This window comes from Danio rerio, chromosome 5, assembly GCF_049306965.1.
Source record: "Danio rerio strain Tuebingen ecotype United States chromosome 5, GRCz12tu, whole genome shotgun sequence".
In the NCBI taxonomy this organism is placed as follows: Eukaryota; Metazoa; Chordata; class Actinopteri; order Cypriniformes; family Danionidae; genus Danio; species Danio rerio.
Window position 1 is genome coordinate 57,215,044 of NC_133180.1, and position 72,089 is coordinate 57,287,132.

Here is a 72,089-nt window from a genome sequence, read left to right on the forward strand (position 1 = left end):
AGTTGGTTTTTAATATCAGTTCATGCAGTTGTAATTCATACAATAGAAAGTCTTAAAGAACACAAACGGTTAAACAGCACTGTGGGATAAGTGAGAAATGTATATAATTAAACATTATAGAATTTTTCTCACGGAAAGAGCTAATATTAATCTGTTAATGACTCACAGAAACGGACAGATCACAGGCAGTTTCAGTAGTAAAGTTCGTGCAAAGTGCAACATACACAATTCAAACACCAGTGCAAAGCACTTTATTGCAGTTTGTGTCAAAAATCAATATTTCGACACATATCCACACATAATCTTGCTTTCGCTTTCCTCTCTCTAAATGCGCGCTCTTCTCTTGACGCGCGCTGCTGTGTGTACCTCATCTGTAAATTTGGAGAGGTTAGTAACTGAACTCATTTCAATATCACTGACTCGATTAATTAAATACGAAAGCCGTGTAACGTGTCATCGATTGACGTGCTGTCTTTTTTCCCCTTTGAATCTCTCAAATTATCATATGTGATCTCTCTGTTATTGGACTTTTAAACTGATAAGGGAAAAACGTCAAAATCATACACAAGATATCTTAAACTGTTACTGTTCACTGTTGTGGTCAACAATAGTGCAATACAATATTAAAAATTCAGAATTCAATAATGAATAAATCTTAATAATTCAAGATGTTTCAGGGAGCAGGTCGATGCACACAAAGAACGCTATGATAAAGCATGTGAAACGCCATGTGTGTGTCGATTAAAACATGTTATATGCGAAATAAATTCAGAATTTTTTTGATAGGCTATAAATGATACTGTATTAGCTATCTACCACTAATAAGTAGGTTAATATGCAAAGAAATTCTGCTATTCAAAAATTAGTTTGTTAGTTATAAAAAATACTAATGTCCATATTGGCTCTGGTGCATTAAATAATAATAATAACATTAAGATTTTTTTTAATCACAAAATATAGAAAATGGTATGGAATGTTGATATTTTTTAAAGGTATCATCTTAAAGTTGTAAATTCCAACACTACAGTTAAAACATATTTAATTTTTATAATTCTGCTTTTGCTGAACAAATGATAAAATTTTTTAATTTTAGGGAATAAAAAGTTTTATATTGTTTGTCAACTCTGTCATGGATGATTTTAGTAATGTTTAGAAATAATAATAAATCATAGCAAGAAAAATTGTAATGTGTAGTTACTAAATTTAAACTGAATTGACCATAATTTACAGTATTACAACTTTTTAGCCAAACCTTCTACTTGCTATAACTGCAAAGATCACATGATACTAATGAAATCAGGATTAAAATATTTTTTTTTTGTAAAATATGTAATTAATGAAATATTCAGTTTTCCTTTTGTAATTGTGATAATAATAGCATTGACAGTTTACAGTTTAAACGTTTAAAATTAAAATATTGGTGAAATTGTTTTTTAAAGAAAAGCAAAATAAAATATTTTTGCATGATGGAAAAATGCACTAATTCGTAAATCAAGAAATCGTGATTTTTTGGTAATATGATCTTTGAAAATGATGAACACATTTTAAAAATAATCAAAAATGTAACAATGTAATGTAACAATTTTTTAAAAGCTGAAAAAAAGGATGGCTTTGGTCACTAAATGTACCTGCAACTACAGAATCACCCATATAGTTCATGGAGAGCAACATGTTTTTCTGGAGTTTTCTTGCAAAACTTGGCAAACATCACTTAAGCAAGCAAACGCTGACATAAATATAATCTGCAGTTCAAATACTAGTTTTAAAATAAAAGTAGTTTGCTTTATTAAAATGACAGAGAATACTAAAAATTATTTTATTACCTTTAAAATAATTGTTTATATATATATATATATATATATATATATATATATATATATATATATATATATACTGTATATATATATATATATATATATATATATACACACACACACACACACACACACACACACATATATATATATATATATCCAAGTTTCAAGCTGGAGCCGGGCCTGATCACAGAGGTGATTTATTCTAAAATCGATGTTACAGGGAGGCTTTTATTGAGTACAGTAGAGAAATTAAAAAAAAAACATATTTTACATTTGCTATTTATTGTTAGTTAATGTATTTTCAAACAGTGATTACATCAGCTTTCTGATTGCTGATGGAGCTGGACCTGTAGACAAGGGAACTGACACATTTGAGGAAAACAGAATCCAAAATAAAAGGTAGGATAATTTTATTACTAGCACTACAGAAATCAAATGACACATTGTGCAGTAAGATGACTTTGTTTTTTAAATGTTTTTTATGATCTGAAATATCTGTAGATTAGTGTGTGTGGTGAGGGTAAAGAAGTCCACAGCAGCATCCTGGAAATGCTGTAATGCAGGGGTGCCCAAACTCAATTCTGGACAGCTGGTGAAGTTTAGAGTCAACCTAAACTAAACTCTGCAAGACAGCAGCAGTTCTGGACTGAGTTTGGCCACTCCTGTTCTCCTGTAGTGAATTGAACGAGACTCTGCATCAGTCCACCTGTCCTTGTGTCCTCATCTGGACCAGATGTTGCTGTGGTCTCTTCATCATCCCTATCTCGGGCATGGACTGCCATGCATCACCGTCCTGTTTCAGTCTGACTGCAGCAATGAGGGATGTGATGATGGCGAACTCCCTCTGATCATCTGCAGAACTGGCCCAGCTGTGTGAAGACACAGCAAAACATGGGCTCCTGCCTGTAATACATCTCTGTTAGAATATAGCTTGGTTTCATGCGTTGGTGACTTGTATTTATTTGTCATGATTACTTATATTCATTCTTTTCATAATATAATAATTTTTCTGTTTGTTTTTAATAAATAATGATAATACTTTCAATATTGTATGCATTTCCATTGTTTAACAGAAATGTAAGAAAATAAGATGCATTGTCCAGTGACTTCAAGTAGATTTACTTAGTTAATTGTCCACATTTATCATTACTAGCAATGCATTCTTGGCTAAAATGTTAAGTAAACATACATTTTTTGGAGTGTAAAATTAATCATAAAAAATTGTAGCATTAGTTATTAAGGTAAAGTTTGTTTTATATTTGCACATTTAAACATTTCAATGGTCCCTATGTTGTTTACTATGGTACTTTAAATATTTGGTTTGAATGACTTCAAAACAACATTAGCACTAATATTCAATTGACAGTGGACAGTGCTGTATTTTGATAATCATTGGCTTCTAATATGATTTCCCTATATAGAATTTGAAAATCTTTTTCTGAAATTACATTAAGGAGAAAGTCAGAATGAGCAACTATAAAACCAGCTTCACCTCAATGCATTGGATGCACCCTGGTCTGCCAGTTTTCTAAAACAAATATAGCCTATGAATTAAATAGTTTAATCGTACTATGTGATAAGACTGAATAGCAAACTTGACATTAGGGCAAGCTAGCCACGTTACCTTTCGTAAAACAAGAATTGTTATCCTAGCTATGAATACTGATCACTAACATAGTTTTATTTAAACTAACATCAAACTGTACAACTATAAGTGGTTTTATAAAAAGAAGCAATGAAAACGTACCTTAACTGTACTGCTGCTTTCAGGATTTCATCGATTCAGCTCTGCAGAAAAAGCACACACACACCAGCAATCAGAAAGCTGATGTAATCACTGATTGAAAATACATTAACTAATAATAAATAGCAAATGTAAAATGTGTTTTTTTAAATATCTGTACTGTACTCAATAAAAGCCTCCCTGTAACAGAGACTAGAATAAACCACCTCTGTGATGTCACACTGTTCAAAGAAGACGTGGAGACCCAAATGCAAGCGACAGTTTATTTACAACTCAGAAGAGACAACACAGAACAAAGAGAAGCTGGCTGGGTCCGTGTATCATCCGTTCATTTGATTATTCCTTTTATTACGGAAAACGAAACATCAGAAAAACGATGAATATTTCGTTTTTCTGTTTATTCTGTAGGCAGAAAAAACGGAAACTCATCTGTTATTCTGCTTATTAACTTAAAACGAAATATTAAAACAAACACAAAACCAAAACGAAATAATGAGTCAAAATATGGTCCGTGTGCGGTCCGTGTACGTTTTGTTCATTTGTTTTCCATTTTCAAACGGAATAAAGGAAATGGAGAAAACGGCCGTTTTTCCGTTTTTCTTTTGCTCACGAGAAAACGAAAAAACGAGATTTTGGCTGGATTTTCGTTTTTTTGGATTAGGGTAGGAAAACGGATAAACGACTTTAAAATTCATTTTACACATGTAGGCGGTGCTGAAACGCCCACTTTCCTCTAATTGGTCAACCAAATCTGCGCTCGTGACGTCACCCTCAAAATAAAAGCCTTACACGCAGGCTTTTAATTATTATTATTTAATTATATATATAAACAAAGTTTACATATTCTATCATTTGAACCACACACAGTTAGCAGGCTTACATTCATTGCGTATGTATAAATTAAATAAAAACGTAAATCAGCAGTATTCTTAGACATTTGTCATTAAAATAAGGTCATAGTTCACTGCCAAGCTTCTTGCTGCTGTGCACCTGATGCTGAGCAAAGAAAGCCATTTCCGAGCAGCACCTGGTTTACATGATTGTTTTAGAGCTATTGTAGGCCTAAATATTAGCCTACTCTGTATAAAATAATAATTTATTATTATTATTATTATTATTATTATTATTATTAGGCCTATTATTATTAGTATTGTTATTATTATTATTTACTTAGTTATTTAATGCTTGTAAGAACACAATGGACCCTGCATGGGGCTATAATAAATGGTACCATTTGTTTCTATTGGATTTTCTCCTATTTTAATTTAATATATGCCTTTAGCCTATTGTAAATATTTATTTGATAATTAATACTTTTTTATTGCAACGTCAAAGTAGGCCTGTCTTATTATTATTATTTTTTGTTATTATTTTGTCGTTGTTGTTGTTGTTGTTATTATTATTGTAGCAGGGACATAGCCACAGGTGTGGCAGAGTGTGCTGGTGCCACCCAAAGTGGCATCTTGCACCTGAAAATAGATGCCTTCGCGCTCAAGCGCGCGCAAAAAACTTGCACAGGCAAAAGTAATGATGAATGTGTTGAAGGAAAAAAAAACATTCTAATTATTTGTTAATAAAATAGTGCAACATTATTCTCAGTCAGTGTAGGCTGAAAAAATTAAGATCGCCAGCATTTCAAGGGTGGTTTTATTTTTAGTTCATTGCTGTGACGCGCTATATTTCACTAAGGCTGCATGAGACTGCGCATCTTGCTTATTTTCTCTATTTTACATACAGAACATATCAAACAGTCCAGGTTCTACCGTTCTAGTGAGTGTGGGGCATTGCTTTACGGTGGTAAAGTGGATTATTTCTTGGCAAATTCATAATGATTCACTTTGTTTAGTAATAAATTTCATAGTCATAAAATAACTACATTTCAAGAATATGTTAACACTTTCAACTATTTAGGATTATTTATTGCATCAAAAGTAATTTCAAAGTAACATTAAATGTACGTATAAACTGCTTAATTTGTGTGTGTAAACACCTAAGATGCAAAAAGCTTATTTAGACCAGAATAGGCCTACTAAATGCAACGGTCAATGTATGTAAACTTATGACCAAAAATGTCTTAAATTACTAAATTTAAGTCTTTTTAAGTTTTTAAATAATTTAAGTTTAACATAAATGATTTAAACTTTAAACTTCAAATTAACAGAGTATGGCAAATAAATTGTTTATTAAATGGAGGTCAGGTGTCTATCTTAATTATAATTATTAAATATTATGACACTACAGTGGTGTATTGGAGAGTAAGCACCTTTTAATTAATTAATTTTAAATAAGTGGTTTATCCTAAATAAAATGCAATGGGATCGGTGTGCAATGAATAGTTTGAAAACCCCTGGTTCAGACTAGACGAGCTAGCTGTCTGTGCGCTGCGCTAATAACTTGGCATTTGCTCTTTTCGGTGCTGCCAGATGCATTTATAGTGCATAAAAAAAATAAAAAAGGTAATTCGGTAAAGCGCGCGATGCGCGCAGAAATAAGCGCACTATATGCATATGTCGAATTAAGTTCTCTTTTTCTTTAATCAAGACTTTTCCATTCGAGGAATTACAGTTATTAATAGCTTAGTCCTTATAAACGATCAGTTTATAAAATACACAATTTACGGATCAAGCCTAATGAAGAATAAGAAGAATATGCAACGCATTATGATCCTTGAATGATCAGAGCGCATTTATATAAACTATAAATTTTATATAATCCATAAATATTAAAAAACATTATACATTTAAAGTAATGGAACATTATATGTTATAAAATCTAAACTATTATTTAGGCTACAGGGTGTTCAGCGCGTGCGTCAAAGAAAAAACATGACACAATCTCTATAAAAACTAGTTGTTTATTTACAATATCTAAAGGGATATAAAACATCTAGCATGCATCTCCATTCTCAACGAGTTTCTGTGTCCTGCATCCTTCACAGACCGAGGTCTCATTCCGAGGTAATCTGTAAATGTTCTGGCACATTCTTGATTAAAGGTGAAACTGACCGGCGCAACGGATGATTTGTCATCTAGGGTGACTACAGTTATAATACAGGTTATGGAACTATTTCACTTTAATTTCATATTATTATTTTATTAAACAAACAAACCAGTTTTTGTTTTGGCTCTGCATCCAGCGTATTGGATCTTTGAAGCATTGCACTTCAAATGTTATTCTTTTTTTTTTTATTGCATTTTTAATATTTTTAATTATACAACACAAAATTGGTTCTAAACAGATACATTTTCCTATAGGCTATGATGAAGTGTATATTTTTGTTCACACAGGTCCTATACAAAACTGTGTGGATGGATGATTTGTTTCTCCGTGAAAATCACTCATTTAATAAGCAAAACAGGCCAAAATGTTGTTTAGCTTGCGTCAAACTGGATGGACAATTTACAAACATATTGAATACAAAGGCTGGTTATTTTATGCAATGAGGGACAATAGGCCTATTACAAATTAAATAAAATTATTTGCATATTAAAACGAAAATATAATACAACAACAGATCCTACCTCGTAAGAAATGACTTTAGATAATGTAAATAAGCATCAAGTTTTTTTTGAGATTGTGTGTCTAATTCAGTAGTGTAGTGCGTTCGCGTGGGTTTCCTCCGGGTGCTCCGGTTTTCCCCACAGTCCAAAGACATGCGGTACAGGTGAATTGGGTAGGCTAAATTGTCCGTACTGTATAAGTGTGTGTGTATGTGTGGATGTTTCCCAGAGATGGGTTGTGGCTGGAAGGGCATCCGCTGCGTAAACACTTGCTAAATAAGTTGGCGGTTCATTCCGCTGTGGTGACCCCAGATTAATAAAGGGACTAAGCCGACAAGAAAATGAATGAATAATGTGCAATACTAATTTAAAATACGTATCACTAACCTTATATGTGAAATAGCAGGGCCCGCTGTAGCACTTTCTCAAGAAGAGCAAATGTCAAATTATTAGCGCAACGCACATGTAGCGAGCTCATCTGTTTGTTGGAACTACTAGACACAAATTTTTTATCAACTATAATGTGTTTAATTAGTTAATTTGAAATTTATTTCATTATTCCAGCAATAATTGTTGAGTGAAAGAATGCGCTAGAAATATGCATTGCGGCTCTCTTTATTGTACAGGCTTATTGCACTTAAACTTTTTTAGGTTCGGCTCTCGAATTAGTAAGGTTATGAGTAAATGTTATTTAAAATATTTAAAGCCTGCCATCTAGCCTACAATAACAGCAAATTTAATAATAAAAAAATAATAAGACAGGCCTACTTTGGCGTTGCAATACAATAGTATTAATTAGCAAATAAATAATTACAATATATAATTAAAATAGGAAGAAATAAATGAAAACAAATGGTACCCTTTGTTTTTATAGCAGGGCCCAAAGTGTTCTTATTCTGGTTCTGCTATCAACTATTAAAAAGAAAAAAAAAACACACCAAACAATAAAAACACTAGTAACTGATAATAATAATAATAATAATGATAATAATAATAATAATAATAATAATAATAATAATAATAATAATTATTATTATTATTATTATTATTATTATTATTATTATTATTATTATTATAAAGCCCTTGCTCTGAAACAATAATGTAAACCAGGTGCTGCTCGGAAATGGCTATCTTTGCTCAGCATCAGGTGCACAGCAGCAAGAAGCTTGGCAGTGTACTATGACCTTATTTTAATGACAAATGTCTAAGTATACTGCTTTATGTTTTTATTTAATTTATACATACGCAATGAATGTAAGCCTGCTAACTGTGTGTGGTTCAAATGATATATGTAAACTTAGTTAATATATAATTAAATAATAATAATTAAAAGCCTGCGTGTAAGGCTTTTATTTTGAGGGTGACGTCACGAGCGCAGATTTGGTTGACCAATTAGAGGAAAGTGGGCGTTTCAGCACCGCCTACATGTGTAAAATGAATTTTAAAGTCGTTTATCCGTTTTCCTACCCTAAACCAAAAAACGAAAATCCAGCCAAAATCTCGTTTTTTCGTTTTCTCGTGAGCAAAAGAAAAACGGAAAAACGGCCGTTTTCTCCATTTCCTTTATTCCGTTTGAAAATGGAAAACAAATGAACAAAACGTACACGGACCGTACACGGACCATTTTTTGACTCATTATTTCGTTTTGGTTTTGTGTTTGTTTTAATATTTCGTTTTAAGTTAATAAGCAGAATAACAGATGAGTTTCCGTTTTTTCTGCCTACAGAATAAACAGAAAAACGAAATATTCATCGTTTTTCTGATGTTTCGTTTTCTGTAATAAAAGGAATAATCAAATGAACGGATGATACACGGACCCTGGCTGGCTGTAAGTCAGGCGATCACAAAAGGTAGATAAAGGGACAAATAGTTCTCCGTCAACAGAGCGAATCATATGTTCATTGGAGAGAACTTCACTCCCCGTCAACTAAGCGAATCAAATGTTCATCGGAGAGAACCTCAATCGCCGTCAACAGAGCGAATCAAAGTTCATCGGATATTACTTCAACCAGCGCACAACACCAGCGAACTCAACGGGGAGAGCCTGACAGAGATACAAAGACAGGTGAGGACAACAAACTGACAAGGTGTGACAGGAACCTGAACATTTATAGCCACAGTAATGCGCTACACCTGGAGCGCAATAATCAGCTGAGCGGTGCTAGGCGACCGATGACCATGATTATGTGACCGCCCAGCTGATGACATGAAAACAAGAACACTGACAGCCACGCAACTCTCACACAAACACAGAGACAAGCGCACACATACTGGGGCCTGTTTCAGTAAGGAGGTTCAAACAACTCGGAGTTTAAACTTGAACTCTGAGTTGATTTACCGAGAGATTAAAAACTCAAGAGTTTTCGGTTTCAGAATAGCTGATCTGAGCTGGGTCAATCAACTTTGAGTAGACCAACTCAGAGTTAAGCGCGCACACCGTGACTATAAAAAGGCATTATCAATAGAGCACAGATATTATGAGTGACTATGGCAACATATTAAAAAAAAGAGATCACCGTTTCTTTTTCCGGCTGAACTTGATCTGCTCATGCAAAGTTATAGCAAATATGAGTGTATATATTTAAAAAGAAGCAACCATCAGTGAAACAGAGACAGTTAGCGTGGGAAAACAGCTGCTCAAGTTAATGCGTAATTTTTTTATTTTAAGTATTTAAACATTTAAGTATAATAAAATAAGTAATGTAATGTGTGACGTTTATACTTTTTTCTAAACTTTTATAAATTTTTATCAGTTTTAATAGATTTAACAATGCACTTGTTGTGTGTCTGCCTTTTTATTGATCAAGTGATAGAGGTTGATATAACATTAAGAAGGTAAGCAGTAATAAAATAATTTTTAGACAGAATAATAATCACGTTAATCTAGTAACAGTGCATGTCGAAAGTTAAGCTAATTATTTATGAAAAAAAGGACAAGCCTCGTACGTGACTTTGTTCTGTGTGTGACAAAAAAATGTAGGCAATAGCTGTGTTTCCATCAAAATATAGGCTATTACATATTTGTGCAAAACTGGAATAACGCCTAAAAATAAAGCAGCGTTTTTATCCAAAGAGTCGAAGAGAACACAATCGTCACTTCCTGATTAACTTGCGCCAAAAATCAACAGTAAAAACAGAATTTACTGCGATAGAATACACTGCATCAATGAATTTTTATTTAATTAATGTACCTGAGCCTTAGAAGACAATTGACACATAATGAACACGTGGGGGCGTTTGAAGCCAGACGCGGAGATCTTGACACGCTCCAGACACTCAAAGGTAATTAATAATATACACTAATACTGAAACAGTTAAGGCATTTTATAATGACTAAAACAACATTTAAGATGTTCTGCAGTGTGCTCAGTCTGCTGGTTTGTCCATTCACACACATTTTCATCATCATCTCTAACAAAGTTTTTTTTAATGTACATACTGTAATTTGTTATGTGCACTTCGTAGTTTATGTGCATCTTATCAAATAAAAGTTTAACCTACTCAGTTATGCACATGTTTTATTATGCATATGTAACGTCTCCGGTCCTTCAACTCTTCTTCCTCTGCGTTGTGTGCAATGCTCTTTAATGAAGGCCTGGACACAGTTTTTGATTACTCCTTTTTACTGATATACTGAAATAATAAACAGTACAGCCCTTTTTAGTGGATTGCTTGCTGCAGACATACAACATCCACAGCATGGCTGTCTCACAGCATCTGCTGCCTATAACATCATTAATATCCATATATTAACTGATAATCATATGAACATTTAACATAAAACGTAACATTCACAATTAACAAATAAACATTGATATACCTGAAATAATAAACAGTACAGCCCTTTTTAGTGGATTGCTTGCTGCAGACATACAACATCTAAATAAAATAGAAAATCAAATCAACCGCATGGCCTTGCTAAAGAGCACAATCCAGTAGACATTTATAAAAAGCCATTTAACTTACAAAAACTACATTTCACAAGTCAAACTTAATGCTTAATGTTAATATAACCGAATTATAAACTAAATGTTTGAAATCGCAACTTTCTTAAGCTAATATTAATAAACTAAGACGGAGCATGAAAAACACCTACCCACAGCATGGCTGTCTCACAGCATCTGCTGCGCTAGGTCACCTCCTGCCTAACTTGTATGTCTGCGGTACCCAAACAAACCACATGAGGGCGCCCTTACTCTATAAAACACATAACTGCTGCATAATTCAGGAGGATTCACAATGAAAAATATAACTTCGTTACATTCACCCCCACTGAATTCTGCTGAATGATGGCAGCGGAAGTAGTAAACCAGAAAAAAACAACAACAGTACTCTTCTATACACTGTACCGATACAGAGATACCATAAACAGGTATGCCAAACACAAGGTTATCTGACAAAGATGAAGTGGAATGAGAGGAGCGCCAATCTCTCAAACCAACAACTGGCAGTAAGATGCCTACATACATCTCACAAAGTTCCACATCACGGTATATACATAAGCAAACACAAATCAAAACAAAAACAACTGGACCATATCCAGGTATGTCATAAAAAAAAGAATTACAATTGGAAGCAAAAAGGAGAAAAGAAAAACTATATAAAGTTCAATAAATAAAACCCCTAAGAACAACATGTATTGTCTTATCCATAATCTAGAAAAAGAAAACAGATGTTCAAACAGTCAAAACTCTTCCATTCTGCATTGACACAACATTTTGTCCAGACATGGTACACAAAAGTCTATTCACAGGTTTCAGTATACGTCCAAAACGAGACAGAGGGATGATAAACGTTCTGGAGTCTGAAACAGACAACCCATCATCATCATTGGAAACATCAGACAAAGGAATTGAAATGACGGAATGAGCAGGACTTGCAACTGCAAAATCAGTAGTTCCGATAGTACTCAATTCATCAGAGCAGTCATTTTTTGGACTTACTGATAAACTGATCAAAGATAGAGTTGATCCCAAATGCGAACAACTCTTGGGTAGACCTGAAACCCAGTCAGATGTACGACCATGACCATCTGCGGAAGCAGATGAAACATTGCCGTAAAGAGACAAACCATCATTATTGCCTGTAGACACTGAAATCTCAGATGACTGTGCAATCTTATCTCTGACATACAACTCAGGATCTGGACTGTCAACAATTACGCCTGTCAAGGAATCATCAGCTTCCTCACATGAGTCAGCTACGACCAAGGAAGGAACACTATCAGATCCTTCATCTTCTGCTTTGTCTAGTGGCAAAAAGTTCACAGGTAGCAACAAGTTACGATGCACCACTTTCACTTGATCAGTGTTCACATCCCTTATCTTAAAAATGTGAGTATTGACATTCTTATCTACTACAAGAAAAATAGTAGATGCCCACTTGTCAGCTAACTTCCTCTTCCCTCTTGCAGCCTTGTTCGCTAACAGCACACGATCACCAATTTCAATGTCTTAACCCTTGACTCCCCTATTATAGAGAACTGTATGTCTGTGCTGTTCCTTTTTAGCGTGAGTCTGAGCTATGGACAAGGCCACTTCCAGATCTTTCAAAAGAGAACCTATGTATTTGTCATAGCAAGTGACTGTGTGATCTTCCAAAACAGAGCGGAAAATTAGGTCTACTGGAAGGCGAGGAACTCTACCGAACATGAGATAAAACAGTGCATAACCCGTAGTCTCATGAACAGTACAGTTATACAGAAAAGTCAAAGACTGCAACTGTCTCGGCCAATTACGTTTCGCTTCAGGGGCTAAAGCACGAATCATACCACCCAGAGTTCTGTTAAACCGCTCAACACTCCCGTTTCCCATAGGATGGTAAGGAGTTGTGCGTGATTTTTGCACCCCACACACCCGTAGAAGCTCACTAATCAGCTGGCCCTCGAAACTAGCACCTTGATCGCTATGTATGCGCTCAGGAAACCAAAAAATACAAAAGTATTTATCCCACAAGACACGTGCCACCTGTCTAGCAGACTGATCATTACACTGATAGGCTTGAGCCAACCTAGTAAAGTGATCAGTAATCACTAGGACATTGACAGATCTGTTATTATGATCTTCAGCAGACCAAAAGTCAATGCACACCAATTGTAGTGGTCTGCTGGTCACAATACTCTCTAAGGGGGCTCGGCCCTCAGGCTCAGGAGTTTTGCTGACTACACACCTTTGACAATGACGTACATGCTCTCTAACATCTCTATCAAGACTCAGCCAAAAAAAACGACGTAGAGGATGCCGTCCTTCATAACAAATTTTTCCCAATGCTTAAGGTATCTGACCACCCCAACAGATTCCTTAGCTCTCTCTCGTCTGGATGGTTTGCGATGACGCTCCACATAAAAAATTACCCTCGACAGTACACTATCTGAGAGCTGTTTCTCACGTAAATCACGCTCTGAGTAAATTAGTTGACTCTCTGGCTCAGAAACTATCTGAGGAAGATGCTCTAGGATTGACAAAGCAAGAAGTCTCGCACCTTCATCCCATGCCTCTTGTAAGTCAAGCACAGCCACAACCTCCTCCTTATCCAAGCATGTTCCAGCAACACTATTAGAATTAATATGCACAAGACCACCACAAGGAGTGTTTGGCTTTCCTTCAGATCCACAAGACCACCTAAAAGCATCCTGAACCGAACCAGCAGAGAGTCCTTGCACCTCATTTAAAAGTCTGTCATACGATTCGCTTAAAAGTCTAGAACCAATATTAGATCTCACAAATGGAACTCTACTCAAAGCATCAGCCACGACATTCTGTGAGCCCGGTATGTATTTGATGTCGAAATTGTATGCTGCAAGTTTGGCGACCCAACGCTGCTCACAACAATCAAGTTTGGGCTTGGATAGAATATGTGTGAGCGGGTTGTTATCAGTCCATACCGTGAAAACATGACCTTTAAGCCAATGACTGAATTTCTCGCAGACTGCCCACTTTAATACTAAAAACTCTAAGCGATGTGCTGGGTAATTTCGCTGAGATGGGGAAAGCGACTTACTAGCAAACGCTATAGGTCTAGCTCTAGATTCTCCTGGCTGGACCTGGGAGAGAACGGCCCCAATGCCGTCTGAAGAAGCATCAGTCGAAAGAACAAAAGGGCGGCTGAAGTCAGGGTGAGCTAAGACAACCGCCTGTACCATGGCCAACTTAAGATGTTCAAATGCCAACTGTACTTCAGATGTCCAATCAGTCACACTCAACTTCCGTGGTACACAGACTCGTTTATTTGCACGACCCCGCTTGATCTTCTGTTTCTGACCCTTTAAAAGATCAAAAAGCGGCTTGGCCACAGAGGAGTAATTGGGTATGAAATGCTGATAATAGTTGACCATCCCAAGAAACGACCTTATGCGCTTCTGGGACGGTGTAACTCCATCAGCCTCCATTAAGTCCAATCCGGTCATTTTGGAAATACTGTCCACCTTACTTGGATCTGTGGACACTCCAAACTCATCAACAACATGCCCTAAAAACTGCACAGATTTCCTTAAGAAGTTACATTTCTTGGGAGCAAGTTTTAAGTTATGTTTCCTCAATCGGCTGAAAACCATCTCAAGACGATCCAGTGCTGTAATTTCATCAGGCCCAAACACTATCAAATCATCCAAATAACATAACAAACTCAAGAAGTTTTGGTCATCGAAAATGCTTGTCATAATGCGCATAAAACTTCCTGGGCTGTTACAAAGGCCTTGAGGAAGCCGATTGTACTCATATAAACCCATAGGTGTTGTAAAGGCAGAGTACTTTCGGTCATCCTCATGCAACGGCATGTTGTAAAAGCCAGAGGTCAGGTCCATTGTACTAAACAATGAATTCCCCCCTAATGCAGCTAAACAATCGGCCTGGTGGGGAAGTGGATGAGCATCTTTCAGTGTTCTCTTGTTTAACCATCGAAAGTCTGTACAGACACGTAAATCCCCATTCTTTTTCCAGACGAGGACTAAAGGAGATGCAAACTCACTGGTCGACTTGTGAATAATCTCCTTCTCCTCCATTTCAGTCAACACGCGACGCAACACTTGATATTCGCTGCGTGCAAACGCGCCGATATGGAAGACGGAAAGGTTTTGTGTCTGAAAGATGGATCCTGTAAACAAATTCAGTAGCATTACCACAATCTAAATGATGGCGTGAAATCACATCATTCTACTGTATGACCATCTCAGCCAACTTCTTCCTACAGGAATCAGACACATCACAGGAATCTAGGTCAAGCCCTTCCAGACCAACAGATTTCAGTTTCTCTCCAATACAGCACGAACCTAAGGAGACACTATCCACTGGCTGAGTTTTCTGAATCTGTGAATATAGTGCTCCGTCATCCAAATCCTCCAGTCCAACACCTGGAAACAAATCAGCTATCTTGGCATTACACTTTAGCATAACAGGTTTGTTCCATGTATTGATTAACTTCAATGGAACCCACCTGTCTCCCCATAGATGTGTGACAAGTCTGGCTACCAGAATGCCCTTAGGTGCAGAACGAGAACTTGTGGGCTCAGTCACAACAGCACTACCCGGCGACACCACTACATGCTTAGGCAGTCTTCCCCATACAAGGTACTCACGGCCAGGCTCTAAACAAACTGCTGAATTACATCTCACAGTTCCTATTTTGTCAGGAATTTCGTCACCCATCCAACGATTCAAGCCTGCAAGCATAGAAAGGTAAGTCTCAGCCATAGGATCATTACAACGAAGAGGTGTTGAAACTATCTTCCAAAGCAAGTCACATTGCTTAGAACACCATATAATGTGCTTAATGACATTCGTACCAACAATGAATTCGTCGTGCTGCCCACTGACAACCAGGGTAGGTACCAGCATTTTACATCCATAAATCTCAAGTTGAACTGTCACAGTACGTTTAGGTTTTACCTGGCTACCACCACAACCTATTAATAGCACATCTGGGCTATCTCCATTTTGATCATTGATTATACCAGCTTCCAACAGTTTTTGCTCTGCACTTTCATTCATGGTACATGCCATAGAACCACTGTCAAGCATACCATTCAAGGCTACCTTATCATCCACCATGACTGAAGTGTAGAACAAACTGTCACTGCTGCAGATAGCATTTGTGTTCTAAAACACTACATTCTCACTACAACAAGACTCTTTGGCAGACATGAAAATTTTTTCAGCATTTGCAACATCTACGACGTTTTGGGAGTTACTATCTAAACCTGCACAACCTCCCTCCATATACAGGCTGGTCAGTTTCCTGACTGAGACTGCGGACAGGCTGACTGTGCATGGCCAGGTGAAAAGCAGCTAAAACACAACCTGTCTCTCAGGCAGTGAGACTTAGTGGAATGCAAAGTATTACCGCAAACTCCACAGCCCCTTACCCTACCTCTGTACCTGGGAATTACATTCCTTTCAGGTTGGACGTTGCTACTCTGGTGCACTCTTTCCACCACCTGTTCCAGCATACCCATCATACGATTCAGGATATGTTCATTCGAATTTCCCCCCTGGTCATGTGACTGTCGAACTGCTCTTTCTGGAAAGCAAGTACTGTGCACCCGGTCTTGCACACCATCAGACACAGGAGGGGAACTCGTGTAGTGCGCAAAACTAGCATTCGTTTCCTGCGAGCGAGACATTGGCAAAAGATTGTTACATCGTAACACATCAACATTTCTCATGTCAAGAGAGCTGGCAGATGTCAGAGACGAGCGCTGCTCTCTCTGATACTCATCCAATCTCCCCTGAACTTCTTTTGCAGTCCATTCACTGATCGGCTTGTGCTTAAAAAATCAGATAATACTGGATCAGGGCAGTATTTTACAAACATTCGAGCCACCTCTGCACTGATATCATCCATAACACGACCCTGTCTACGCAAGCCTTCATCTGCTAGATCTGCCGCTTTATTGACTCTGATCCAATAATCCACTGCAGACTCACCCACCTTAGGCCGAGTTGAATAAAAGTCTGCCAAAGGAAGGCAAGATGGTGCGATACTAAAATATTTCAGGAGGATAGATTACATTTTTTCAGGGTCACTCTTCACGTTAAGAGATGTGTCGCTCCTTAAACTAATCCGCACAATATCTGCCCATTAAGCGTGACATTGTTTCATCCGCCTGATTTTCAACAGCACACTTCTGTTTGAACAAAAGTGTTTTGGTCATTTCAATCCATTCATGCACCGGGAATTTATCACTTCCGTCTCCCCTAAAAATCACAAGGTCTTTATCAGAAGTGACATGAACTGTTACACGGGAAACATCTTGCTTGGTAAAGCTGTCAGAATTTACCCCTCTGTTGACATGAGACTCTCGATTCACAGACATTGTACTGTTCTCTATTATTTTGGCAGCGACAGCATCAATAATTTGTTCACCCAGTCGCCCAAACATATCAGTTAGACAATTTAAAATTTGACTGTCACTACTGGTATTGTGTGTCGCAGACGTATTTCCAACACTGTGCTGCGCAGTCGGATCATGAACGAAAAGCCCACGACCCACACCTTGAACATAATCAGGTGTCACATGGGACAGGCCCATCCTATTGATAGTAGGTCCATCTTTGCAAGCACTGTTAGTAATGACACCCCTCCCACGTGGAATAAAAGGGCTAATAGGAGAACTAATATTGAAACGATCTACAAATTTCTCACCCATTATTTTAAAGTTAATGAAAAAATGTCAGTTCGCAAAAAAAAGAACAATAGTAGATACAAAATCAAACAAAATTGTTGCAAATTTCCCTTATTTTTTCTTTTTTTAGAAAGTCTTAAATTGCAAAAAGATGCATCCAAATGTTCATAAATCAAATTATGTCAGACAGGGACCAAAGCAGCAACCTCTCGGCGATCTTCATCAAGTTGATCAGGTGATCTGACGAGTCACGGCACCAATGTAACGTCTCCGGTCGTTTAACTCTTCTTCCTCTGCGTTGTGTGCAATGCTCTTTAATGAAGGGCCGGACACAGTATTTGATTACTCCTTTTTACTGATATACTGAAATAATAAACAGTACAGCCCTTTTTAGTGAATTGCTTGCTGCAGACATACAACATCCACAGCATGGCTGTCTCACAGCATCTGCTGCCTATAACATCATTAATATCTATATATTAACTGATAATCATATGAACATTTAACATAAAACGTAACATTCACAATTAACAAATAAACATTGACATACCTGAAATAATAAACAGTACAGCCCTTTTTAGTGGATTGTTTGCTGCAGACATACAACAACTAAATAAAATAGAAAATCAAATCAACCGCATGGCCTTGCTAAAGAGCACAATCCAGTAGACATTTATAAAAAGCCATTTAACTTACAAAAACTACATTTCACAAGTCAAACTTAATGCTTAATGTTAATATAACCGAATTATAAACTAAATGTTTAAAATCGCAACTTTCTTAAGCTAATATTAATAAACTAAGACGGAGCATGAAAAACACCTACCCACAGCGCGTGATTTTTTTCCCAAACCAGTTCAGCGCAAACCACGCCCCCTACGCGAAAACCCCACCCCGCAGCTGTGACACGCGCGATTTCATTGGGCAACGTTGTTACTTGTCGTCTGAGAAAGAAGTTCAGAGTCAACATCAATCAAGTTCGTCTCTAATGGATCTATCGTTGACAAACGGTAAACACTTCTTGCTTAATAATGTTTAATATTAATAATTTAGTCATGGAGATGTGAGTGTATGTTTTTTTTATAGTGTTCATTTTATTTATTTCATCTTTATTTTATCATTTTCGATTGCCCTCAGGAGAGTACGATTGTAGTCCCAAAGACCAAGCTGCGGGTCTAAAGGTAAAAAATACATTGTTTTTTCATTTAACACACAAATTTAGTACACAGTCTTTCAAAAATTTGGGATCAGAAAGGATTGTAATTTTGTTTATAGAAGGATGCTTCAATTAATCCAAAATACAGAATTAAATAAATGCTGAAGTTAAAATAATGCGTTTCTTATTTACTGAAAACTAATTTAATTAAACTGTTTCCAACAATGATAATAAATCAGCATTTATAATGATTTCTGAACTATGGTGTGACACTTGAGTGATACATATAGTGTGAGACTAGAGTAATAATGTTGATAATTCAGCTTTCACATCGCAGGAATAAATGATCGATTTACATCAAAATATAAATATTACTATTAATTTCATTAACATTTCACAATAATGCAACTTTCTGTATTTTTATTAAAGTGAATGCAGCCTTGGTGAGCAAAAAAAGCTAATATTGATCTCAAACGTTTGAACAGCATTAAAAGATTTATAAATAATATAAATTATTATTATTACTTTTATTGTAATAAACTTGGCTTACTGTAAAATTTTGGGATATCTCAGTTAAAATGCTTATGTGTGAACAGTCTTACAGGTAAATTATTTCTACTTTTACAGAACTGGTTGCCTCTTGAGAATAAATACCACTTCTGCACCTATCGCTTAGGCCGTACAAACAGTAAATCACATTTGGGCCACACATGTTTCGAAGCAATTCTAAAAAATGCATTGAGAGATTTGGGAAGTAAAGGAATGGGTAAAAAAACTTAGTGAGTCTTGAGTAAGTTGGAGAGTGGCAGTGACAAAACCTAAAAAGGGACAATGTAAAATCAGTTCATTCTTTTTTACACTATATAAATGTAACTCACTGAAAATAACTTTACAGTAAATATTGTAAACATACATAATTCTACTGTTTAAAACATTTTAGATTCTTCATACAAATTGAGATGTTTATTAATATATTTTGCTTTAGTGTGCCAGTTAGAAATCTCAGTTAACATTGACTTGGTTAATGGTTTGTAATAGTCCAGTGAGATTTTTACCCTTGTGATGGCTTCAGTATTTGTATAAACTTAGGACAGGTCATATGGATAGATGACTGGATAGATAGATTTTCATATGCACAGCCACAGTGATTCTGAAATCATATAGTCTCAGCCTTAGACATCATGCCAAGCAACTTCTGATGCATATGGCACACTTTTCTGGAAATCTTTTTAAAGATCCTCAGTCGTCCTCTGATTAGTTTAAATATACATGATTTCTGTGAGTTGACAGCATACCTAGAAACAAGTCTGTGCAAATAAAATAGCTGCAATGGTTATATTGATGACAGCACTTATTAATAAACCTATAACTTTTTGAGACATTTAGTGATTTACTGCCTGCATGCTTGTCTGTGATGATAGGCATTTATTCATTGGATTTAAATGCTAAATAATTAAAAGTATCCAATATTCACTGCATAAAAGCTTTAACTCACGATATTGACAAACTTGCAGGTATGCTTGTATATATGTGTGTGTGTGTGTGTGTGTGCGTGAGCGTGTGTGTGTGTATATATATATATTTTTTTCTAATGGCAGTGTAAATCTTCAAATATTCTGTCATTTTGGTCATAAAGATAAGAGAATGACCATTCAAAGCAGCAACTGTTTTTTTATTTTTTATTTGTGGATACTCACAAAAACAACAAAACTTTGCTTTTATAGAACAAAGTAAACTTTCACATCTCATCTGAGGTGATCTTTAGGTAAAAATGCTTCATCAAAATAATGAATGAATCTGAAAACAAATGCTACATACATGTCCTACAGATTTCCTGTATGTTTTGTTGACAGATCATTTAGAATATTGCTGCATCATTGTTGTAAACGTTTGAAATTTCTAAATGTAAAATAAAAATATCTAACATTTCTGCACACTTAAACATTTAAAAATTTATATTTTTCCTGTAGGCTCATTACAGGTGCCAGCACAATGTTCATGTTCGATCAGGCATGGCTAGTCAACAACGGCTGTCCAAAAACATGCTGTGGGGCAAAAAGGGTTTGCACTTTGGTAAAGACTGTAGACAAAAGGGGAGGATCAAGTAGGTGAGTTAGAAATGTCAAAATTGTACTAATAATTTTTTTTTAAGTTTCTTTGTGTAATTTATTTTCATTTTTCAGGAACAATGAACCCCATATTCCCACTTACTCAACCTCTGTGCGCTTGTAAAATGTGCATTGAGGCACAAGGTTGTAGGGGTCACTGTAGTTGCCACCGAGTTAACTCTGTTGAGATGCCACCATGTCAGAGCCTGAGCTGCCAGTTGCCACCAGAGCTATTGATGCCAGATTCACAAGAGTTATTGTCAACAGAACCGCTTACAAAGCCTCAACCACATTCAGACCCATTCCAGCAAAACTGCCAGAGCCCGTGGTGCTAGAGCTGGCAGATCTGCTGCTGCCATAGCCAACGCTTCCAGAGCCACCGATGCCACCACCTGAGCTCCAAGATTGGCCACCTCTGCTAGAACCAACTAACCTGTAAGAGCCACTCTACCTATTTCTAAAGTGAGGACAATTTATGCTTTATAAATCTCTAATAAATGACAATTCAAGGCTCAGTGTCAAATGAACAGTACAGCTTTGTAATCCTATCTAAAAATAAAATTACTGTACAGTTTAAACATTGCCGAATAACAGGAGTGTCAAAATACGACATAAAATTGGATAAAAAAATAACAACAATATAATATTTAACAATATATTATGATACAAAATTATAATGTTATTTAGCGAAGTTTAAACTGTACGGTAACTTTATTTTAGTTAAGATTGCAAAAATGTATTTTTCATTTGATGCAGATTCATTTATGTATCTTCAAATTATAAGAAATAAATCAAGTCGTGTTTTTTCCCCTGTTTAGAAGATAACTGAGCCTTAAATTGTTATTTATAAGGGATTTATAAAGCAAAAATAGTCCTCACTTTAGATTAGGTCACAAAACTGGATGAAGTTAAAATACTAAAGCATTTATTAACATACAAATTAATTATTAGTATATGCCTGAATAATAAGATATATAAATGTTAATTTGAATGGTTTATTATTTACTTATGCGTTCTAAATGATCTTTAAAAGCCACAAAGTACTCTCAAATAATTGGTTTGTAAATGATACAATACCTAAGTATTGAAAAAATTATTATTAACAAAATATGAAAATACAATCATTAAGCACATTATAGATGTGCTTATAAATCAAGAATAGAGCATTTGTATCTGTAGTTACAAACTGCTTACTAACTTCTGTTAATGTAGAGTTAATGCTTAACAAATGATGAATTAAATTTGCTAATGCTTAATAAATTATTAGCCTGTAGTTATTATAAAGTGTTACCAAAATGTGTATTGTTTATTTATTTTTTTATGGGAGGGCTCTAACAATGAATATTATTGCTGTCCAACTGATTATTCTCATGTTCTGGTCATTAAAGGTAAAACAATAGGCACTGTGAGAGGAATCATATGATCAATTTTAACTTGTTTTCAGCATTAAATGAAAGCCTTATTTGAAAGGCCTGCAGAACATATGTTGTTCTCATTTGCAGTTATTAAACATTCAAACTCTGTATAGAAACAGGTATAGTTCAATGTACTTGTGCTTCAGTTGATTTTCATCTGATATGCAGATTATGTGCAGTGTTGGGTAAGTTACTCTGAAAACGTAATTCATTATTGATTATTACTAATTATAATTTAAAAATAAATACAATTGTATTTTAAATAACTTTTTTAATTCAATTTAATTAAAAACTTAATTACTCAGTAAATTATTACTCAATATTATAAAAGAAATATCCACAAATCCCAAAGCATAGACAATAGAAATAAAAAATTTAATTCTTTAAATTTGAGTCTAACAGGACCTGTTAGTTTCATTAAACATTATATATTTCAAATATTTTCAAATTTGATACCATATTTCATACAGACCAATAAGCATGTGTAATTGTTGGACAAATGTAACATTCTTTAATTTAAAAAATAAGTTATTTTGCAAAATATCTGAATTTTGACAACAAATTATACACATTCCTATCCCACTTCTCTGAATTAATACAAGATATTGTCAGAATAAATCTTTCAATTTAACTATTTTATACTAGACAGCGAAAGATAAAGAGGTTATGTTTGCATGCAGGGGCTGTGTTAAATTTATAATAATTAAAAATGTTTTTTAAAATAAATATTATGTTTGTGTGTTTTTTGCTGGTTTTTGTACTTGAGTAAAGTTTTCTCATTGTTAAGATGCTGTTGTGTGTGTGTTTACTTCATGTATTTTTGGCACTATTTTTATTCATTAAACACAGCTTTTTATATAAGCTGTAGATTGTTTGTACTACGTTTTATTTCATACACGCACTTTGTTAACCTTTCGTATTTTAGGTCTTTTATTAAAAAATAAGTTTGTGTTCGTTGCCATTGTGATGAAGCTGGAGCTGCTGGACCAATGAAATCGAGCCACGGACGTGATTTACAGCAGCGGGGTGGGGTTTTCGCGTAGGGGGCGTGGTTTGCGCTGAACTGGTTTGGGAAAAAAAAATCACGCACCCACAGCATGGCTGTCTCACAGCATCTGCTGCGCTAGGTCACTTCCTGCCTAACTTGTATGTCTGCGGTACCCAAACAAACCACATGAGGGCGCCCTTACTCTATAAAACACATAAGTGCTGCATAATTCAGGAGGATTCACAATGAAAAATATAACTTCGTTACACATATTTTCAAAAGTTATGTGAATCATGACGTTTCCATCAATCGTTTTTAAGGGCATCTCCAAAATGAGCTCTAAAATAGGTGTGTGGAAACGTAAGGCTAGGCGAGAAATACGCTTCATCTTTAAAAAAGGGGAGGTGACCGAAAGAAACTCAGAGTTTAGAGAATAAAACCTGCTCCGGACGAGGTTAGATTCACAGAGTAAGTTACCACAGTAACTGACTCTGAGTTAAAGTTACTTTTCTTTCAGAAACAGGCTTGACTTACCCTGATTTCTCGAGTTTAACAAACCTGCCATTTTGAAATGGAAAACCCAGAGTTTCTCTAATTTCAGGGTTAAAATACTCTGAGTTTTCACTTAACCTCCTTTCTGAAACAGGCCCCAGGGGCCTCTTTCAGTAAGAAGGTTCAAACAACTCAGAGTTTAAACTTGAACTCTGAGTTGATTTACCGAGAGATTTGGTTTCAGAATAGCTGATCTGAGTTAGGTCAATCAACTTTGAGTAGACCAACTAAGAGTTAAGCGTGCGCACCATGACTATAAAAAGGCATTATTAATGGAGCGCAGACATTACGAGTGACCATAGCAACATCTTAAAAAAAAAGAGATCATTATTTCTTTCTCCAGCTGAACTAGATGTGATCATGCAAAGTTATAGCAAATATGACCAGATATTTTTAAAGAGGAAACTATTAGTGAAACAGAGGCAGCCTGGCAAAACAGCTGCTCAAGTTAATGCGTAATTTTACATTTAAATTATTTAAATATTTAAGTATGATAAAATAAGTAATGTGTGACATTTATAAAAAAAATTAGAAACTTTTATGCACGTTTATCAGTTTTAATAGATTTAACAGTGCACTAGTGTGTCTGTCTTTTTATGGATCAAGTGAAAGAGGTTGATATGACATTTATAATGTAAGTAGAACTAAACAATAGTTTTTATAAAGAATAATAATAATCCCATTAATCTAGTAACTTTACATGTCTAAGGTCAGTGAAATTAAGCTAATTATTTATTAAAAAAGGACAAGCCATTCTCGTACATGACTTTGTTCTGTGTGTGACTAAACTGTAGACAATAAGTCTCCATCCAAATATATTACATAAATTTATGTGTAAAACTGGAATAATGCAGATGCAATAAAGCAGCGTTTCCATCCAACGAGTCAAAGATAACAAAATTGTCACTTCCTGATTAACTGGCGCCAAATATCAACTGTAAAAACAGAATTTACTGTGGTAGAAGAAACTGCGTCAATTATTTCTTTATTTAATAAATGTACTTGCACCTCAGACAACAATGTTGACACACAATGAACACGTGGGAGCGTATGAAGCCATGAGAAGAAAAGACTCTTTGACACACTCCAGACGCTCGGAGGTAATTCATAATATATACTGAAACAGTAAAGGCAGGTGTGACCAAACCTGTTCCTGGAGATCGACCTCCCTGCAGATTTCAGTTGCAACCCATATCAAATACATCTGCCTGTAATTATCAAGTGCTGTTCATTTCCTAATTAATTGGTTCAGGTGTGTTTGATCAGGGTTGGAGCTGAACTTTGCAGGAAGGTCGATCTCCAGGAACACGGTTGAGCACCACTGAGTTAAGGCATTTTAGAATGACTAAAACAACATTTAAGACGTGTTACAGTGTGCTCAGCCTGCTGGTTTGTCTATTTACACACATTTTCATCGTCATATGATCTCTTATAACAAATTTTTTTTAATGTACATACTGTAATTTGTTTAGTAAAAGTGTTTCCATTGTACTCTATGTGTATCTTTTCTATCGCATAAAAGTTTATCCTACTTAGAAATGTGTGTGCTTTTTATGCATATTTTCAAAAGTTATGTGCATCATGACGTTTCCATCAATGGTTTTTATGTGCTTATCCAAAATAAACATTAAAATAGATGGGTGGAAACGTAAAGCTAAGGTGAGAAATATCGCTTTATCTTTAAAAAAGGGGAGGAGACCGACAGAAACTCCGAGTTTAGAGAATAAAACCTGCTACTGACCAGGGGGCTGTTCCAGGGAGCAGGTTATGTGACATACCCGGGTAAGTTTGAGAGTAAGTAGGTGGATAACCTCAGCTTTGGTTCCAAAATCGGAGGTAACTTCTGGGTTTGTTAAGTAGCCATAGCAACTTACTCTCTGAAGATAACCTGCTCCGGAGCAGGTTATGTTCAGAGAGTAAGTTGCTATGTTCCAGAGTTTGTCTGTTTCAGAGAGTTTACTGAGCATTGCGTGCTCTTTTGATGAGAATATTTATGGATGTGGACACACAGATACAAGTTTTTTCGTTGTGAGAGGGTTATAAGTGCAAAGTTTTTTTCATAACCAAATTTATAATGTTAATGTATTTAACAAACCTTTTTGAAATCAAATGTGACAAACCTGGGCTGGGCTTACCATAAAAAACATTTAGTGCAGCTCTTTGTATTCGCGTCAGGGCATTTTAGGCAACTGTACAATGTGGCAGTATGACCACCTGTACAGTATGCCCGGCACTGAACAGTTTTTTACACTTTTGTACAGTTTCTTGGTCATAAATCACTGCGTATCATTACACAGTTGATTCAGAGCACGGCAATAGTGTATGGACAGTGTGTCGTTAATGAGCAACGGAGCGCACAGCGGAGCGAGTTCGAATCTAACATACAGATCTTGTGTTTTTATCTCTCCTTCTGCACCCTCACATTTTTCTGTATAATATTATAAGAAGTGGCAGCTTTGTCCTTTGTAGGAAAATATATCTATAATTTAAGATGTAGGACGTCGTTCTTATGTATACATTCACGCACACACACCTACATTTTTTTATGTAATATTTTTTCAGGGTTTCCAAATGCTATTGTGTGCATTAATTGTAGCCGATTTTAAAGCTCCATCAGTCACTAAAGGACACTGATAATATGAAATCTGTCCATAGTATAAATGTGCAGGTTCAACTTAATTTTCTGTCCTTAATCTTTTGGTGTTTCAACTATTAAACTCATTACTGCTTCCACTTACCAGCTCATATGTGATGACCCACCTCATCACTATATGTTGAGGCTAAATGGCTGATTTTCAGGAAGTAATGATTCAAGTGTATAATACAAATATAGTAAAAAATAAATAAATAAATAAATAAATAAATAAATAAAAAAGTAAAAAACTATAAAGCAAATGTTGCTTTACACAATATTTATTTTTATTATATTTGTATTATTCAATAGAATCATTACTGGGCACTACATTATTACTTGCTGGAGGACAAAACATACCCTTTTCTGCCTTATACAATGACACCCTACCTGCAGCCTGACCCAGAGGAAATCTCAGTGACCCAAGCAGACAAAAGAGATGGAAGAGTGCTAAGAAATATAATTTGTCAAAAAACTGTTTAATCAAATAGTTTGGTCTGTTCATTTCTTAATTTCCTGAAATAAAAGGAAATCATCCTTTTATAGGAAATATATCCGATTATATTTTTCATATACATTTCTCACCTTAAGGTGATGCTCATGTGACTTTATTTATCTTTGAAGATGGACCCTATACAGCTACTTTAGAATTTAAATATATAGATATAAAAGATTTTGTGATCAAAGAGTAATATTCAAATATGGAAAAGTGCAGACAAATTCCTACACTGCTTGTTAGTTGAGGCAGAAGGAACTTCGTCAGCATGCAAAATAAAAAGCATAAAAAGAACCTAAAGCTACCTGACAACAATCACTTACAACAGTGACAGATTGAGTGGTTTAAGTCAAAAACTCAACCACTGATGAGCCTTTAAAGGACACAGCAGCTCCTGGGGGCTATTCCAGAAAGCAGGTTATGTGACATACACGGGTAAGTTTGAGAGTAAGTAGGTGGATAACCTCAACTTTGGTTCCAAAATCGGAGGTAACTTCTGGTTATGTTAAGTAGCCATAGCAACTTACTCTCTGAAGATAACCTGCTCCGGAGCAGGTTATGTTCAGAGAGTAAGTTGCTATGTTTCAGAGTTTGTCTGTTTTAGAGAGTTTACTGAGCATTGCGTGCTCTTTTGATGAGAATATTTATGGATGTGGACACACAGATACAAGTTTTTTCGTTGTGAGAGGGTTATAAGTGCATAGTTTTTTTCATAACCAAATTTATAATGTTAATGTATTTAACAAACCTTTTTGAAATCAAATGTGACAAACCGCGGGTCTGCGCTTACCATAAAAAACATTCAGTGCAGCTCTTTGTATTCGCGTCAGGGCATTTTAGGCAACTGTACAATGTGGCAGTAGGACCACCTGTACAGTAAGCCTGGCACTGAACTGTTTTTTACACTTTTGTACAGTTCCTTGGTCATACATTACTGGGTATTATTACACAGATAATTCAGAGCACGGTAATAGCGTAGTGGACAGTGCGTCTATAATGAACGACGGAGCGCACAACGGAGCGAGTTCGAATCTTACTTACAGATCTTGTGTTTTTTCTCTCCTTCTGCACCCTCACATTTTTCTGTATCATATTATAAGTGGCTGCTTTGTCTTTTGTAGGAAAATATATCTTTAATATAAGATGTAGGACGTCGTTCTTATATATACATTCACGCACACACACCTACATTTTTTAATATAATATTTTTTTCAGGGTTTCTAAATGCTATTGTGTGCATTAATTGCAGCAGATTTTAAAGCTCCATCAGTCACTAAAGGACACTGAAAATATAAAATTTGTCCAAAGTATAAGTGTGCAGGTACAACTTAATTTTCTATCCTTAATCTTTTGGTGTTTCAACTATTAAACTCATTACTGCTTCCACTTACCAGCTCATCACACACCCCACCTCATCACTATGTTGAGGCTAAATGGCTGATTTTCAGAAGGTAATGATTCAAGTGTATAACACAAATATAGTAAAAAAAACTATAAAGCAAATGCTGCTTAACACAATGTTTATTTTTATTATATTATAAAATAGAATCATTACTGGGCACTACATTGTTACTTGCTGGAGGACAAAAGATACCCTTTTCTGCCTTATACGATGACACCCTACCTGCAGCCTGACCCAGAGGAAATCTCAGTGACCCAAGCAGACAAAACAGATGGAAGAGTGCTAAAAAATATATAATTAGTCAAAAAACTATGTTTAATCAAATAGTTTGGTCTGTTCATTTCTTCATTTCCTGAAATAAAATGAATGATTTTGTACACTGTTTTATACACACACCTTTCAACGTGTAACATATTTTTCATATACATTTCTCACCTTAAGTTGATGCTCATGTGACTTTATCTTTGATGGACCTTATACAGCTACTTTAGAATTTTAATATGTAGATAAAAGATTTTGTGATCCAAGAGTAATATTCAAATATGGAAAAGTGCAGAAAATTCTTACACTGCTTGTTAGTTGAGGCAGAAGGAACTTCGTCTGCATGCAAAATAAAAAGAACCTAAAGCTATCTGACAACAATCACTTACAACAGTGACAGAGTGTGTGGTTTAAGTCAAAAACTCAACCACTGAAAAGCCTTTATTATAGGACACAGCAGTTAGACAGGCCTCTTTCTATTAGCTGCATGTCAGAAAGAATATTCTAGAGTGTTAAATACAGAGCTCCAGTAATTAAATATTACCTTTTATGATAATGTTTCTGTGTTTAATGACTTTGGACAGAGTTCTAGCTCCAGAAAGATTACAATTTCTATAAGCCTTATTAGTCAATACACATATTGTGGCCTTAAGAAATTAATGGTAAGAAAAATAAATGCATGAATGGTTACACAACATACTCAAAAAGGATGTTAAAGAGTAGTTTAATTTATCATTACAATAAAATGGAGGATGGCATGTGTAATTTAATGAACTAATACATTTTCTTATTATTTATTTTTTCTTTTCTTATCTATTTCTTATTCTATATTTCTTTCCTTCGTTGAAGCAGATGTGTAATCTCTGTTTAAAACCTCCAGCTTCGCCTCTGTAAAGTGCGTTGCCCTTTTTTTCTCACCGTGACTTTCTATGGTGACTCGTGAATTCGGCGATCTACTGAAAATGCCTTCAGGTGTGTGCCGTGCACGCGCATTAACCCGCGGTTATCTTCAGGAGGTTGATTTAACTAACTCTTGTCACCTGTTTTGGAACCAACATACTCGCGGTAAGCAGGTTTTGGGTAAATCAACCGAGAGTTTAGGTTTTAGCAGATGGTAAGTTAACCCAGCTTTCTGGAATACCCCCCTGGTGATGTTCATGTTGCTATTAAATGGTAGAGTCTGTTCTCATTTCGTGTAATAAAATTTACTGCTCCTATTCAATGTTATATTTATTGTTTTACATTATATGTATATATATATGGCAATGATTTCTGGAAGTTTTTAAGAATATCTTGGACAATAACACTGCTCTATGGTGTAAATTGCACTCAAAGAGACATCAATAATCAGCATATGAACCTCAATAATGGTAACAACAAATTTAACAAAATTAACTGTTTAACTCACAAACAGGCAACTGAAAGTCTAAACATAAACAACAGCAGAATCAAACACAAATAAAGAAAACTGTTAGACCATTATACAACAGCTGCGTCCCAAATCGCATACTTATGCACTATTTTACGCCATTTTGTAGTATAAATAGTGTAAGTAGTGTGTTCACATTGAAAACTCTCAAAATAATAAGTGCACTTTAATTACCCGGATGATGCACTCATTCAGCCGCTAAAATGAAGTGTGTAATGATGGACACTTCACGCACTCAACGACCGCAGGTTTGCTTACGTAGCGGAAGGGGCGGAGCGATCGGAAGCACATGTTGAATAACTTTATTTATTTTGGATAGTGAAAGCAAAATTCTCCTACGAGAGTGATTATAGCGCCTCCGGATGGTAAATGCGGCAATACTCACGGCAGGTATTATCTGATAATTCGGTCGTTTATTTCACTGATTTGGCAACAGTCAAACGTCATCAGGGAAACGGTTTGAATTTCCGCTTAGTAAAAAAACATTAGTGTGCCATTTGGGACAGCACTACATACATTTACTATCCTGTTGAGTGTGTAAGTGCATAAGTACATAGTGCATAGTGTATAGTGTGCCATTTGGGACGCAGCTAACATTTATTTATACTGCAATGCATGCTGGGATAGTTGTACAGTGCCACTCCCAGCATGCATTGCAGCATGAAGCATTTGAGATGTTACCATTGTTGAGATACAAGGTCAGATTCATGAGGTCTGAGTGTGTATTTGTCATAACTACACTATTTTTGTATGTTATTTCCTAACTGTTAAGTAATTACAGAGGTATCTTTTCTGTTTACACTTTTATTAATTAAATTAATACCTGCAACTAGCATAAAATCTATTGAATGAAGCCCTTCTTCCAGATTTATACCAAAACATTTATCAGAACTAATGTCAGATAAATAGATTTCTCTATTTTTTGACTTCCCAACTTTATTGCTATAGTACAAACGTTTTGTAAACTCCATATTCAAGCTGTTGGAAAGTCTTCTTAAATGAGTTCAAGGGTGAAGAGCCCAACTAAATCAGCCCCTCACTCCACTACGGTGACACAAAAAACACCTTAATTTCTGTTGGATCTCAATGAGAATAGTATGGAAGTCAAATCAGTCAGTAATAAGTGTGTGTCTGCTGTTGTTTGTGGAGTTGTTTAATGATCCTCTGCTGAGACTGAAGCTGTTTTATTTTATTTGATTTTATTTAATGCTGTAACTTAAGTCACTGTTTGTATTTCTTGTTTATTTTCTTCAGTAATTGTAATTATTAACAGCAGGTGTTCATCAGTGTCTGAATTCACTCATTAGTGTTTTATTAGTGTAAAACTGTCAGGTGAACTATATTAGTTAACTAGTGTATGAAATAGTGAACAAGGACACAAAGTGTAATTTCAAACACAGATTTCAAAACATCGAATCTGAACTCTGTTCGCTCACAGTTTTCTGCAGTTGGTTACTTTCTCGAAAACAAAAATGTTACCCAGAAAGCACTGTTTTTAACAGAATATTACTGTTTTAGTGAAAAAACATTATTTTACCATAGAATCTGACCGTTTTTTAACAGCAATTTTTTACAGTGTGTAACTAGATTAATGGGATTATTATTCTTTCTAAAAATTATTTTTAGTACTGCTTACCTTCTAAATGTTATATTAACCTCTATCACTTGATCAATAAAAAAGGCAGACACACAAGTGTACTGTTACATCATTTAAAACTAATAAATGTATAAAAAAAGTTTAGAAAAAAATATATAAACGTCACAAATTACATTACTTATTTTTATTATACTTAAATATTTAAATTCTTAAAAAGTGAAATTAGGCATTAACTTGAGCAGCTGTTTTCCCACGCTAACTGTCTCTTCTTCACTGATGGTTGCTTCTTTTCAAATATATACCCTCATATTTGCTATAACTTTGCATGAGCAGATCAAGTTCAGCTGGAGAAAGAAATGGTGATCTCTTTTATAAGATGTTGCCATAGTCACTTGTAATGTCTGCGCTCCATTGATAATGCCTTTTTAAAGTCATGGTGTGCACGCTTAACTCTGAGTTGGTCTACTCGAAGTTGATTGACCCAACTCAGATCAGCTATTCTGAAACCGAAAACTCAGAGTTTTTTAATCTCTCGGTAAATCAACTCAGAGTTCAAGTTTAAACTCTGAGTTGTTTGAACCTCCTTACTGAAACAGGCCCCAGGGGTCCGTTCTTCGTACGTGGATTACTCAGTTAGCTGGATTTGGATGTTGACGATTTGACACGATCCAGGATCGTTTCGTTTGTCAAAGCTGATCCGAGAGTTGTTGTCATGGCAACAGTTCTGCCAGGTCAAACCTGATCGGAAGCAGGTTCAATTCATATAAACAGGATTAGATCGGCTCAGTTCAAGCAAAGATAATACAGAAAGTTTTTTCCGAATTCTGATATTTTCTTACAGTAGTAGTTATACACACTTGGGAAAATGGTACATATTTTTTAACTATATATATAAAGTTATAGTCATTAATAAAATAAATAAAGTTATACATATTAATAAAACTTATGCAATCTGCACCCTCGAAATGAAAGTACAAAGACTGCCATCTGGTGCAAAGAGAAAACTTATTGATATGAACTTTTTAGATCGCTTTAGTACAAATTGTGTATAATAGAAATACACAATATGTGACTTTTTTTTTAAAGCAATAATACATTAATACAGTCATAAACATGTTTTGATAGTTAATATGCCAGTGATTTGATGCTTCACAAAAGTTGCAGACACCTTTACCAATATGAAAATGCTTTTGTAAACAACCAGTTATTCTTTACACCGATTAAAAAACGGCTACTATAATAAAGAAAATATTTTCTAAATGTAGAACTAAATACATTGATTTGCATTGAAATACATGATGAATACTCTTGTCTTGACAAATGAAAGAGTAAAGCCTGCAGCTCACAACAAATGTGTAAAGTTCTTGCGTGTCATATTTAACAAACCGTCGACTGCTAATTTGATGTAATTTTGCTCACATGGATAATTGAATATTAATCAGATGATGTCATTACGCTGCTGTGCCGTCAGCCAATCGTTGCATTGCTGATCATGATTTCGAGGATCGATAGATCTGTCCTTCATAACACACGCAGCGATCTCAGATCAGTTCATCCAGACATTCTAATCTGATTCGCGAACTTGTTTGAAGAACCAAATTAGCGAGAGATAAATTATCAAGATTAAAAGATCCAGGATCTGCCAAATAATCTTAGATCATTTAAGCGAGGTACAAAGAACGGACCCCAGGTCACAAACGCACCGCAAACACAAATAAACAATCGCACCACGCAGACACATCATTGAAGAGCAGATAGATCCACAACCGTGATGTGATTCACATGCTCAAATAACATGTTGGTGTAGTTGCTGATGTAAACCTTCATCAATTAATCAACTATACTGATGCACAGATTAAACAAATGACCCTTTATTCTCATTTATTAAGATTACATGAATCTAATTTAAACAGTATTGGCAACAGTCAATTGACAGCAGATTCTACATCTGCATAAATACATCACTCACTCAGATGTCTGTTTACTCTTGTGGTCCGCAATACTTCACATTTTTCTGTCAGACATTTGATGATAATCTTTTTTTCTTTTGAAACGTTACTTTATATGTGCTGAGTGGAGAATGTAACATTACATAATCAACGTTTACAGCAAATTAAATAGACTATAATTTAAAGCCTCTTTACACCCTCAGCAATTCTACAGTGCACTGTACAGTATCTCAACAAATACGAGTTTAACACAAGGAACTGTCTTTGGTTTAATACTCACATTTCAAACTGACCGCATCCTCTTCCTCCTTCAGGCCATATGCTGCGGCTTGCTGGAGCAGAAAGGCATCCACCTGGCGTACTTTTTATGGTTGCTAAAGTTTCAAATGACTCCTTCTATTAAGGCATGTTTGCTCCTACTATGAAATAATTAAGCAGTTATTTTTGAACGCAAATCAGGTATAGATGCGGCGAATCTCGCAAAGGGGGTTTCGGTTTCGAAGTTCAGCCTCCGCAATGCTAGAGCGGTGACGTCACGCCCCATCCCCTATTGGCTGAATTTCTCTGAGAGCCCACATTTTGGTTGGCAGATACACAAGTCACTTTTGCACCAAATGTCACAGTGATATTTGGTGCAGAAGAGCGAGAGAGCGAAACGTAGATTTGCTAGTGAAAAACAGCGCTTGAGACTCGTAGCGGCAGATTTGAGCAGTTGCAGGAACATATTTGTGTTCGTTCTTAGAAAAAAATAAATCAAACATTCTAGACAGGTTCAGCTTTCTTTGTGCGGATACACATTCTAATCTACAGATGTGCAAGTTTTGTCTGTGACTTCACATTTCTGGATGCAGGTGTGTGAATGTGTTTTGCACCATATTTACTGCAACAATAGTAGCAAAGAACATGAGCAGATGAGTTTCTGCATTTGTGATTCGTCCGATGGAATTTGTGCACCTGTACTGAAGGATTTGTGCAGGTGTAAATGTTGCGTTGTGTTTGTTGGAGACAAAAAAATACCTACAGATTTGCAAATTTGCTCTGCGAGTAAAAATTTACTGATACACATGTGTGGCTATTTTTTACAACTACAAACTTTTACAGCTGTTACAGCGGAGTTTCGCACCAAATATACCTTCATAGTTTAGTTCACTAGACAGAGTGAATGACCACAAATGAGTGAATTCAGACAGTGATGAACACCTGCTGTTAACAAGCACAATCACTGAAGGTAAGAACAAGAAATAAAACTATACAGACGCAGCCTTACACTAAACCAACTGAATTAAAACAGAGGATTAAATAACTCCATTAAATAACAGCATTAGCAGCTTACCTGATTACAGTTTGACTTCATTTCTTTAAGAATATTTGATAATTAACAGAGGTTTATATATTTTTTTGAAAATGTTTAATTTGACCTCACCACCATGGAGATCAGAGGCTGCTTTAGTTGAGCTCTTAAACCTTTACTCTTCTAGCTTAATGTTTCTTTGGTTGTTATAACTGTTTCTGAAACTAATTAGTTATAGATTATCAGGAAAGGGAAGTGATACACAGCTTTTTCTCCAAGAACAAATAAGTCTTATGCAGTCCATGTTTAGATTGTGAAGGAAAATATTACACCCACTCACTGCTTTAGTGTCAAAAAGGTTTGCACATTTACATACAAACTGAAGCATTTTCACTTTACTACTGGCTATCCCAAGGATATAGCCCGTGACTTATTTGAATGTTTAATTTCTGTGGAGCTAGCAGTGTGCCGCTGTTATATTGATGAAGAAATATTTCACTTTAACTGAACTCAATGAGGCAATTGCACTTTCCTTACAAATGAACATTTTTGCCGCACACCAAAGTGTTGGGGGTAGTAAACTGGGCTCTCATTAGACTTCTGCAATTTTGATTGGGTCCAAGATACCATTAAATGAACCTGCTTAGCAAATCCTTGTGACTCTAAAGGATCTTGTTGAACTGGTTTTGTCACCTGTCCACATCATTGAAGGTATTAGTTATCTTGATATCAGAACTCCAAGATATCAGAACATTGACATAAATTTATTTTTCCATATGAAAGACTGCTCCCAAAACACCAATTCTCGGAGCATTATTCTCAATTGATTGAGTCACTTGGTGCAGATATTGGATTCTAGACCATACAGTTTGAATACTAGAATATCTTTTAGCGAGTAGTGAGACATGGATGTCTCTTGCCACAAGGCGATTAACTAATGAAGGCTCACCACGCCAGTCTAGAGAAAACCTCACTGCATATTACTAAAGTTTCCAATATACCATTGAAACTTCTGTATGTATACATACAGTAGGCCATAAGGAACATTCCAAATGAAACAAGTGTCTCTTTGACCACCTACTTGTCTTACCTTGGAACACTATACAAAGTGGGCATGATTCTGCCTTATGGTGGCACTGGAGATTTACCTGGCTTTGCTGAAATAATTGTTCTCCTGTATAAATGCGACAGAATCTTATGATACAATAACGCCGCATTACAATAGCAAGGACTGGAAAAGTTCTGTCACATGTGCTTTTTCTTCTTCAATTTAATGGCGGTTGACAAACAACAAAATGGTGTATTTCCGCTTCCAACTGGTATGGAGTGTAGATCATTAAGATTTAGCCCTCACCTACAGCTTTTTTTTATCAAATCCTCCCCCATAAATGCGAATTTTTAAGATATTTCAATAAAAAGGTAAAACATTTATTTCCTGAGTTATTTTGTAGGATGTCATCTAATTTGAATTGAACTTTTATTTCTTCTAAATTCTTACTAAGTTCTCTCCTTTCATCTTTATATTTCTTGCAGAGTAATATCACATGTCTAACTGTCTCCTCTTGTCCACAAAACTCACATTGTCCTGTGCCATGTTTCTATATTTTAAAAAGTGTACTATTTAGTTTTGTGTGTCCAAATCTCATCCTGGATATTATTGTCTCCTCTCTCCTGTTTTTTCCTACACTTCTTATTTCTCCTACTTTCTTTTGAATTTTATAAAACCACCGGCCCTTTTTTCATTGTCCCATTGTCTTTGCCACCTTTCCTTCATTCTTTCCTTAATAATACTCTTGACTTCACTTTTACTTATACTTACATTTAGACTGATGTCATTATTTTTAACAGCTTGTTTTGCTTCCTTCTCTGCAATTTAATTTCCTTGAACACCTATATGCGCAGGAACCAATAAAAATATTACTAGTCCCATCATTTGAATTCTGTACAAGGTTTGCATTATTTCTAATAAAATGTCTGGTTTACTTTCTGAATTACTATACTGTAAGCTTGTAAGCAGGGTTGGATTAACCAATGGGCCTTATGGGCACAGGCCCAGGGGCCCGTGCGCACTAGGGGCCCCTGCGAGGGGAAAGAAAAAAAGACAATTTCGGAGTGTCTTTTTAGGCTAATTGCAAATAGCGCATCTAGTTGGACTAAGCTACTCAGGGTTTACGCCCATCGATGCCTGATTGATAGAGACAAGATGAGTAAAGAGCAGTGAAAAAATACAGCCGCAGTGGCGCACCTTGTAAGGCACACGGCATCATCTTTTGACGCGATTAATCATAATATCGGTTCGAATCCACCATCAATTGAACTCGTGCTACTTTTTTTTCTCCCCATTACATATCAGATTGGAAATATATTTATTTTTAACAGGAAAGAAACATTTTTTAAAAATAAGAAAATGTGATATAAAGTCACAAGTGTCTCGTGGGTATTTAATAATGTTTAGCCTTATTATAGGCGCCTGCCGCGCCTCCCTCTCTTCAAAAACTCTATTGCTCAGACAACTGTATTTCCTCTGAGCAAAAAAATCGTGATCACATATTATTATTATTATATTTAAATTGCCTTTCTTTCTTAAAAGTAAATAGAATGCTGTCAAGTGCGGAAACGTCAGTTTTGTAATAACCCGCACTAAACTGAGCGGACTGTAGTGTAACGTTATATCTGTCATAGATCAAAAATGAGTGGACAAGTGGATTTAGCAAACGCGAGAGAAAGAGGAGAGGAGGCATCTTTATTGAGGCATTTTCCATACACACCTTCTTTAAACAGACCCGTGATCAGGAGAATGAGGGTACAGAAGAAGACGTTAACTTTAAATGATGAGTAGCTAGCATTAACCAGGCGGAGGAGGCTAACGGCAGCGCAGCGCGGACTGAATTCATCATGTGAGAGACAGACAGAAAGGGAGAGAGAGAGGGAGAGAGAGAGAGAGAAAGGCCAAGAGGAGAGAGAGAGGAGAGAAGAGGTATAGTGTCTGTGATTTCGGATACTTTTAGGTTTATAATCAAGTCTTCATCACGAGAAGAGTAGAGAAAATACACGGAGAGGAGGAGAGAGACAGTAAATTAGTGTTTGTATTATGAAAGACTCAGATTCATAGAACTCAGATTCATAGAACTGGATTGGAGAAGCATTGTGCGTTATATGCCATGGCAATAATATGCTTTATAAGTTTGTAAAAGCAATACACTAAAATACCCTTAATATATATATATATATATATATATATATATATATATATATATATATATATATATATATATATATATTGTGACAAGCATCCCATGAAGCTATCAGCATCGTCCTGGAGAGGAACGAGGAACACCTGGGCCCTCTCATTCCCAACTAATCAGCACCAGCTGCAACTCATCCAAGACCGGCTACATAAGCCACACCAAAAGAACCAGAAAGGGAGAAGCATACGAAGGAAACAGAGCAGTAACATTTATTCTCCATTTCTTTCCTCTAGACAGCAGTTGGTGACCGATCGGGTTCCTAGACCCATCTCACAGACACTGAGCACCCCACGGATGAAAGAACATCACCCGCTGGAGCACCCCTTTGGATCTTGCACTCATGCACCTTTGTAAATAAATCCACCCTCTGGGATCTAAACTTTAATTCTTTTGTCGTGTGATTCTTCAGCCCATCACACTGGTGGAGAATGCAGGCAGAAGAGTGAAGAATCACCGACACCCAGACTCCCACTCATCTATTAAAAAAAAAAAAAAAAAAATATATATATATATATATATATATATATATATATATATATATATATATATATATATTTTTTTTTTTTTTTTTTTCTCTTCCTTTTGTGTGCAGGCGAGCGCTCACTCCCCCTACAGGATGGATGAACTTCTCCAGCGACTCACCGAGGTCAGCATCCGCCAGCAGCAAGTGGCCGAGCATCTGGCAGCTCGTCAGGACCAGACGGAGCAAGAACTTTTTGCCCTGCGTCTGGCTGCTGCACAACGTGTTCCGCTACCAGACCCTCGTGCCCGAGCCACTCAACTCCTTCCAAAGCTAACCCCTCACGATGATATTGAATCTTATTTACAAATGTTTGAAACCACTGCTACGAATGAAGGGTGGAATGTCGACGACTGGCCGCAGGTCCTGGCTCCCCTGCTGACTGGTGACGCCCAGCGCACCTACTTTTCTCTCCCCGATGGTGCAGCTACCACTTACCAGGACCTGAAACGGGAAATCCTGGCCCATATGGGACTGTCATCCACATGTGCAGCTCAACAGTTTTTTGAGTGGACATATAAGCCCCATCTGCCGGTCCGTGCCCAAGCAGCGGGTCTCACACGACTTGCGAGACATTGGCTCTTGGCGGAAGACCCAACGCCGAGTCAGGTAGCGGAACGGGTGGTCATCGACAAATTGCTCCGGGCTCTTCCCCGATCCCATCGACGAGTAGTCGGAATGAGAAACCCCTCAACCACCCTGGAGCTCATTGAGGCGATTGAACTGGCGGATGCGACCATACATCGGGAAGGAGGGGAGAGAGCGCCGCCTTTTCCCCAGAGGGTGGTCCAGGAGCGACGAGCACCAGAGGGCCCTCAACGACCGGTGAGCAGGCCCAACCGAAGACCTCGTCAGCGACCCGTCCTTCTGACATCAGACAGCGGGAGAGATGGTGAGTCCCCCTCTCATAATAATAACCTGTTTTATGATGTCTTTCAACAGGTCACAGGAGGGGGCTCATTTGCTAAGGAACAACAGGGAGACAATAGGTTGAAACATTGCTGGACCCAAGTCCGAGTCATAGAGGGAAAAGAAAGTCAGCCTGGTCCCCACCCTCTCCCATACTTTGCTGTCCAGAATGGCCTGCTTTACTGGGTCGCACAGCGGAGGGGGGAGGAAAAACTACTGCTGGTCGTACCCCGATCCAAGACTGAAGCAATACTGGAACTGGCCCACTCCCATCCCATGGCAGGACACCTTGGGGTGGCCAATACAGTCCAGCGGATACGGGACCGTTTCCACTGGCCAGGACTGGAGGCAGATGTAAAGCGGTTCTGCCAGGCCTGCCCCACCTGCCAACGAACCTCACCAAGGACACCTCCCCCGAGTCCTCTAATTCCATTACCAATTATTGAGGTGCCCTTCGAGCGCATTGGGATGGACCTGGTTGGGCCATTGCCTAAATCTGCCCGGGGACATGAGCACATCCTGGTGATTTGTGACTATGCTACCCGTTACCCAGAGGCGGTGCCCCTTCGGAAAGCCACCGCCAAAGCCATCGCCCAGGAGCTCTTCTTGCTCTCTAGCCGAGTCGGCATCCCCGCAGAGATCCTGACCGATCAGGGTACCCCCTTTATGTCCCGGCTAATGGCTGACCTCTGCAGGCTGCTGAAGGTGAAGCAGTTGAGGACCACTGTCTATCACCCCCAGACAGATGGCTTGGTTGAACGCTTTAACCAAACACTAAAGCAAATGCTAAGACGGGTCGCCGCGGAGGACAAGCATGACTGGGACCTTATGCTGCCCTACATTCTCTTCGGGATCCGGGAAGTTCCCCAGGCCTCAACTGGCTTCACCCCCTTTGAGCTCCTCTTCGGACGACAACCCCGTGGCCTCCTGGATGTGGCAAAGGAGGCCTGGGAGCAGCAGCCGGCGGCCCATCGGTCTGTGGTGGAACACGTCAAGCAGATGAGGGAAAAAATCGACCGTGTCATGCCGTTAGTCCGGGAGCATCTGATTACAGCACAAAAGGCCCAACAACGCCACTACAACAGAGCAGCACAAGCACGGGAATTCCAACCAGGAGATCGGGTCATGGTCCTAATTCCAAATGCAGCATGTAAGTTCCTGGCCACATGGCAGGGCCCCTACACGGTATTGGAAAAAATCGGACCAGTGACCTACCGGGTGCAACAACCAGGAAAACGAAAGGCAGATCAGTTGTACCACATTAACCTTCTAAAGAAATGGATTGGAACTAGGGTCCAACTCGCTGCCCTCGCCACTTCTGAACCCGTGGTTGTTGACATCAACCCCCATCTCTCGGCTGCTCAAAAGGGGGATCTGCGGCACCTGATCGGTCAGTTCCCAGATGTGTTCTCTTATCTCCCCGGGCAAACCAGCCTTCTCCAACATGATATACGAACACCGCCAGGAGTCATCATACGGCAGCGGCCCTATCGAGTCCCTGAGGCTCGTCGGCAGGCTATAGAAGAGGAGATAAAACAAATGCTAAAATTAGGGGTGATAGAACCCTCATCAAGTCCATGGTCCAGCCCATTCGTGATGGTCCCCAAACCTGATGGCACCCTCCGGTTCTGCAATGACTTTCGTCGGCTTAATGAAGTCTCAGAATTTGACAGCTACCCCATGCCTCGTGTGGATGAGCTGTTGGACCGCCTGGGAAGGGCCCGGTACATCTCTACCATAGACCTAACCAAAGGCTACTGGCAAGTACCACTGTCTGAGAATGCCAAACCTAAAACTGCCTTTTCCACCCCCAGTGGTCATTGGCAGTACCGGACCCTTCCCTTTGGCCTGCACGGGGCCCCTGCCACATTTCAACGTATGATGGATATCATACTCCGGCCCCACCACGCATATGCCGCAGCATACTTAGACGACATTGTGGTCCACTCGGAGACATGGGAGGATCATCTGGACCGTCTACGGAGGGTGCTGTCTGAACTCCGGAGGGCTGGACTCACGGCCAACCCTCATAAGTGCCATCTTGCTCTCTCTGAAGCGAAGTACCTGGGTTTCCAAGTGGGAAGAGGACTCATCCAACCCCAAGAAAAAAAGGTTGAAGCTGTCCGCATTGCTCCCAGGCCGGTGTCCAAAACCCAGGTAAGAGCATTCTTAGGGTTGGCAGGGTACTATCGCTGTTTTATCCCTAATTTCTCCTCTTTAGCCGCCCCTCTGACAGATCTGACCAGGAAGGGGCAACCAGAGAAGGTAAACTGGACGCCGGCAGCCGAGGAAGCCTTCAGGAGCATAAAGACAGCACTGACCTCAGAACCAGTACTTCGAGCTCCTGATTTTGGCTGTCCCTTCCTGCTGCAGACAGATGCCTCTGACACAGGACTAGGAGCTGTTCTGTCACAGGTTCAGGAAGGGGAAGAGCATCCGATCCTATACATCAGCAGAAAGCTGACCCCAGCCGAGAGAAAATACTCCGCCGTAGAAAAAGAAGCCCTTGCCATCAAGTGGGCAGTCCTGGAGCTGCGGTACTACCTCCTTGGCCGCCAGTTCACCCTGGTTACCGATCATGCACCTCTGCAGTGGATGGCCAGGGCAAAGGACACAAATGCCAGGGTGACAAGATGGTTCCTCGCGCTCCAGGACTTCCACTTCAATGTGCGTCACCGGGCCGGGACTGCCAACGCCAACGCTGATGGACTCTCTCGGATCTGGGCGGCTTTTGCAGGTCTGTCAGGGGTCACTCCCCACCCAACCCTTAATTCTCCCCTATTGTCTCATATCATCCACAGGACCAGGACGCCACTTAGGGGAGAGGAACGAGGAACACCTGGGCCCTCTCATTCCCAACTAATCAGCACCAGCTGCAACTCATCCAAGACCGGCTACATAAGCCACACCAAAAGAACCAGAAAGGGAGAAGCATACGAAGGAAACAGAGCAGTAACACTTAATCTCCCTTTCTTTCCTCTAGACAGCAGTTGGTGACCGATCGGGTTCCTAGACCCATCTCACAGACACTGAGCACCCCACGGACGAAAGAACATCACCCGCTGGAGCACCCCTTTGGATCTTGCACTCATGCACCTTTGTAAATAAATCCACCCTCTGGGATCTAAACTTTAATTCTTTTGTCGTGTGATTCTTCAGCCCATCACAATATATATATATATATATATATATATATATATATATATATATATATATATATATATATATATATATATATGTATATGTAGTTTTATTAGTATTTTTATTTAATGCTTTGAAAAATAATTTAAACCTTTGCAGACTATAAATACATATGTACTGTATATCATTTATTTAAATATGTGGGCAACAAATTATAGATTCATTTTATTTAAAAATTATTATATTATTCTTATTTTTTAAATTCAACTATAGGGGTGCGGCCAGGTAGGGGGCCTTACAAGATAATGTGCCCAGGGGCCCCTGAGTTCTTAATCCGGGCCTGCTTGTAAGTGAAGAAACTCGAGTCTGAACAGATTACTTATTTCAAAGGTCTTATCTCCTCTACCCATTGAATTGCTAATAAAAGTGCTATCATTTCTCCTGTATATACAGATACTTCGTCACTATTTTTTTTCCCTACTGATATTTGAAATTCAGGAACTGTAAAAGCCACACCTACTCGATTTAAACTCTTAGATGCATCTGTATATATTTTAACATGACTGTAAAATTCATTAATATATTTTTACACATAAAATAGATTACACTCCTCATCCTTTTCTCTATTTTCTAATATTGTAAAATCTACCGATGCGTCTGGTAGTAACCATGGTTTAACTACTGGTAGGGGTACAGTAGGACTTATATTTAATTGACTTAATTTTATTTCTGTTGCTTTTTTTTAACACTGTCCACCCAAATCTTTTATTTTCCCTCCTCTCTTTTTCCCAACATGGTTTTAGCGTTTCTAATGTTGGATGTTCTTGATTATTCACTTTTAAATTTACCTAGTAACTTACTGACCGTTGGACTCTTTTCATTTCCAAAGACATTTCCACCATTTCAATTTGTAGTGCTGTAATCGGTGTAGTTTTAATTGCTCCTGTACTTAATCTTAATACCTCATGTTGTATTTTGTCTAGTTTTTTAAGAGATGTCTCTGCTGCTGACCCGTATACAACGCACCCATAATCTATCACCGATCTAATCAACCCACAATAAATTGCCTTTAATGCTTACCTATCTGCTCCCCATTCACTACCTACTAGACATCTCATTATATTTATTATTTTCTTACATTTGTTTATTATTTTCTGAATATGAACTGTCCATGTAATTCTCTCATCAAATCAAATTCCTAAAAACTTAAAATGTTTAACTCTTTCTAGTTCTTGATTATATAATTTTACGTTAATATCATCTCCGATTTTTTTCCTTGTAAAAAACATTATTTTTGTTTTATCCACTGAAAATTTAAAACCCCATTTATGTGACCATTTCTCTACATTATTTATAGCTTCTTGTAATTTCCTAACAATGTATTCAATATTCCTTCCTCTTTTCCAAACTGCCCCATCATCTGCAAAGAGTGACATTCCCAGCCCACTCTCTACCTCTTCAAACACATCATTTATTATTATCGAAAATAATATTGGGCTTATTAGACTTCCCTGAGGAGTTCCATTTTCGACTGTGAATTTTTCTGAATAACTATTTCCTATTCTCACTGTTATTATTCGATTTTCTAAAAAATCCTTAATCCATTTATACATTTGTCCTTTTACACCTAACTTCCATAGTTTAATTAATAAACCTTCTCTCCACATCATGTCGTAAGCTTTTTCTATATCAAAGAAAACAGCCACTACACTCTCCCTATTTATTTGTGCTTTTCTAATGTCATGTTCAAGGCACACAACTGGATCCATTGTATTTCTTCCTCTCCTAAACCCACTCTGGTATTAAGAAATACATTTGTTATTTTCTACATAATACATTAATCTTTCATACACCATTTTCTCCATTATTTTCCCAATATTATATGTTTAAGCAATTGGTTTGTAATTTCCTGGATTTGTCTAATCTTTTCCTGGTTTATGTATAGGTATTATCATTGCTTCTTTTCATGTTTGTGGTATTTTCCCTTTCTCCCAAATTTTATTGTACATTCTTAATAGCACTTCTTTGGATATTTCACTAAGATGACTTAACATTATGTACCATATTTGATCCTTGCCTGGAGCTGATTTCTTTGTTTTCCTCAGTAAACGATTTAACTCCGTCTTCATAAATGCCATGTTTAATTGTTCACTGTTGCCTTCTTCAATTTGTATTAGTTCCTTATAATGTTCTAATGTTCTTAACTTTCCTCTTTTTCCCTCTTCACAAATATTGTCAGATTTATGAATTTTGACAAAAACTTTTGCCAACATTTCAGCTTTCTCCTCATCCCTCACAGCAGTTTTCTTTTCATGTCTCAATACTGGGTAATTCTCTTTTTATTCCACTCATTCTTTTTATCATTCCCCATACTTGACTAGTTTCCCTTCCTACTGTATTACAGAATTTACTCCAATATTCCTTTTTTATTATTTTTTAAAACTCTTCTTACATTTGCTTGTTCCCTTTTATATTCAATAAAATTCTGAAAACTATGATTCTTTTTAATTTTTTTAAAAGCTTTATTACGCATTTTAATTGCTTTACCACATTCATTTGTCCACCATGGTACAATCTTCTTATTTTTCTTATGCCCCTTCTTCAGAATAGCCTGATTTGCTGCATAAAAAATAGCATTACAAATATCATTATTCACCTTGTCAAGATCTTCATCAACTTCAATATTTATCATTTTTTTCCTCACTTAAATCTCTGAATGTTTCCCAGTCAGCTTTTTCAAAACAACATCTTTCTGTTTCTCCTACATGATAATCTTCTATACTTATTCTTATTTCAATTACTATTGGGTAATGGTCACTTCCTATCGTTGTTTCCCTAAGCATATCCCATTAGCATATTCCTGCTAAGGAATTTGAAACAAGCGTTAGGTCAGTGGCAGTTTCTTTTCCTGATCTTACATTAATCCTTGTACCTCTTCCGTCATTTAAGCATACCATTTCTTTAATCTCCAATAATTCCTCTATAACTAATCCATTCCCATCATTCTCTTCACCCCATATCGTGCTATGAGCATTAAAATCTCCACAGCATATAATTTTCCCTTCTAAATGTACCATCAATTCATCTAAAATTTCTAGTGATAATCTTTTACATGGGTTATAAAAATTAATAATTTTAATAGTCTCTTCATTTATAAATACTTCTATTACTATTAGTTCAAAATTTTTACCTTCCTCTAAAACTTTATATTGTATACCTTTACTGTAAACGATTTCTGTTGTTTTCACAGTATTATACTGCATTTCTCAACAGTTTTTTACTGTATAAGCTGTGCACAGTGTGTTACTGTATATATTGTTGTTTTCACAGTAAAATAATGTATTTTCAACTTTTCTATACTGTGAACATGGTTAACAGTATGTTACTGTAGATTTTATAATGAATTTTGGGGAAAAATCCGTTACTGTGCATCTAAATACAGTACTGCAAATGACCAAGAACAACTCCACACACACTATATATTATGATTATTATGTTTATTTATTTTTAGACAAATTATTTTGTGAAGTAAATAACCTAACCAGTTTCTTCAGACTGTTCAGTGCATTAAACTGTCCCCTGGTTTTCCATTTTTGGGTGCACTTTATAAGGCAACATGGAAATATTAAATAATATTTAATAAACATAACTTTGTGCTAAACCAAAAACGTAAATTGGAACAAAAATAAATTGATTCACGTAACCAAAGACTGTTAAACACACAAAATGATTTCAAAGTCAGCTTAAATGTCAGAGTGACCAACCTGCTTTAGATGGATTCAAGAATATTGGCCGCCCATATTGGCCACCGTAGAGGTCACATATCTCCGCATTTTCAAAACAACATTTTAAAATACGCACTATCTTAATAAATAAACCACAGAATTGAGTTTAAAACAACTACATTCTCGCATGAAAAACGGTTAAAACTTTATTTCATAACACATTTATTATCTAGTCATCGAAGACAGGGCATGTCTCAATAATGTCTAGGCCGATTAAAGCGTGAGGTTTGCCGGATACATGAGTGATGGAGCGCCGTCAACCCCTGGAGGTCAGAATCTCCCCTATCGGCAAAGCACACTTAAAATTAGACATGATATCTAAAAACAAACCACAGATTTGAGTTTGGAAGAACTACATTCTCGCATGAAAAACTGTTGTAGCATGAAATTAGCTCATTTTATGAATATTAATAATCAACAATAACGGTTTATTCTTAATTATTAATATTCCGGCTTAAGCTTCAGTCAGTTTGGTCAAACAAACATATGATTGTAAATGATCATGCTCGCGCGACCGAGCGGATTCCCAGATTATGAATATTAATTATCAACAATAACGAATTATTATTAATCATTAATATTCCGGATCAATTTATTGTTAATTTGACCAAACGAACACAAGCAGAGCCGCCGCTCTTCCGAGCGGACACTGTAATTTATTCATTTAGAAAAAGGGAATTTAATTGCTACTTCTTGTGAAGTAGATTAATCATTCAAAAGTTTTAAACAACTTATAATAGCTAGGCAGGGGAATCTGTATTTCAGTGACATTTTCTCGTGAGGCAAACAATACAATTCATTTGATTATAATGGAATTTATTGACTAGTCAGACGTAACGAACAAACAAACGCACAAACATACATTTAACACAAAACAAAGGTAAACCACGTGGAGATATCGGGTCTATAGAACGTGTAACAGCAAAGAGAAATAGTAAAGCTAGAAAATATAGATTTCAGATTAAAGAGTGACAAAACTTTCAGTTCCACACGCACCATTACGGACCACCAAGGTTATAAAAAACACCTTTTTGATAAGGGGCACAGCTTAATCGCATAACTAAAATCACCTGGTCTTTCATGTCTGGCGGTCTCTCTTATGCGTCTCTCTTCCGTCGTGATGAAACTACTCTTGATGTCCTTTGATGCGTGGAGTTTGTAATGCAGTTCGGACGAACACGATCGCAAACTTTAAACTGAATTTACTTTGCCGGAAAATAAAGAAAGCGTGGCGGGAAAAAGTCCATGCGGCTTAGAAAGCCACGTGTGGCCCGAGGGCCACCGTCAATGATGTTCCTTTTTGGGACGTTCTCTTTCTGCCCAGATGTTTGGGGGGAAGTGTGCTTATACCTGCGGGTCACGTGACAACCCGTACAGCATTCTGACCAATGATTTCAGGGGAAAGTTTGCGCGCGAACCTTCCTTTGTCTCTGGGCTGCGCGTATGCAAATTTGAGCGCCCGCCTAAAGCATGCAGACAGGCATTTAATACAGGGCTTTAAAGAATAAAGCAATGCGAGTTATGGTCTCGATCTATGCATCATGTGTTATAAAATGTCGAGGGCATTCTATTGACACCAAACACTCTACAAGTACATCACATTAAAGGTACATTAACATAATTCCCATATCTTTACATCATTGATGCTTTTAAAAAGGCCTGAATGGAACATGCATACAGAATAAAGAGAGGTTACACAGGTAAGAAAAGTCAGAAATGAGATACAAAGTTTACAAAACATAACACATTGGTTTTGTGCTGGTTCTGGATTTGATGAGTTCATTTTCTTTCTGTCGGAACAGCCTCGTGGGGGTGTATGTGTGTGTGTGAGGGTATTTCGAAAGGAATGTCTTTGAAGTTTTCCTGCTTATCTATCCAGGCCCCCTGAACAACTTAAGCTGTCACGAAAATCCAGACTTCTTGGAGCCAGGAGTCGTAAAACCGTTCTGTCGGACCGTGATAAAATCAATAAGAAATTTTATCTGTGGACTGTACGCTACACTGTTAAAACTTCATTTCGTGACATATTAAACGCAATATTTATGATATGATCTGGCTTTTCTCATCCGCCATTATATTTGCTTGTTGGTGTGAAATGAACTCTGGGAGAAAAAAATATTAATTCTCAAAACACTTCAAGCGAACCTTATTCTTATTGTATATGTAATATTTTCGCTGGTAAAGTGAGAAGAAAAAAACAATATTACTATTTTATCAATATCACGTTTGCACTGGTTCGGTTCAGCACACAAACGACACCGAATCGGATTGAACCGTTTGCTCGGGAATTATTTTATCACACGTGTTCACAAGCACATTCAGCAATATGTGTATAAATGTGTGTGGCCGAGCAGTATAACGAAATAGTAATGATTCATTGTTGTGTCTTACAATAATATACAAAAAGGAATCGGTTTTAGGCGGATTTGACTCTTTACTGTTCTAAGGAGCCGATTCATAAAGCCGAGCCAACTCGATTCGACCTTCACCAGGCAAGCAACGGCTCTTCTAATTTGAAATCCACCTGTCGCCTTTTCTTCCAGTGAATTCATCCTCGGTAAGTGTTTAAAAGTCAAATTCTGTTCGTTAAAATATTGTTTTGTGTATATTTCCGTGTAGTGTGTGTGTGTAATTTAAAATAATTAACCAAGTTACTTTAGTTGTACTGTAAGTTAGGTACTTATGTCACGTTATTCGACGCCAGACCGTGTTTGTAGTGTTTGCGAGGTATTAGATAAGGTAATTACAGTGAGTTTATCTTGAGTGAGTTTTTGACCATAGTAACGTTAAGTTACCTGAAAAAAAACGTAACTTTTACTTTGGGTTAACTGCATTAATGAATTCTCTATTTCAGCACAACACTGAGATGAAGGCAAAGTCACCATGAAAAGTTAAACGTTTAACGTTAAGGTAAGCGTTATGTGGTCATTATGACCAAGTTATCATTATGGTTAAATTTGTAAACTGTAAGTTAGTTATTCAAACTAAACTCACAATGAAACAAGTCTAACTGTTTTATTAAATTGAGCTGATAATAAAATTCAGTTGATGTCTTTTAAGCTAACGTTAATATTAACATAATACATATTAATTGTCTATTTCTCACTGGTTAATGAGCTTATTGTATAACGTTATTGTGTCATTAATTGTACATTTTATTTTTGGTGTTCAGGTGTAGGGAATGATTTGTATACAAATTTATTTGAACCCCATACAGATTTGTATGGTTGTACCATAGATTTAGATTATTAAATGTTAAGTCTTATTTTACTCTTATTATATTTATCTTTTTTGCAACTACAGCAATTGATGCTGAAAAACTGATGCTACCAATCTCTCCTCACTTGATTTTTCAAGGTAATGTTGATGTCTTCCTCATTTTGATTAGATTTTGAAATGTGAAGTTGTTCACAGATTTTTTGTGAGGAGTTTCATGTACAACCTCTTTTTCTTCTTCTTCCAGTAGCGACGCAGTGGCACAGTAGGTAGTGCTGTCGCCTCACAGCAAGAAGGTTGCTGGTTTGAGCCTCGGCTGGGTCAGTTGGCTGAATACAATGGCATAATGATTCTGCTTGCTCACAGGAGGTACTTGATTTAGTTTTCCTCAAGCGATACATCAGTTTTTATGAGTAATGCGTGACACTTGAATTGAAGGGACGGTTCACCCAAAAATGAAAATAATGGCATCTTTGGCATCCTCCACTTGTTTCAAAATAGTTAGATTTTTTTTTTGTTCCATTGAACACAAACTCATATATTTTTTTAAAGAAATTTGGTTCAAATATGTATGTCAATAGTTTCTGGTTTCTAACATTCTTCAAAATATCTGCTTTAGTGTTCAACAGAAATTTAAATGGATTTAAAACACATGTAGTAATGGTGGCAGAAAAGTAAACTATCCTTTTAAATATTTTATTCTGAGACTTATTTAAATGTGTCTTGTCTTTTGCCATATTGTCTTTCTAGCTCAGATTGTGAAGGACCTGGAATGTGACACCAGTTACTCTTAAGTCAAGAACCAAATAAAGCACAGATGTGGAGGGATCTGCAACTAAACTAACTGGAGAAAGTAAAAAAAAATCATTTTGAAAACGAAATGCATTGATTTTATTTTTTTGCTGTTTGAAACAACTAACACTCATTTGGGGGATGGTGGGTCTCTAGCGGGGGGGGTCTTTGGAACGACCGCTGGCAAACGCTATGGATGAGCTCACCGGGGGCGTTGGTTGGACCAGGGGGAGAGCCCACCAAGCCATGCCCGGACAGAGACCACTCTCTCCGGCATGACCCGCGCCTGGAGGGGGGGTAGCGCGTCCCTGGGTTTCGCTGACCTGCCGTCGAGATTTCGATAACAGACTCAAATGAAGGACTTAGTGCAATTTTCGATTTCGCGGTTGAACGAACCAGGGGTCTAACGAGGGCCCCGTTGCCCCAAAACAAGCGTTCAAACCCGGGCAAACCAAGTGCGCGCTGCTGCCCTGGTCCTACCAAGGACCCAGGCCTCAAAGGCCGCCAAAGCTACCCCAAAACAAGCGTTCAAATCCGGGCAAACCAAGTGGGCGCTGCTGCCCTGGTCCTACCAAGGACCCAGGCCTCAATGGCCAGCAAAGCTACCCCAAAACAAGCGTTCAAACCCGGGCAAACCAAGTGGGCGCTGCTGCCCTGGTCCTACCAAGGACCCAGGCCTCAATGGCCAGCAAAGCTACCCCAAAACAAGCGTTCAAACCCGGGCAAACCAAGTGCGCGCTGCTGCCCTGGTCCTTCCAAGGACCCAGGCCTCAAAGGCCGCCAAAGCTACCCCAAAACAAGCGTTCAAATCCGGGCAAACCAAGTGGGCGCTGCTGCCCTGGTCCTACCAAGGACCCAGGCCTCAATGGCCAGCAAAGCTACCCCAAAACAAGCGTTCAAATCCGGGCAAACCAAGTGCGCACTGCTGCCCTGGTCCTACCAAGGACCCAGGCCTCAAAGGCCGCCAAAGCTACCCCAAAACAAGCGTTCAAATCCGGGCAAACCAAGTGGGCGCTGCTGCCCTGGTCCTACCAGGGACCCAGGCCTCAATGGCCAGCAAAGCTACCCCAAAACAAGCGTTCAAATCCGGGCAAACCAAGTGCGCACTGCTGCCCTGGTCCTTCCAAGGACCCAGGCCTCAATGGCCAGCAAAGCTACCCCAAAACAAGCGTTCAAATCCGGGCAAACCAAGTGGGCGCTGCTGCCCTGGTCCTACCAAGGACCCAGGCCTCAATGGCCAGCAAAGCTACCCCAAAACAAGCGTTCAAATCCGGGCAAACCAAGTGCGCACTGCTGCCCTGGTCCTTCCAAGGACCCAGGCCTCAATGGCCAGCAAAGCTACCCCAAAACAAGCGTTCAAATCCGGGCAAACCAAGTGCGCACTGCTGCCCTGGTCCTTCCAAGGACCCAGGCCTCATTGGCCAGCAAAGCTAACCCAAAACAAGCGTTCAAATCCGGGCAAACCAAGTGGGCGCTGCTGCCCTGGTCCGACCAAGGACCCAGGCCTCAATGGCCAGCAAAGCTACCCCAAAACAAGCGTTCAAATCCGGGCAAACCAAGTGCGCACTGCTGCCCTGGTCCTTCCAAGGACCCAGGCCTCATTGGCCAGCAAAGCTAACCCAAAACAAGCGTTCAAATCCGGGCAAACCAAGTGGGCTGAACACCATGGGAGTCAGGGGTCCATGGCAGTCCACCGCGCGCAAAGGCCTATTTGGGTCACCAACGGTAAGCGATGGGTCAGAAAGAGCCAGGGGGGGGGGGGGGGGGTGTCTTTGGTGATCAGTGCTTGCACGGGATAAGTGAGGGTGTATTGGGCAGAGAGCGCGTGACATGAAGCCTCGGAGGCCAATGGTTCACCAGCGGCACCATTTACGCACCAGCTGAGACCTAAGTGCGCTCACCGGGGGCGTTGGTTGGACCAGGGGAAGAGCCCACCAAGCAATGCCCGGAAAGAGACCACTCTCTCCGGCATGACCCGCGCCTGGAGGGGGGGTAGCGCGTCCCTGGGTTTCGCTGACCTGCCGTCGAGATTTCGATAACAGACTCAAATGAAGGACTTAGTGCAATTTTCGATTTCGCGGTTGAACGAACCAGGGGTCTAACGAGGGCCCCGTTGCCCCAAAACAAGCGTTCAAACCCGGGCAAACCAAGTGCGCGCTGCTGCCCTGGTCCTACCAAGGACCCAGGCCTCAAAGGCCGCCAAAGCTACCCCAAAACAAGCGTTCAAATCCGGGCAAACCAAGTGGGCGCTGCTGCCCTGGTCCTACCAAGGACCCAGGCCTCAATGGCCAGCAAAGCTACCCCAAAACAAGCGTTCAAATCCGGGCAAACCAAGTGCGCGCTGCTGCCCTGGTCCTTCCAAGGACCCAGGCCTCAATGGCCAGCAAAGCTACCCCAAAACAAGCGTTCAAATCCGGGCAAACCAAGTGGGCGCTGCTGCCCTGGTCCTACCAAGGACCCAGGCCTCAATGGCCAGCAAAGCTACCCCAAAACAAGCGTTCAAATCCGGGCAAACCAAGTGCGCGCTGCTGCCCTGGTCCTTCCAAGGACCCAGGCCTCAATGGCCAGCAAAGCTACCCCAAAACAAGCGTTCAAATCCGGGCAAACCAAGTGCGCGCTGCTGCCCTGGTCCTTCCAAGGACCCAGGCCTCAATGGCCAGCAAAGCTACCCCAAAACAAGCGTTCAAATCCGGGCAAACCAAGTGCGCGCTGCTGCCCTGGTCCTACCAAGGACCCAGGCCTCAATGGCCAGCAAAGCTACCCTAAAACAAGCGTTCAAACCCGGGCAAACCAAGTGGGCGCTGCTGCCCTGGTCCTACCAAGGACCCAGGCCTCAATGGCCAGCAAAGCTACCCCAAAACAAGCGTTCAAATCCGGGCAAACCAAGTGCGCGCTGCTGCCCTGGTCCTTCCAAGGACCCAGGCCTCAATGGCCAGCAAAGCTACCCCAAAACAAGCGTTCAAACCCGGGCAAACCAAGTGCGCGCTGCTGCCCTGGTCCTACCAAGGACCCAGGCCTCAATGGCCAGCAAAGCTACCCCAAAACAAGCGTTCAAACCCGGGCAAACCAAGTGGGCGCTGCTGCCCTGGTCCTACCAAGGACCCAGGCCTCAATGGCCAGCAAAGCTACCCCAAAACAAGCGTTCAAATCCGGGCAAACCAAGTGCGCGCTGCTGCCCTGGTCCTTCCAAGGACCCAGGCCTCAATGGCCAGCAAAGCTACCCCAAAACAAGCGTTCAAATCCGGGCAAACCAAGTGCGCGCTGCTGCCCTGGTCCTTCCAAGGACCCAGGCCTCAATGGCCAGCAAAGCTACCCCAAAACAAGCGTTCAAATCCGGGCAAACCAAGTGCGCGCTGCTGCCCTGGTCCTACCAAGGACCCAGGCCTCAATGGCCAGCAAAGCTACCCCAAAACAAGCGTTCAAACCCGGGCAAACCAAGTGGGCGCTGCTGCCCTGGTCCTACCAAGGACCCAGGCCTCAATGGCCAGCAAAGCTACCCCAAAACAAGCGTTCAAATCCGGGCAAACCAAGTGCGCGCTGCTGCCCTGGTCCTTCCAAGGACCCAGGCCTCAATGGCCAGCAAAGCTACCCCAAAACAAGCGTTCAAATCCGGGCAAACCAAGTGGGCGCTGCTGCCCTGGTCCTTCCAAGGACCCAGGCCTCAATGGCCAGCAAAGCTACCCCAAAACAAGCGTTCAAATCCGGGCAAACCAAGTGGGCGCTGCTGCCCTGGTCCTACCAAGGACCCAGGCCTCAATGGCCAGCAAAGCTACCCCGAAACAAGCGTTCAAATCCGGGCAAACCAAGTGCGCACTGCTGCCCTGGTCCTTCCAAGGACCCAGGCCTCAATGGCCAGCAAAGCTACCCCAAAACAAGCGTTCAAATCCGGGCAAACCAAGTGCGCACTGCTGCCCTGGTCCTTCCAAGGACCCAGGCCTCATTGGCCAGCAAAGCTAACCCAAAACAAGCGTTCAAATCCGGGCAAACCAAGTGGGCGCTGCTGCCCTGGTCCTACCAAGGACCCAGGCCTCAATGGCCAGCAAAGCTACCCCAAAACAAGCGTTCAAATCCGGGCAAACCAAGTGCGCGCTGCTGCCCTGGTCCTTCCAAGGACCCAGGCCTTAATGGCCAGCAAAGCTACCCCAAAACAAGCGTTCAAATCCGGGCAAACCAAGTGCGCACTGCTGCCCTGGTCCTTCCAAGGACCCAGGCCTCATTGGCCAGCAAAGCTAACCCAAAACAAGCGTTCAAACCCGGGCAAGGACAGTGGTCTGAACACCATGGGAGTTAGGGGGTCCACGGGAGTCAAGGGTCCATTTCTGAGCTGCTAACCCGTCTCCCAGCGTCCGTCACCCCGCAGCAAACATAAGACCCCATCGCAGACGGAGGCTAGTACGACGTGCGGCTGGTGCCCCATACACGAGCCCAGGACCGGTGGTGACCCATTCACAAACCCAAAGACCGATTGGGTCACCAGCGGTACGTCTTGGCCAGTTGGGTCACCAGCAGCACGTCTGTCTGATCCATGCGGTTTGGAGGAGTTAGTGTCCCCGGGCTTAATAGTGGGGTGCCCGGGCACGGCTGGTGATTAGGTGCAAATCTAGGGGGTCCTTTGGAACCAGCGCTTGCCGCCGGAGAGTGCGTGTACCTCGGGCAGAGCGTGCAGGGCACGGCCCCCCCCCCCACCGCTGGATCTCAGAGGCCCCAGGCCAGGGAGAGGGGCCGGGCTCGCTCCCCAAGAAGGGTGCGTGTGCCTCGGGCAGAGCGCGCAAGGCACAGGCCCCCCCCACCGCTGGATCTCAGAGGCCCCAGGCCAGGGAGAGGGGCTGGGCTCGCTCCCCAAGAAGGGTGCGTGTACCTCGGGCAGAGCGCGCAAGGCACAGGCCCCCCCCACCGCTGGATCTCAGAGGCCCCAGGCCAGGGAGAGGGGCCGGGCTCGCTCCCCAAGAAGGTTGCGTGTGCCTCGGGCAGAGCTCGCAAGGCACAGGCCCCCCCCACCGCTGGATCTCAGAGGCCCCAGGCCAGGGAGAGGGGCTGGGCTCGCTCCCCAAGAAGGGTGCGTGTACCTCGGGCAGAGCGCGCAAGGCACAGGCCCCCCCCCCTGCTGGATCTCAGAGGCCCCAGGCCAGGGAGAGGGGCCGGGCTCGCTCCCCAAGAAGGGTGCGTGTACCTCGGGCAGAGCGCGCAAGGCACAGGCCCCCCCCACCGCTGGATCTCAGAGGCCCCAGGCCAGGGAGAGGGGCCGGGCTCGCTCCCCAAGAAGGGTGCGTGTGCCTCGGGCAGAGCGCGCAAGGCACAGGCCCCCCCCCACCGCTGGATCTCAGAGGCCCCATCAATGGTTCACCAGCGGCTCCATCAATGGTTCACCAGCGGCTCCATCAATGGTTCACCAGCGGCACATCTTTACGCATCTAGCGTCAAAGGTCCAACAGGAATACGTTATGCCTGGCGCTCACCGGGGCGTTGGTTAGACCCAGGCCCGAGCCCACCAAACCATGCCCGACGGGAGACCACCCTTCCCGGCCTATTTGTGGGGACGTCCCGCGCCTGGAGGTTTTTGCCCGACACCCACAATCTCTGACCTGCCATCAGGCTTTCGGGGAAGGCGAAGAAATATGGACTTAGTCTCTGGCAGTCCAGTCGCCAGACCCTACGGTGACTGATCGATAGGAGCTAGTGTGGCGCCCCAGGGGCTAGGCCCCCACCCAGGCCCCCCAAAGCACCAATGGGGTCGGCCTCTATGGGTGTGGCAGATCCTCCCTGTCCTGGGCGCTCTATCAGGGAGGCGTGGGGGGTGTCCCTCCGCACACAGCGCCCCCCCTTCCCGCCCCGATCTGTGGGTAAAGGACCCAGATGGCCCGTCTGGCTAAATGACCCAGAGCTTGTCTGCTGCTCAGCCTGCCCGCCAGCCCGCCCCCCTGGACTCCGTTTCCCCCGCGCCGATACTCGGCCCGTGCCCCCGCCCCACGCCCCTCGCCCTGCGAGGGCTGGGGGATGTTCGGTGGGTTCGGTCGAGTCACCCGGCGTGGTGAATCGAGGCCCCAGGGGCAGCGTAGGGTACGAGCTGGTGTGGGCTTCGATTCTACCCCCGCCCGAGTGTGTGCGTCTGCATCCCGTCCGTCCGCCCGCAACGCCGCCCACCCCCTGGGTTTATCCTTGCTGGCTCCCGGCTGACCCCCACCCCGCCTACCCTGCTCCCGGGGGAGTGAGGGTGGTTGGTTGGGAGGGGAAGCTAGTGGACTCCGACGAGGTGAAACGTGCCAGGGTCAGTGGTGCCGGGGTTACGGGCTGTCTGGACCCCCCTTTCGATGGTTGGTGCGTATCCCATGTTGGTTGTAGCAGATCACAAAAGCTCAACAGCTTGACTCTGCCGAAACACTCTGGAGTGAGTCATACATTCCCGCGTTCGTCTCGGCGCCGCGATTCGGATAAACGTAACTTTTTTGTATGGAACGTATTTTCAGAGTCAAGCCTAAAAATTTACCGATCGGCGACCGACGACCCCGACCATATATGGCCTAGCGGGGTAACCGCGCGCGGGGCGCAAAAACGACCTCCGGGGGCAGAAGCCTGATCGCCGGGACTGCGCGCGTGCCGACTCTCAACGTTCTGACGCGATTCGTCAACGTTCTCACTATTGCTCAGTGAGTGAATCGGCCTCTCACTGAAAATTTTAAAATACCAACGGAGCGCGCGATCACAGTGAGATGGGCGTCGCCGCGTCCGGGCCGCTCCCCCGAGAACATCGGCATCTCGTTTGTCGACGTGCGACTTAGCGTTTTCGTTTTAGGACCAATAATGTGGTTTTGACCCCCCTCAGGCCAGACAGTCGCCGATGGGCTACTGGTCAGGAGCCGGAGGTCGGCCAAATTCTCCTTCCAATTCCCACTCTTCCGAAAACGCTGGAACAACGAGTCGGGGCTCAGTGGAAAGCAGACAATCTGAGCTCTCCAACGATACCAATTATTTGATTATAGCCTTCAAACTGGCGGAATTATGAGCAAAACGCTAACGGCAAATTTGGACTCTCGACACCACTGAAAAAAACTGCTCGGTTACAACGGCTCCTGTACAACTTCAGAACGGGATAGAGGAAGTTAATTGACCTCATTGGAAAACTGGGAATTTGCCGTTTCTGTTAATGTCAGTTGTTCGATGACAGCATTTTAACTCACATAATTATGAGTCAAATTATGAAGGTCAAATTTGGACGTTCGGAGAACTAGGAAAAAACAGCACAATTTGACAAACGATTTTGCAAGTTCCAAACAAGATACAGCTGAATCCATGGTGTTCCTGGAAAGAGGGGATTCTGGGGTTTACATTGATGTGAGTAGATTGACTGGGGCACCAAAAATGGCAAAGTTATTAATTTTTTAATACCGGCCAAATAATGTGTTCCACTACCAAACATTGTGTTCCGATGGTAATTTCAAAAGATAGGAACCTCCTACAGCTTCATGCCATACCTTGATGGAAAGCTCAGGGAAAGAGCTAAACAATGGTGTATATTACTTAATTTTTGCATAAGCACAACCAAAGTTATGAATTTTTTAATACCGGCCAAATAATGTGTTCACCTACAAAATATTGTGTTCCAATGGGGATTTCAAAAGATAGCAACATCCTACAGCTTCATGCCATACCTTGATTGAAAGCTCAGAGAAAGAGCTAAACAATGGTGTATATAACTTAATTTTTGCATAAGCACAACCAAAGTTATGAATTTTTTAATACTGTTTACTAACCGGGCTCCTGCAAATGACTGAAAACTGGCTCAATTTGAACAGGGATTTTAAGAGACAGGAACAACATAGAGCTTAATCCAATACATCCCAGGAAAGCTTAGAAAAATTGTGATACAATGGTGTTAATTTGGTCACTGTAGCATTAAGACTCTTAAAGTTATGATCAAAATACTACTAGCATAAAAAAGCCCTTTCCATAAATGAACTTGAAAAGCACTTTAAAGGTCAGGAAAAAGATACAGCTAAAAGCTTTACATTTCTGGAAAGAAGAGGAAATTTGCAGTTCATTGATGTGAGTAGATTGACTGGGGCACCAAAAATGGCAAAGTTATTAATTTTTTAATTCTGGCCAAATAATGGGATCCATGCAAATGGCAAAATTGAGCCAATTTGAATGGGGATTTCAAAGGATAGCAACATCCTACAGCTTCATGCCATACCTTGATGGAAAGCTCAGGGAAAGAGCTAAACAATGGTGTATATTACTTAATTTTTGCATAAGCACAACCAAAGTTATGAATTTTTTAATACCGGCCAAATAATGTGTTCACCTACAAAATATTGTGTTCCAATGGGGATTTCAAAAGATAGCAACATCCTACAGCTTCATGCCATACCTTGATTGAAAGCTCAGAGAAAGAGCTAAACAATGGTGTATATAACTTAATTTTTGCATAAGCACAACCAAAGTTATGAATTTTTTAATACTGTTTACTAACCGGGCTCCTGCAAATGACTGAAAACTGGCTCAATTTGAACAGGGATTTTAAGAGACAGGAACAACATAGAGCTTAATCCAATACATCCCAGGAAAGCTTAGAAAAATTGTGATACAATGGTGTTAATTTGGTCACTGTAGCATTAAGACTCTTAAAGTTATGATCAAAATACTACTAGCATAAAAAAGCCCTTTCCATAAATGAACTTGAAAAGCACTTTAAAGGTCAGGAAAAAGATACAGCTAAAAGCTTTACATTTCTGGAAAGAAGAGGAAATTTGCAGTTCATTGATGTGAGTAGATTGACTGGGGCACCAAAAATGGCAAAGTTATTAATTTTTTAATTCTGGCCAAATAATGGGATCCATGCAAATGGCAAAATTGAGCCAATTTGAATGGGGATTTCAAAGGATAGCAACATCCTACAGCTTCATGCCATACCTTGATGGAAAGCTCAGAGAAAGAGCTAAACAACGGTGTATATAACTTAATTTTTGCATAAGCACAACCAAAGTTATGAATTTTTTAATACTGTTAACTAGCCGGGCCCCTGCAAATGACTGAAAACTGGCTCAATTTGAACAGGGATTTCAAGAGACAGGAACAACATAGAGCTTAATCCAATACATCCCAGGAAAGCTTAGAAAAATTGTGATACAATGGTGTTAATTTGGTCACTGTAGCATTAAGACTCTTAAAGTTATGATCAAAATACTACTAGCATAAAAAAGCCCTTTCCATAAATGAACTTGAAAAGCACTTTAAAGGTCAGGAAAAAGATACAGCTAAAAGCTTTACATTTCTGGAAAGAAGAGGAAATTTGCAGTTTATTGATGTGAGTAGATTGACTGGGGCACCAAAAATGGCAAAGTTATTAATTTTTTAATTCTGGCCAAATAATGGGATCCATGCAAATGGCAAAATTGAGCCAATTTGAATGGGGATTTCAAAGGATAGCAACATCCTACAGCTTCATGCCATACCTTGATGGAAAGCTCAGAGAAAGAGCTAAACAACGGTGTATATAACTTAATTTTTGCATAAGCACAACCAAAGTTATGAATTTTTTAATACTGTTAACTAGCCGGGCCCCTGCAAATGACTGAAAACTGGCTCAATTTGAACAGGGATTTCAAGAGACAGGAACAACATAGAGCTTAATCCAATACATCCCAGGAAAGCTTAGAAAAATTGTGATACAATGGTGTTAATTTGGTCACTGTAGCATTAAGACTCTTAAAGTTATGATCAAAATACTACTAGCATAAAAAAGCCCTTTCCATAAATGAACTTGAAAAGCACTTTAAAGGTCAGGAAAAAGATACAGCTAAAAGCTTTACATTTCTGGAAAGAAGAGGAAATTTGCAGTTTATTGATGTGAGTAGATTGACTGGGGCACCAAAAATGGCAAAGTTATTAATTTTTTAATTCTGGCCAAATAATGGGATCCATGCAAATGGCAAAATTGAGCCAATTTGAATGGGGATTTCAAAGGATAGCAACATCCTACAGCTTCATGCCATACCTTGATGGAAAGCTCAGAGAAAGAGCTAAACAACGGTGTATATAACTTAATTTTTGCATAAGCACAACCAAAGTTATGAATTTTTTAATACTGTTAACTAGCCGGGCCCCTGCAAATGACTGAAAACTGGCTCAATTTGAACAGGGATTTCAAGAGACAGGAACAACATAGAGCTTAATCCAATACATCCCAGGAAAGCTTAGAAAAATTGTGATACAATGGTGTTAATTTGGTCACTGTAGCATTAAGACTCTTAAAGTTATGATCAAAATACTACTAGCATAAAAAAGCCCTTTCCATAAATGAACTTGAAAAGCACTTTAAAGGTCAGGAAAAAGATACAGCTAAAAGCTTTACATTTCTGGAAAGAAGAGGAAATTTGCAGTTTGTTGATGTGAGTAGATTGACTGGGGCACCAAAAATGGCAAAGTTATTAATTTTTTAATTCTGGCCAAATAATGGGATCCATGCAAATGGCAAAATTGAGCCAATTTGAATGGGGATTTCAAAGGATAGCAACATCCTACAGCTTCATGCCATACCTTGATGGAAAGCTCAGAGAAAGAGCTAAACAATGGTGTACATTACTTAATTTTTGCATAAGCACAACCAAAGTTATGAATTTTTTAATACTGTTAACTAACCGGGCCCCTGCAAATGACTGAAAACTGGCTCAATTTGAACAGGGATTTTAAGAGACAGGAACAACATAGAGCTTATTCCAATACATCCCAGGAAAGCTTAGAAAAATTGTGATACAATGGTGTTAATTTGGTCACTGTAGCATTAGGACTCTTAAAGTTATGATCAAAATACTACTAGCATAAAAAAGCCCTTTCCATAAATGAACTTGAAAAGCACTTTATAGGTCAGGAAAAAGATACAGCTAAAAGCTTCACATTTCTGGAAAGAAGAGGAAATTTGCAGTTCATTGATGTGAGTAGATTGACTGGGGCACCAAAAATGGCAAAGTTATTAATTTTTTAATTCTGGCCAAATAATGGGATCCATGCAAATGGCAAAATTGAGCCAATTTGAATGGGGATTTCAAAGGATAGCAACATCCTACAGCTTCATGCCATACCTTGATGGAAAGCTCAGAGAAAGAGCTAAACAACGGTGTATATAACTTAATTTTTGCATAAGCACAACCAAAGTTATGAATTTTTTAATACTGTTAACTAGCCGGGCCCCTGCAAATGACTGAAAACTGGCTCAATTTGAACAGGGATTTCAAGAGACAGGAACAACATAGAGCTTAATCCAATACATCCCAGGAAAGCTTAGAAAAATTGTGATACAATGGTGTTAATTTGGTCACTGTAGCATTAAGACTCTTAAAGTTATGATCAAAATACTACTAGCATAAAAAAGCCCTTTCCATAAATGAACTTGAAAAGCACTTTATAGGTCAGGAACAAGTTACAGCTAAAAGCTTTACATTTCTGGAAAGAAGAGGAAATTTGCAGTTCATTGATGTGAGTAGATTGACTGGGGCACCAAAAATGGCAAAGTTATTATTTTTTAATTCTGGCCAAATAATGGGATCCATGCAAATGGCAAAATCTAGCCAATTTGAATGGGGATTGCAAAAGATAGCAACATCCTACAGCTTCATGCCATACCTTGATGGAAAGCTCAGAGAAAGAGCTAAACAATGGTGTATATAACTTAATTTTTGCATAAGCACAACCAAAGTTATGAATTTTTTAATACTGTTAACTAACCGGGCCCCTGCAAATGACTGAAAACTGGCTCAATTTGAACAGGGATTTCAAGAGACAGGAACAACATAGAGCTTAATCCAATACATCCCAGGAAAGCTTAGAAAAATTGTGATACAATGGTGTTAATTTGGTCACTGTAGCATTAAGACTCTTAAAGTTATGATCAAAATACTACTAGCATAAAAAAGCCCTTTCCATAAATGAACTTGAAAAGCACTTTATAGGTCAGGAACAAGTTACAGCTAAAAGCTTTACATTTCTGGAAAGAAGAGGAAATTTGCAGTTCATTGATGTGAGTAGATTGACTGGGGCACCAAAAATGGCAAAGTTATTATTTTTTAATTCTGGCCAAATAATGGGATCCATGCAAATGGCAAAATTGAGCCAATTTGAATGGGGATTTCAAAGGATAGCAACATCCTACAGCTTCATGCCATACCTTGATGGAAAGCTCAGAGAAAGAGCTAAACAATGGTGTACATTACTTAATTTTTGCATAAGCACAACCAAAGTTATGAATTTTTTAATACTGTTAACTAACCGGGCCCCTGCAAATGACTGAAAACTGGCTCAATTTGAACAGGGATTTTAAGAGACAGGAACAACATAGAGCTTATTCCAATACATCCCAGGAAAGCTTAGAAAAATTGTGATACAATGGTGTTAATTTGGTCACTGTAGCATTAGGACTCTTAAAGTTATGATCAAAATACTACTAGCATAAAAAAGCCCTTTCCATAAATGAACTTGAAAAGCACTTTAAAGGTCAGGAAAAAGATACAGCTAAAAGCTTCACATTTCTGGAAAGAAGAGGAAATTTGCAGTTCATTGATGTGAGTAGATTGACTGGGGCACCAAAAATGGCAAAGTTATTAATTTTTTAATTCTGGCCAAATAACGGGATCCATGCAAATGGCAAAATTGAGCCAATTTGAATGGGGATTTCAAAGGATAGCAACATCCTACAGCTTCATGCCATACCTTGATGGAAAGCTCAGAGAAAGAGCTAAACAATGGTGTATATAACTTAATTTTTGCATAAGCACAACCAAAGTTATGAATTTTTTAATACTGTTAACTAACCGGGCCCCTGCAAATGACTGAAAACTGGCTCAATTTGAACAGGGATTTCAAGAGACAGGAACAACATAGAGCTTATTCCAATACATCCCAGGAAAGCTTATAAAAACTGTGATACAATGGTGTTAATTTGGTCACTGTAGCATTAAGACTCTTAAAGTTATGATCAAAATACTACTAGCATAAAAAAGCCCTTTCCATAAATGAACTTGAAAAGCACTTTATAGGTCAGGAACAAGTTACAGCTAAAAGCTTTACATTTCTGGAAAGAAGAGGAAATTTGCAGTTCATTGATGTGAGTAGATTGACTGGGGCACCAAAAATGGCAAAGTTATTAATTTTTTAATTCTGGCCAAATAATGGGATCCATGCAAATGGCAAAATTGAGCCAATTTGAATGGGGATTTCAAAGGATAGCAACATCCTACAGCTTCATGCCATACCTTGATGGAAAGCTCAGAGAAAGAGCTAAACAATGGTGTACATTACTTAATTTTTGCATAAGCACAACCAAAGTTATGAATTTTTTAATACTGTTAACTAGCCGGGCCCCTGCAAATGACTGAAAACTGGCTCAATTTGAACAGGGATTTCAAGAGACAGGAACAACATAGAGCTTAATCCAATACATCCCAGGAAAGCTTAGAAAAATTGTGATACAATGGTGTTAATTTGGTCACTGTAGCATTAAGACTCTTAAAGTTATGATCAAAATACTACTAGCATAAAAAAGCCCTTTCCATAAATGAACTTGAAAAGCACTTTAAAGGTCAGGAAAAAGATACAGCTAAAAGCTTCACATTTCTGGAAAGAAGAGGAAATTTGCAGTTCATTGATGTGAGTAGATTGACTGGGGCACCAAAAATGGCAAAGTTATTAATTTTTTAATTCTGGCCAAATAATGGGATCCATGCAAATGGCAAAATTGAGCCAATTTGAATGGGGATTTCAAAGGATAGCAACATCCTACAGCTTCATGCCATACCTTGATGGAAAGCTCAGAGAAAGAGCTAAACAATGGTGTACATTACTTAATTTTTGCATAAGCACAACCAAAGTTATGAATTTTTTAATACTGTTAACTAACCGGGCCCCTGCAAATGACTGAAAACTGGCTCAATTTGAACAGGGATTTTAAGAGACAGGAACAACATAGAGCTTATTCCAATACATCCCAGGAAAGCTTAGAAAAATTGTGATACAATGGTGTTAATTTGGTCACTGTAGCATTAGGACTCTTAAAGTTATGATCAAAATACTACTAGCATAAAAAAGCCCTTTCCATAAATGAACTTGAAAAGCACTTTAAAGGTCAGGAAAAAGATACAGCTAAAAGCTTCACATTTCTGGAAAGAAGAGGAAATTTGCAGTTCATTGATGTGAGTAGATTGACTGGGGCACCAAAAATGGCAAAGTTATTAATTTTTTAATTCTGGCCAAATAACGGGATCCATGCAAATGGCAAAATTGAGCCAATTTGAATGGGGATTTCAAAGGATAGCAACATCCTACAGCTTCATGCCATACCTTGATGGAAAGCTCAGAGAAAGAGCTAAACAATAGTGTATATAACTTAATTTTTGCATAAGCACAACCAAAGTTATGAATTTTTTAATACTGTTAACTAACCGGGCCCCTGCAAATGACTGAAAACTGGCTCAATTTGAACAGGGATTTCAAGAGACAGGAACAACATAGAGCTTATTCCAATACATCCCAGGAAAGCTTATAAAAACTGTGATACAATGGTGTTAATTTGGTCACTGTAGCATTAAGACTCTTAAAGTTATGATCAAAATACTACTAGCATAAAAAAGCCCTTTCCATAAATGAACTTGAAAAGCACTTTATAGGTCAGGAACAAGTTACAGCTAAAAGCTTTACATTTCTGGAAAGAAGAGGAAATTTGCAGTTCATTGATGTGAGTAGATTGACTGGGGCACCAAAAATGGCAAAGTTATTATTTTTTAATTCTGGCCAAATAATGGGATCCATGCAAATGGCAAAATCTAGCCAATTTGAATGGGGATTGCAAAAGATAGCAACATCCTACAGCTTCATGCCATACCTTGATGGAAAGCTCAGAGAAAGAGCTAAACAATGGTGTATATAACTTAATTTTTGCATAAGCACAACCAAAGTTATGAATTTTTTAATACTGTTAACTAACCGGGCCCCTGCAAATGACTGAAAACTGGCTCAATTTGAACAGGGATTTCAAGAGACAGGAACAACATAGAGCTTATTCCAATACATCCCAGGAAAGCTTAGAAAAATTGTGATACAATGGTGTTAATTTGGTCACTGTAGCATTAGGACTCTTAAAGTTATGATCAAAATACTACTAGCATAAAAAAGCCCTTTCCATAAATGAACTTGAAAAGCACTTTAAAGGTCAGGAAAAAGATACAGCTAAAAGCTTCACATTTCTGGAAAGAAGAGGAAATTTGCAGTTCATTGATGTGAGTAGATTGACTGGGGCACCAAAAATGGCAAAGTTATTAATTTTTTAATTCTGGCCAAATAACGGGATCCATGCAAATGGCAAAATTGAGCCAATTTGAATGGGGATTTCAAAGGATAGCAACATCCTACAGCTTCATGCCATACCTTGATGGAAAGCTCAGAGAAAGAGCTAAACAATAGTGTATATAACTTAATTTTTGCATAAGCACAACCAAAGTTATGAATTTTTTAATACTGTTAACTAACCGGGCCCCTGCAAATGACTGAAAACTGGCTCAATTTGAACAGGGATTTCAAGAGACAGGAACAACATAGAGCTTATTCCAATACATCCCAGGAAAGCTTATAAAAACTGTGATACAATGGTGTTAATTTGGTCACTGTAGCATTAAGACTCTTAAAGTTATGATCAAAATACTACTAGCATAAAAAAGCCCTTTCCATAAATGAACTTGAAAAGCACTTTATAGGTCAGGAACAAGTTACAGCTAAAAGCTTTACATTTCTGGAAAGAAGAGGAAATTTGCAGTTCATTGATGTGAGTAGATTGACTGGGGCACCAAAAATGGCAAAGTTATTATTTTTTAATTCTGGCCAAATAATGGGATCCATGCAAATGGCAAAATCTAGCCAATTTGAATGGGGATTGCAAAAGATAGCAACATCCTACAGCTTCATGCCATACCTTGATGGAAAGCTCAGAGAAAGAGCTAAACAATGGTGTATATAACTTAATTTTTGCATAAGCACAACCAAAGTTATGAATTTTTTAATACTGTTAACTAACCGGGCCCCTGCAAATGACTGAAAACTGGCTCAATTTGAACAGGGATTTCAAGAGACAGGAACAACATAGAGCTTATTCCAATACATCCCAGGAAAGCTTAGAAAAATTGTGATACAATGGTGTTAATTTGGTGACTGTAGCATTAGGACTCTTAAAGTTATGATCAAAATACTACTAGCATAAAAAAGCCCTTTCCATAAATGAACTTGAAAAGCACTTTAAAGGTCAGGAAAAAGATACAGCTAAAAGCTTCACATTTCTGGAAAGAAGAGGAAATTTGCAGTTCATTGATGTGAGTAGATTGACTGGGGCACCAAAAATGGCAAAGTTATTAATTTTTTAATTCTGGCCAAATAATGGGATCCATGCAAATGGCAAAATTGAGCCAATTTGAATGGGGATTTCAAAGGATAGCAACATCCTACAGCTTCATGCCATACCTTGATGGAAAGCTCAGAGAAAGAGCTAAACAATGGTGTACATTACTTAATTTTTGCATAAGCACAACCAAAGTTATGAATTTTTTAATACTGTTAACTAACCGGGCCCCTGCAAATGACTGAAAACTGGCTCAATTTGAACAGGGATTTTAAGAGACAGGAACAACATAGAGCTTATTCCAATACATCCCAGGAAAGCTTAGAAAAATTGTGATACAATGGTGTTAATTTGGTCACTGTAGCATTAGGACTCTTAAAGTTATGATCAAAATACTACTAGCATAAAAAAGCCCTTTCCATAAATGAACTTGAAAAGCACTTTAAAGGTCAGGAAAAAGATACAGCTAAAAGCTTCACATTTCTGGAAAGAAGAGGAAATTTGCAGTTCATTGATGTGAGTAGATTGACTGGGGCACCAAAAATGGCAAAGTTATTAATTTTTTAATTCTGGCCAAATAACGGGATCCATGCAAATGGCAAAATTGAGCCAATTTGAATGGGGATTTCAAAGGATAGCAACATCCTACAGCTTCATGCCATACCTTGATGGAAAGCTCAGAGAAAGAGCTAAACAACGGTGTATATAACTTAATTTTTGCATAAGCACAACCAAAGTTATGAATTTTTTAATACTGTTAACTAGCCGGGCCCCTGCAAATGACTGAAAACTGGCTCAATTTGAACAGGGATTTCAAGAGACAGGAACAACATAGAGCTTAATCCAATACATCCCAGGAAAGCTTAGAAAAATTGTGATACAATGGTGTTAATTTGGTCACTGTAGCATTAAGACTCTTAAAGTTATGATCAAAATACTACTAGCATAAAAAAGCCCTTTCCATAAATGAACTTGAAAAGCACTTTAAAGGTCAGGAAAAGGATACAGCTAAAAGCTTTACATTTCTGGAAAGAAGAGGAAATTTGCAGTTCATTGATGTGAGTAGATTGACTGGGGCACCAAAAATGGCAAAGTTATTAATTTTTTAATTCTGGCCAAATAATGGGATCCATGCAAATGGCAAAATTGAGCCAATTTGAATGGGGATTTCAAAGGATAGCAACATCCTACAGCTTCATGCCATACCTTGATGGAAAGCTCAGAGAAAGAGCTAAACAATGGTGTACATTACTTAATTTTTGCATAAGCACAACCAAAGTTATGAATTTTTTAATACTGTTAACTAACCGGGCCCCTGCAAATGACTGAAAACTGGCTCAATTTGAACAGGGATTTTAAGAGACAGGAACAACATAGAGCTTATTCCAATACATCCCAGGAAAGCTTAGAAAAATTGTGATACAATGGTGTTAATTTGGTCACTGTAGCATTAGGACTCTTAAAGTTATGATCAAAATACTACTAGCATAAAAAAGCCCTTTCCATAAATGAACTTGAAAAGCACTTTAAAGGTCAGGAAAAAGATACAGCTAAAAGCTTCACATTTCTGGAAAGAAGAGGAAATTTGCAGTTCATTGATGTGAGTAGATTGACTGGGGCACCAAAAATGGCAAAGTTATTAATTTTTTAATTCTGGCCAAATAACGGGATCCATGCAAATGGCAAAATTGAGCCAATTTGAATGGGGATTTCAAAGGATAGCAACATCCTACAGCTTCATGCCATACCTTGATGGAAAGCTCAGAGAAAGAGCTAAACAACGGTGTATATAACTTAATTTTTGCATAAGCACAACCAAAGTTATGAATTTTTTAATACTGTTAACTAGCCGGGCCCCTGCAAATGACTGAAAACTGGCTCAATTTGAACAGGGATTTCAAGAGACAGGAACAACATAGAGCTTAATCCAATACATCCCAGGAAAGCTTAGAAAAATTGTGATACAATGGTGTTAATTTGGTCACTGTAGCATTAAGACTCTTAAAGTTATGATCAAAATACTACTAGCATAAAAAAGCCCTTTCCATAAATGAACTTGAAAAGCACTTTAAAGGTCAGGAAAAGGATACAGCTAAAAGCTTTACATTTCTGGAAAGAAGAGGAAATTTGCAGTTCATTGATGTGAGTAGATTGACTGGGGCACCAAAAATGGCAAAGTTATTAATTTTTTAATTCTGGCCAAATAATGGGATCCATGCAAATGGCAAAATTGAGCCAATTTGAATGGGGATTTCAAAGGATAGCAACATCCTACAGCTTCATGCCATACCTTGATGGAAAGCTCAGAGAAAGAGCTAAACAACGGTGTATATAACTTAATTTTTGCATAAGCACAACCAAAGTTATGAATTTTTTAATACTGTTAACTAGCCGGGCCCCTGCAAATGACTGAAAACTGGCTCAATTTGAACAGGGATTTCAAGAGACAGGAACAACATAGAGCTTAATCCAATACATCCCAGGAAAGCTTAGAAAAATTGTGATACAATGGTGTTAATTTGGTCACTGTAGCATTAAGACTCTTAAAGTTATGATCAAAATACTACTAGCATAAAAAAGCCCTTTCCATAAATGAACTTGAAAAGCACTTTAAAGGTCAGGAAAAGGATACAGCTAAAAGCTTTACATTTCTGGAAAGAAGAGGAAATTTGCAGTTCATTGATGTGAGTAGATTGACTGGGGCACCAAAAATGGCAAAGTTATTAATTTTTTAATTCTGGCCAAATAATGGGATCCATGCAAATGGCAAAATTGAGCCAATTTGAATGGGGATTTCAAAGGATAGCAACATCCTACAGCTTCATGCCATACCTTGATGGAAAGCTCAGAGAAAGAGCTAAACAATGGTGTATATAACTTAATTTTTGCATAAGCACAACCAAAGTTATGAATTTTTTAATACTGTTAACTAACCGGGCCCCTGCAAATGACTGAAAACTGGCTCAATTTGAACAGGGATTTCAAGAGACAGGAACAACATAGAGCTTAATCCAATACATCCCAGGAAAGCTTAGAAAAATTGTGATACAATGGTGTTAATTTGGTCACTGTAGCATTAAGACTCTTAAAGTTATGATCAAAATACTACTAGCATAAAAAAGCCCTTTCCATAAATGAACTTGAAAAGCACTTTAAAGGTCAGGAAAAGGATACAGCTAAAAGCTTTACATTTCTGGAAAGAAGAGGAAATTTGCAGTTCATTGATGTGAGTAGATTGACTGGGGCACCAAAAATGGCAAAGTTATTAATTTTTTAATTCTGGCCAAATAATGGGATCCATGCAAATGGCAAAATTGAGCCAATTTGAATGGGGATTTCAAAGGATAGCAACATCCTACAGCTTCATGCCATACCTTGATGGAAAGCTCAGAGAAAGAGCTAAACAATGGTGTATATAACTTAATTTTTGCATAAGCACAACCAAAGTTATGAATTTTTTAATACTGTTAACTAACCGGGCCCCTGCAAATGACTGAAAACTGGCTCAATTTGAACAGGGATTTCAAGAGACAGGAACAACATAGAGCTTAATCCAATACATCCCAGGAAAGCTTAGAAAAATTGTGATACAATGGTGTTAATTTGGTCACTGTAGCATTAAGACTCTTAAAGTTATGATCAAAATACTACTAGCATAAAAAAGCCCTTTCCATAAATGAACTTGAAAAGCACTTTAAAGGTCAGGAAAAAGATACAGCTAAAAGCTTTACATTTCTGGAAAGAAGAGGAAATTTGCAGTTCATTGATGTGAGTAGATTGACTGGGGCACCAAAAATGGCAAAGTTATTAATTTTTTAATTCTGGCCAAATAATGGGATCCATGCAAATGGCAAAATTGAGCCAATTTGAATGGGGATTTCAAAGGATAGCAACATCCTACAGCTTCATGCCATACCTTGATGGAAAGCTCAGAGAAAGAGCTAAACAACGGTGTATATAACTTAATTTTTGCATAAGCACAACCAAAGTTATGAATTTTTTAATACTGTTAACTAGCCGGGCCCCTGCAAATGACTGAAAACTGGCTCAATTTGAACAGGGATTTCAAGAGACAGGAACAACATAGAGCTTAATCCAATACATCCCAGGAAAGCTTAGAAAAATTGTGATACAATGGTGTTAATTTGGTCACTGTAGCATTAAGACTCTTAAAGTTATGATCAAAATACTACTAGCATAAAAAAGCCCTTTCCATAAATGAACTTGAAAAGCACTTTAAAGGTCAGGAAAAGGATACAGCTAAAAGCTTTACATTTCTGGAAAGAAGAGGAAATTTGCAGTTCATTGATGTGAGTAGATTGACTGGGGCACCAAAAATGGCAAAGTTATTAATTTTTTAATTCTGGCCAAATAATGGGATCCATGCAAATGGCAAAATTGAGCCAATTTGAATGGGGATTTCAAAGGATAGCAACATCCTACAGCTTCATGCCATACCTTGATGGAAAGCTCAGAGAAAGAGCTAAACAATGGTGTACATTACTTAATTTTTACATAAGCACAACCAAAGTTATGAATTTTTTAATACTGTTAACTAACCGGGCCCCTGCAAATGACTGAAAACTGGCTCAATTTGAACAGGGATTTCAAGAGACAGGAACAACATAGAGCTTATTCCAATACATCCCAGGAAAGCTTAGAAAAATTGTGATACAATGGTGTTAATTTGGTCACTGTAGCATTAGGACTCTTAAAGTTATGATCAAAATACTACTAGCATAAAAAAGCCCTTTCCATAAATGAACTTGAAAAGCACTTTAAAGGTCAGGAAAAAGATACAGCTAAAAGCTTCACATTTCTGGAAAGAAGAGGAAATTTGCAGTTCATTGATGTGAGTAGATTGACTGGGGCACCAAAAATGGCAAAGTTATTAATTTTTTAATTCTGGCCAAATAACGGGATCCATGCAAATGGCAAAATTGAGCCAATTTGAATGGGGATTTCAAAGGATAGCAACATCCTACAGCTTCATGCCATACCTTGATGGAAAGCTCAGAGAAAGAGCTAAACAATGGTGTATATAACTTAATTTTTGCATAAGCACAACCAAAGTTATGAATTTTTTAATACTGTTAACTAACCGGGCCCCTGCAAATGACTGAAAACTGGCTCAATTTGAACAGGGATTTCAAG

At 38.9% G+C, this 72,089-nt stretch overlaps 3 long non-coding RNA genes across 3 annotated transcripts; 2 read left to right on the plus strand and 1 right to left on the minus strand.

Annotated features, from left to right (window-relative positions):
- Positions 1-2,212: 2,212 nt before the first annotated feature.
- LOC108180265 (uncharacterized) lies at positions 2,213-47,879 on the minus strand. The gene is made up of 3 exons (XR_001796791.4): positions 47,629-47,879; positions 3,565-3,605; positions 2,213-2,720 (listed from the first exon to the last, which is right to left on the minus strand). It is a non-coding gene; the product is annotated as an uncharacterized lncRNA (long non-coding RNA).
- Positions 18,655-23,076, plus strand: LOC110439790 (uncharacterized). The gene is made up of 4 exons (XR_002458799.3): positions 18,655-18,689; positions 18,817-18,860; positions 20,806-20,943; positions 21,019-23,076. It is a non-coding gene; the product is annotated as an uncharacterized lncRNA (long non-coding RNA).
- Positions 47,880-49,048: 1,169 nt separating the features above from the next.
- Positions 49,049-49,908, plus strand: LOC137495635 (uncharacterized). Its single transcript, XR_011015586.2, has 3 exons — positions 49,049-49,115; positions 49,413-49,468; positions 49,862-49,908. It is a non-coding gene; the product is annotated as an uncharacterized lncRNA (long non-coding RNA).
- The last annotated feature ends 22,181 nt before the right edge of the window (positions 49,909-72,089 follow it).